Source organism: Manis pentadactyla, chromosome 11 (assembly GCF_030020395.1).
Source record: "Manis pentadactyla isolate mManPen7 chromosome 11, mManPen7.hap1, whole genome shotgun sequence".
In the NCBI taxonomy this organism is placed as follows: Eukaryota; Metazoa; Chordata; class Mammalia; order Pholidota; family Manidae; genus Manis; species Manis pentadactyla.
Genome location: NC_080029.1, coordinates 1,721,464 through 1,782,411, shown reverse-complemented (window position 1 = coordinate 1,782,411; position 60,948 = coordinate 1,721,464). Strand labels below are relative to the sequence as shown.

Here is a 60,948-nt window from a genome sequence, read left to right as displayed (position 1 = left end):
AGCGGGTGTCTGCTTTGTGCTGAGGGCCGCAGAAACAACAGACATTCCAGTGGGAGTGACGGACAATGAGGAAGACAGAGGAAGCTTGACAGTAAATTCATGATAGATGTTAAAGGCGGAAAATTAGAGTGTCGGAGGGCCGGGAAGTGCTGGGAGGCACTGAAGTGTCCCCTGCGGAGGGTAGGGAGGGCTTTGCTGAGAAGGTGGCCCGTCCAGACCATACCTGAAGAGGGAGGGAGCGCCACAGCCTTGGGGACGTCTGGGGAGTGGTCGGAGCAGCTGCCCTGAGCGGTGTTCCCAGAGTGTTTAGCCAGGAAGCCTGTGGGGCTAGAGCAGGGCAGGGAGGACTTGCAGGGCACCAGGCAGGAGATGGGAAGCCGAGGGGTTGGGCAGAGAGGTGCGGTGGCCTCTCCCACATCTTAAAGGCTCCCCAGGCTCTGTGTTGGTTGCAGATGGAAGGGGGTGGGGTGGTCGCAAGGCCCCTGCTTAAGAAACTCTGACCAGGAGGGGGCCTGGGCAGCGCAGGCTGTGAAAACTGGTCTGACTCTGGACGTACTGTCAAGTTAGCGGGGACCGAGGTCCTGATGGATAAGGTAGGGGTGGTGAGAGCGAGCCAGAGTCGAGGCTGACTCCGGAGGGGTTGAGCTCAGAGGGCGAACTCCTGTGGATGACGGTGGCCAGACACCCTGGGAGACTCCCTTGTCCAGCCCTTCCCCAGCCATCCCAGGATGCTTACAGAGAGAACCCGGTGGGCCCTTGCCCAGCACTGCCCCTCTGCTGACGCTGGCCGAGGTGCTGAAAACAGGGTGCCTGGGGCTCCTCCTGGCGGAGACCCCAGGAGCTCCCAGCGCAGGGTCAGTCCTGCCCCCCCCCCCCCCCCCCCCGCACAGCAGCGTTTTGGAGGCCAGGCCCTGGGGGAATGGGCCGAGGAGGGGGCTTTCCGTCACAGATTCAGACCGCCTGGGATGAATCCTGGCATGATGCTTGGCCTGTCTGCGCCTCAGTTTCCTTATCGCTGAAATGGGGGTCATAGCAATAGCATTGCTAGAATTGTGGTGAGGATTAACTGTTGAATACTGTCGAGGGGGTAAGCAGCCCAAGCCACTGTAAACACCAGCGTTTGCTATGCCAACAGAGAGGACTGCCTTGCCCACACTCAGACGGCCCTGACGGAGGGCTGGTTCCATGGGGGCAGTCTTCCCTGGCATGAAACCTGACTGCAGAGCTGAGGAGGAGGGACGCAGCCTGCCCAGACGGCCCTGCCTGGACCACTGTGGGCTGTCACTGCTGGCCGCTCTCCTGAGGCAGCCTTCCCCACCACAGACATTGGGGGTGCGGAGGCGGGGGCTGGTGAGCTGACCAGGTGTGGGGGAGCGTTGGAGGGTCCTAGGACCTCGCTGAGATGAGGGGGAGGCTCCTTCCTCTCCCCTACCCTACCTTGGAGGGGGATGGAGGGTGTCACATGCCTAGGGTGGCCCTACCGGGTGGAACTCAGGCATTTCCTCTCTGGCTGCTCCAGCACTGAAAATGCTGTCAAATACTAAAAGTCATGGTTAAAAATCCATGAGAGTTAAAGCCTCACAGAGGGATAGAAGGTGGGGGGAGAGCCTCCCCCTGGCCCCTTCCTCTCCTCCCCAGAGGCAACAATCCTGCCTCTCCCAGGAAAGTCCAGGCCTTTATGGGCATACATGCTCCCTGGAAGCCCAAACCTGACCTGCTGCATAGCGTGTCTGGAGCATCTTCCCAGGAGCCCCAGGTTTTGACTTGCCTCCTCTGTCACCAAGCATCAGGTGGTAGGGTTTGTGTCCATTTCCCTCCTGGGCCAGAGTCCTCGGTGCTTCTTGCATTCATATTCCAGAGGGCTCGGTGGGAGCACGTCGGGGTGCCTTCCCAGGCCTCAAATTATTGGATGGATGGGCTGGCCCCTTCTTTTCAAGTCTGGCTGGGGTGGGTTAGAGGCCACTCATGGGGGCTTGGGCCAAAGAGGGACTGGTCTGTGTGTGGAGCAGGAGGTGAGGGGGTGTCCCAGTGTCCCTGGCAGGTCAGGGTGACATGGTGGTATGGCAGGCCCAGGGCTCCCGACGCCTGGGGGTGGAATCTGACCATTCCAGCCCAGTGCCGTCCTGCCTTCCTGAAATACTGCCACGTGGAGTCTGATTGGAGGCTCAGCCCAGCAATCAATCCCATCGGAACTGCACTCTATTGCAGGGGGCTTTCTGGTCGGCTCTCTTGGCCTAGATTTCCCTGGGGACAGCTCTGAATGGCCACTGCGTGCTTGGTGAATTAAATGTTAAAAATATCTCCACAATGACTTTCATCAATCCACCGAGATGGCAGGAGGTCTCCTCCCAGAAGAGCCAGGTCCACCTGGGGGAAGTCTCCAGGTTCAGGGGATCGGAGGGGGTAGTGGAGGAAAGGTGGGCAGTCCCCCGGGGGGCCGCCAGAAGCCTAGCTCCTCCCAAATCCAACCACAGGAGCCCAGAGGAGGGGGCTGATGGGGAGACTCGGGACCCCCCAGTGGCTTACCCTGATCTCTGCCCCAGCCTAGAGGCGTCAGCGGGGGCAGGTAAGGGGGCAGCCCCTCCCAGGGTCTCTCTCCTGACCAGAAGCCTGGGTGGGGTCCAGGCACTGGTCATTGCCATCCTGTGGCCTGCAGATAAGGTGTTAATGAGATGTTGGGTGTGGTCAGGGGGAGACATGTCCTTCAGCTGACTTGGGGAGTCAGGGGTGGAACCGGGGGCAGGATGGTCTCACTGTCTGTAGGAGTGAAGAGATTCCACCATCCTTCCCGGGGCCAGAGAGGGCAGCTTGACCGGCCCAGCGGCAGCCCCCCAGCCACACCATCATGTTATGCCATCACTGACCATGGCCTCTGGAAGGACCCAGCGCCCTGACCTCCAGTCCCTGACCTCAGCCTCTTCTCTTGCATGTTTACCTTCCAAGTCCTGTTCAAGGCCCCCCACCCCCAGCTGCACCACCTCAGTGTTCCCTTACACCCACTCCCCTCTTCCTTAACTCTTTCCCCAAGGGCCTAGGTTATTTCGGGGACCCTGTCTACTCAACCCCCCTCGGCCTCAGTGCGCACTGCCAACAAACGGTGCTGAAGGCAACACACAGTGGGATCCCCTATCTGGCTCTGAGTTTGTGCCCTGGCAGAACGCCCTTAGTCCCATGCGCCCCATCCTGAAATCCGACTATAAATTGGCCTAATTTGGCTGAGCAGCCGGCCAGCAGGAACCCTCCACTCTTTGGGGATTTCGGGTCCGGGTCCAGGACAGAGAAGTTGCAGTTGCTGGCAGAATCGGGGTCCGGGGGTGGAGACGCAGAGACCTCAGCCGCTGTGGCGCTTTGGGGCCTTGGCGGGGTGAGCCTTGGGGGTTGGGGGTCCATAGCAGACGCTGGGGCGTGGTATGCGAGGCTTCCCGGGAGCCGCCCAGACGGGCGTTCTTGGGCACGGGCAGAGCGGAGAGCACAAGGTCACGGTTCCCTACGCGTCTCCCGGGAGCGGGACTCAAGTCAAGGAGTCGCCCGGACGGATCGGAGGGGGAGTGACTACGATACGCCTCCTGTACGCAGAGGATTCGGGGAGCCCCACTCAGCGCCACCGCCCCGTCCCTGTGCTCACGGGCCAGGACGCCCGGCAGGGGCTGCGGACCCAGGGTCCTTCGCCCTTTGGCGAGTACGCCCTCGGGGCCCCCGTCGCTCCTCCTTGGGTCCGCATGTCCGGTGTCTGGCTTTCCGCCCGGGCGGAGGGGGCGCTGTCGACGCGCGCGCGGGCGGTGCCGGAGCGCGTGGGCGCGCGGCGCGCAGCGAGCGCAGGGGCCGCGGGCGCGGACCGCAGATGACTGGGGCCTGGCGGGCAGCCCTGCACGGAGCGGGGTGCGGCGGCGGCGAGCGCGCGGCCAGGGAGCGCGCAGGCTGGGAGGCTGCGGCGGCGGCGGCGGCGGGAGGAGCTCCGGGCAGCTGCCCGCGCTCTGCTCCTCCATGGCGCTGCCCCGGCCGCCCGAGCCGCCCCGCGGCGCGCCCCGCAAGGCGCCCAGCTTGCTGGAGATGGGGGCGCTCTGTCTGGACTCGGAGATCATTCTGGGCTTCACCAGCCACCTCCTGCGGCGGCGCGCCAAGGTGAGTGCTGGGCGGCGGGACCCAGCGGGCGGCAGAGGCGCTGTCCCGCGACTTCGCCGCGCTGCTTCCGCGGCCCAGGGTGCGGCGCGGAGGACGCAGCAGGTCCTGGGCAGCGTCCGGCAGGCCGGGCCAGGGACTCGCTGCCGCACTTTCCTCATTAGTGCTGCCCCAGGGCAGGGAGCACAGCACAGGGACTCCGGTCGCTTTGGGCGCCTTGCAGGGGTGGGAGAGGCGGGGGATCGGGGGTCTCGTGCCTGATCCCGAGTCCCTGAGGTCATTCCAGGTCCCGCGTGCACCTCTATGTTCTGCGGGACTGTGCTGGCCTCCTCCGGGCCCCCGGGTGTAGGTTGTGAGCCTGTGTTCCCCGAAGCGCTTCACGGTGCCGACAACTGAAGTTGCTGGCGTGGCAGACCCCGGGGGAAAACCCGGGGCTCCTGGCGTCAGTGTATTTCTAGGGGTGCATGTGGGGAGTGTGTTATAGAGCCGCGCTTCCCGTGCCCGGTTGTGTGTGTGCCCCAGAGCAGTCGAGAGGTGGGAGACCGAACTGTTTGCAAACAGTGGCGGTGTGTGTGTGTGTGTGTGTGTGTGTGTGTGTGTGTGTGTGTGTGTGTGTGTCCCGGATGGGGTGTCCCCAGATCCGGATGGAGGTTGATGCCCGCTTTCCTTTGGGAGTCTTGAGATGAGGTATAAGAGGGGAAGAGCTTCCAGCCGTGCACCGGGTGGAAAAGGGCTGGAGGCTGTGGGATCGCGGAGTAAGAGTGGGAAGCCCTGCCCACTTTATTTCCCCCACCGCGCCACGTTGCAGGTCATAAAAGACTTGAGAAACCGGGGGAATGATCTACCCCTCTCTTTCGGGGAGTGCATGCACGGCCGGGGAGGATCTGCAAGCAAAAGGGTGGTGGGCCAAACGTAATGAAGGGATCTCTGTGAGGTGCTCAGGAAAGGCGGAGAGCAGCTTGAATCTGTACAGGCTCACTGTGTGCGCGGTGAGCCGCGGGCTGGGACCGCTGATCGGGTCAGGACCCGCCTGCCAGCCTCTGCACGGCCTCGGCCTCTCCTAGTCCCTGGACGGCTGGCGCCAGGCTGCTCTCGAGCCTCAGGGCGGCGGATGCGCGGCGGCCAGCAGGGGGCGCGCGCGTCACAGGAAGTAGGCGGCAGTGCCAGCCGAGCCCGACCGCGGGTTTCGGGCTGACCCACAGCCAGGACACGAAGCCACCTGCCGCTTCGGATAGCGGCGACTCCTAGGGCCGGCCTGGAGGGGGAGCAACTGGTCCCCGAGGGTGGGGGGTCGGGGGCCGGGGCGACCTCCCAGAAGGAGACAAACAGGCAATTAATTCCGGAGCTAAGTTCCCATCTGCCAGGCCGGCTGACAACAGGTCCCGCGCACCCCCCCAGGGCCAGCCGCGCCACCTCCTCTCGCCTCCCAGGCGCCCACGAGCACACCCACCTTCGTGCACACGCGCGGCTGCAAAGACACGCGTGCCACACGCAGACACGCCTAGACACAGATACACTGGCACAGGCGTTGCTCGTTCTGAGGCGCAGACCACGATGACAACTCACCCACGCGCGACAATTATATCTAAAGTGTGGGCAACGACACGCGGAGTGCCCTGGATCTACAGGAAAAAGCAACTGGGAGTCCGGGGTTCCCCTTCGCTGTGTGACCTTGGGCAAGACCCTCCCGTCCGCGGCCTCAGTTTGCTCGCTGAAAAGTGGAGCGTGGGTTAGCGCTTCCCCGGAGACGCGCAGATCCCAGCGTCCGGGGAGAGGAGCTGGAAGGCGCATGCGCGCGCGTACGGAGCATCCCACCGCTGCCCCCAGCGCCCCTCCTTCGGGCTGTGACTCGCCTAACAGGTTGGGGTCCTTGCAGTGGGAGGGGCCGCGCGGCGAAACAGGACCCCTCCCCCCGCCCCGCCGAGCCGAGGGCTCCTGCGCGGCGGGACAGCCCTCCCGCACGGGCCCCGCCCCGGAGCCCCGCCCCGCCCCGCCCGCGCCTGCGAGCGCGCCGGCCGACGCCACCGCGCGCTCTCCGCCACTCGCCCGCGGCGCGAACTTCGGAGCGGCGGCTAGGGCCATGGGGGCGCCTCCGGGCCGGATCACGTAGCCGAGGGACCCCCAGAACACCCGCGCGGTCCCGGAGCTCCCGCCTGGCCCTTCCTGCGTCCGGGCCATGGGCGGCCGCGGCGCCCCACAGTGCGCCGCACAACCCGCGGTACGCGCGGCCGGGCGCCGAGAGGGAGGCGGCAGCGGGGGGCCTACGGGTGTCCCGGGACGGAGCTCGGGACGCCCAGGATGCTCTCGGGGAGCGCGGCACCCCCCGAGGACCGGGTCTGGAAAGGGTGCGGGGAGCGCCTGGCATCCTGCTGGGGGGGACCCTCACGCGGACCCCCCGGGATGGAAGGGGAGGGTGGGCGGCAGGTTCGCGTCCGCGCGCCTAACTTTGTCAAGAGTGCGTCACTCTGGGGCCGGGACGCGCCGAGGTCTGGAGTTGTCGGCGCTGGGTCCCGTGCTGGCGCCGCCCAGAGGCCCGGGCTGACTGTCCCCTTCCGCCCCCGCCCCCGCAGGTGGCGGAGGGCGGCCCGGCTCCCGAGCTGCCGCAGCTGTTGGAGGTGTCCCCCCGCAAGAGGCTGCCTGCCGGGCCCGAGCAGGACCCATTCGGCAGCCGCCCCGCGCCCGAGGGCGCCGGGGCGGGCGCAGAGCAGGGCCGCTCGCCGGGAGGAGGCGGCTGGTGCCGCCACTGCCACACAAAGCTCGCTGAGCTCAAGCGACAGGCGTGGAAGCTGGTCAGCGGGCCCGGAACACCCCTCCGGGTAAGTGGCCCTTCCTCTGGCCGGCCTCCGCGGCAGGGCCCACGCTGGAGCTTGGGAGACGTGGGGCGCAGAGGGAGGGAGTTCCCACCCAGTGCCTTTGGGCCAGTCCCCGTTCCCTCCGGGACCCAGTTCTCCCGTCTGTAACACGGAGTGGGTAAGTTGGGGCAGTTCGTCCTAAGAGGACCCCGCAGTCGGGTCGGAGGGGGGTGGGCAGGCGTTTCTCTCCGGAGCCGCAGATGTCCCACAGCTGGAACCACTGTGTCTGCGAGGGGGAGGGGAGAGGGAGATGGCAGGGCCTCCGCCCGGGGCGGGACAGCTCCTGCCCTGCCAGCAGCGGGAGGTTACTGGGTGCGTCCTCACCCTTAGGGCACCTGGGCCCCCAGCCAGGTGTCTGGAAATTGTATACCTGGGGCAGGAGGGCTTGGAGGACCAGAGGGTGGGCCTGCTCCCTCCCGAAATCGTGAATAAGAATGGTGTGTGGGACACTGCCCGGGGCTCTGTCACCCTAGGCAGCGGCCACCCCTCTGGGAATTGAGTGGCTGGGCCCCTGTGTTCCCCAGGCTGTGGCCCCAGCAGCCAAGGTGTTTGCCAGAGGAGGGGGCTCTGCCAGATTCTTCAGCCAATGGGCTTGTCCTGCTCTTGGAAGGAGCTGGGACCATTGTTCAAGGAACAATACGCTCTGGAAGTTTGTGCAGCCTGGGAAGGTGGGGGTCCCCAGAGGAAACCCTTCCCGCCAGACCTTCAGTCTTTCTAAAAGTGTTCCTGGGAAGTTCATACAATCCCCATTGAATCTAAATATAGTTCTCAAAGGGGGCCTTGCAGTCCCGGGGTGGGGGCAGACCCTGGGTCCTGGGGTCCCGTGGTGTTTCTCATCTAGGGTTGGGTGGAGTGTGTGAGCTGGTTTCTGGCTGGGCGCCCTCGCTGCAGCCTGGGGACTGGCCCCTGTGGTCTGTCCAGGTGGGGGGCCTGGACCCTCCTGCGTCTGCTGCTCTGAGCAGCGTGCCGTCCTGCCAGACTCTGTGCAGATGGCCCGCATCTGGTTGGAAGGACACCAGAGGACGGCCAGGGCCCGAGGAGGGTGTGGTTTGGGACAGGCTTCCTGGGGGTCTGTCAGAGCTGCCAGGCCACCTTGTGCTCCTTTAGGGGAAGCCGAGGCCAGAGAGAGGAGGGGCTTTAGCAACCGAGCTGGGCTTTGCCTGGTGGCGCTGGACGTGTGGCCAACTGGTTGCAGGTGGGTGGGGGGTCTTGGGGGAGGGAGCTGTGGGTCGCGCCAGTCACTGGTGGATTTGGGGTCTCATTGGTCCCTTCCTGCAGATGGCTCATCAGAGGGGCCTCTGGGCCACCCGGAGCACTCACCTCCCACTTCCCTGGCCTTCCCCAAGTCTGGCTTTTGACACTGGGTACCTCACAGTACCAGGTGGGGGCACCCAGGAGCCTGCTTGCCCAGAAGACCAAGGTCTGGGCTTTGTTCCTGCTCTGTGCCCTCCCCCCCTGCGTTTCCTCCTTTGTCAGGTGGGGGTGACCTCCAGGGGCCCACTGGGAGTGCTGTCCAACCTGTAGGGTTCTGTGAAGGCCTCATCATCCACTTTTTCTCTAGAGGATGGGAGCAGCACCCATGGGGACTTCAGGCCCTAGGGCTTTGGGCCTGAGACCCTGGGACTTCGGTGAGTGTCGTCCTGTGGGACCCAGATCTCCCTGTGTCCTGGCTGATGTGCAGCCTCGCTCAGCCTGCCCCAGAGCTTCCTTCAGGGGAGGCTGGGAAGGTGGTGTCTGGGCCACGTGCTCACAGCTGCTTCTGCTTTGGCTAGCGAGGGAGGGCCTGCGGGGCAGGGGGGAGCCCGTGTGTGACTGGCTCTGGGTGAGCCCCAGTGAGCCCTCCTCAGAGCCTGGCCCACGGTCCGGGGGTCACTGGGCTCTGCCCTGGGGCTGGTGAGGCCCTGGGATGTGGAGTGGGCTGTCTAGGAGTTGCCCTGGGGCCCTTTCTTCATCCGGAGGCCACCCCCAGCTCACCGGGAGCTTAGCCTAGCCCCCTAGGTGCGCACTTGCATCTGGGGAGGCAGCTTGGTGGGCTTCCACGGCGGGGGCTGGGGTGGGACTGGGACCCCAGCCTGGCTGTTTGAGGCCCTCACCTTGGGGGCCCCTGCCTGGTCTCAGGTGTAGAGGGAGGCTTGAGAGGCTGGGTGGACAGTCGTCATCCAGCCAGTCTGAGGTCAGCTCGTCTTCTGCCCTTGGCGTCTCTGCTGGGGATCGGTCCCCAGTTGTCTCCTGGCTCCTCCTCCTGCCAGTGAATGGCTTCCGCTCTGGGGCCTCGGGCAGGTTCCAGGGGAGCGAGGGCCTCATTCCCGCTCAGATCGAGGGCCACCTCCACGCCTGCCTCACAGGTGCACAGGAGACGGGTCTGGCATGGGGTGTCTTGCACACCTCAGTTGCTTTTGCTGGGACGTGGGCTTGGGGGTCCCCCTGTGCTGGAACTGCTGCCTATAGGGGTCGGACACGGCAGTTAGAGCCCCGTCCCGCCCGAGGAGCCTGGGTGCAGGGCCTGCCTCTTGCTCACCGCATGCGCCCTTTCCTCCCTGCTCCTGCCGTGGCTTCCTCGGGGCAGCGAGGGAGGCTGTGGTCTCCAGAGGGAGCCTTGTCCCTGGGGAGTGGTGGGACTGTGTCCTTCCCCCTCTCTGGGCCCTGGTGTTCCTGGAGGTGTGCACTGCCCACCAGGGTGGAGTCTGGGAGACTCCTGTCTGAACTGGGAAGGGTGGCAGGCCTAGCGTGGAGGGGGCATGGGTCCCGCACTGTGCCGCCGTCTATCTGCACCAGGGTTCCCAGGCCTCACCTCTGGGTGACCCCTTCCTGGCCCCTGCATGGCCTGGAGTCCCACCCTCTGACCTGTCCTCCCGTGGCCTCTATGGGCGTCCTCTGCCTTGGGCCCCCAAGTCCCCCAGGGGATCCTGCCAATTCCCTGCCCTATTCTCCCCGCACCCCCTCACAGGTGCTGCCCCGTCTCTGAGAAATCTCTGCTGGTGCTCGCAGTGTCTGTCATGCAGGGGCCCACCTCAGTGCCCGCACCTCTGCACTGGCCACTCTGTACTCCTTGTCCCTTGGGCCAGAACCTGCGGACCGCATCCCTCCCTGCTCTGTGTCTTCGCTCACCAAGATGAACTGGCCCCCAAGTTCCTTCTAACTCCTTGCATCATCCCTAGCAGCCCAGGCCAGCTGCTGATGCCTGCCCCCCCTCAGTGTGGCCAGAGGGGATGCCCAGAACCCGGACCGCCAGGAGCCTCTGGCCAGTCTCTAGTCCTGCTGCCCCAGCCTGGCCCTGACAGGCCATGGCCTCTGAAAGGTGCAGCCCCTGGGCACAAGGGCCCCTCTACCTGAAGGTCCCCATTCTTTTCTTCATCCCATGGTGCTTTGCTACAAGCACCCCTCTTACAGACCCCCAGCCCCCAACCCTCCTGTGCTCATTTGGCAGAACCACAGCCAGAATGACCCAGTGCCCTGTGCGCCAGCACCAGCACAGCTGATCATGGTGGGGGGGCCTCACTGCGCTGACCAGCCTCACTCAGTTCGTGGTGCGGAGCCCTGGCAGCCTCTCGGAGGGCACTGAGCTCTCCCGAGCTCCCCTCCTCCACATCCTACCCACCTGGCCCTGCTCTTTCTCAGCCCTTCCCATACCACTTGACCACTCTGTGGTCTCTGTGTACAGTGGCCCTCCCCTAGGCTGGGAGCTCTGCCGGGGCAGGCACAGGGTCCAGGTCACCCAGAAGTGTTCGTTGAATGACTGAGTGACCACAGTTTTCCTTCCACACCCCATTGTATTTACCCGGATGGCTGCTGGGCTGGATTCTGTCTCTCCCCACCCCCTGCTCCCCAGACTCCCATGTAACTCCCATGTAGGATGGTGATCCCCAGTATTGAGGGTGGGGTTCCTGCTTGGGGATCCTTCCAGCTGCCGCCCAGATGGTCCTACAGTGGTGGCGACTCCTCCAGAGGCCCTGTGACATTTGACGTGTCAATACCGGTGCTGAATTGATTAGCGCCCCTGATGGGGGACGTGATCAATTCCCATTTAGCTCCTGCAAATCTCTTGCCGGCCCAGGCAGGGAGTCTCACCCTCCTTGAGCTCCAGAACTGCTGCTGTGGTGGCCCCTGCCCCCCGACCCATTGCAGTCCCAGTCATGGCTCACGTTTCCCCACCAAGCCGGGCAGAGTCTGAAGGCGGTGGGGCCACGGGCTCTTGTCCTGTGCACAGCCAGGGTGACGTGACCTGGCCTGGAGGTCCTCCTGCCTCTCTGTGGGGTCTGGAGTGGGGATGGTGGTTCCGCCGGCTCTCCATCCCGTCTGTCCCCCCGAGAAGCCTCCAGCCATCCATGGGTTGGGGGGGGCACTGTCTCCCGTCCCCACAGCCCCCAGCTCTGTGCTGATGGGTGGCGCTGGCGGGGTCCTGGCTCTGCTGCCCGATCACACTGTCGTCCTGGAAGGGCAGGGCCTGAACCCAGTTGGTGTCAGACATTCGCCGCCTGGGGTCAGAGTCCCTGGACACCCCCTCCCCACTCCTTGAGCCTCACTGGCTTCTGGGGCCACCCTTGTGCCAGGGCCGTGGGGCCTGCCTCAGGGACCCACAGGGCAGGGCACCTGGGGTCAGCAGTGTCTCCCAGCTGAACCAGGCGGGCAGGCTCCAGAGGCAGCCAGGGAGGTGTGGGGGGTGGCTGCTCCCTGGGCTCGCAGGGGACCAGGTGACTCAGGTGGGAAGGTTCAGTCTGTGGGTCTCAGAGGCTCCCGGGCCCCTCTGGGGAACCGAGTCTGGGCAAGAAGAGGGAGGAGGCAGGGTCAGGGCTGACCTCACCGTCCAGCCTCTGTGAGATCTTGGCCTGCTCCTCCCAACCCTGAGCTGGCTGCTCCGCCCTGGACAGACAGTCCAGCGGGTGTCCTCTGCTGTCCCTGGGGCTGTCCTTCAGTCCAGCAGTGGAATGATGGCTCCTTGTGCCTCTCTGATGTCCCCACTGGTCCAGGTTTCAGGGAGTGAGGGTGGGCTTTGGGGCATGGGGTTAAGTTGAAGGGTTGTGAGCCACTGCCCTCCTAGCGTCAGCCAGAAGCAGAGGGGGAATGTCAGGAGCCCACAGGACATAGGCATATTTGGGAGTCAAAAGGGCTGGTTCTTGTCTTACACAGCAAAGGTCGTCTAGTTCCTTTTTCCCTTTGCCTGCCGGGAAGCTCGCACAGCTGTACTCTTCAGCTTCCGCTAACCACACAGGCCCTTCCTCACATGTCTGATGGGAACTCATCATCCCTGTTTGTTCTAATGTGATCAGCTCTCGTCAGGTGGCTCTGTTTCTGACTTACGCTGTGTGGTTCCTGGAAGCCACTAGACAGTTTTTGTGCAAGAAGGTGTATGGTATGAGTAATAAATAGAATAAAAATGGATTAAGTGTCCCCTTGGTGTATCTCGCCTCTGTCTGCTTGTTTGCCCCACGGGAACAGGGAACCCATGTGGTGGAGGGGCAAGTGGAAGCCAAGCTCGCTCTGTTGGGTGCCTGGTGGCAGCAGGCTGGGTGGCCAGGCCTCTGGGGGCCCCTGTGAGGGCTGGGTTCTCCCTTCCCTCCAGGCGACCGTGACAGCTGATGAGGCTCCTCTGGGCCGGAGGGGAGCCTGGGGCAGAAGCCTGCCCATACCAACCGCGAGTGGCGACTCCCCTGGCAGGCCTGGTGCTCCCCTTCGGCGCACAGCTCCCTGGGCCACGCCCTCACGCTGCCTCCCCTGCATTAAGGAGCACTTTGACTTACAGTGTCACATTTTGTGGCTGGGTGGCCTGAGAGCTCCACCCACAGGAGGCCTCCCTGGTGGTCTCATCTGGTGGCTCCCCTCCCCACCACCCCCTGTAGGACCCCAGGCCTCCGCTGAGGGGGCTGCACTGGGGTCGGGTTGGGCTAGCTCAGCCAAGTGCCCAAGGCTGGCAGATTTACGGTCCTGCACAGCCCAGTGCCAGGCTGCCCCCTCCTGCTGTTCCGGCCTCAGACAAATGTTCTTACACCTCCACGCGCCTTCCCCTCTGACCTCTCCTGATGGATGCCGGCCTGCCTCTTTCTGGGTGGAGCATGCCCTGCTCTGGGGGGGGGGGGGGGCTGCAGGGTGGGCCCCCCTCCCCCCTCCCCCCTCCCTAAATGTCTTGTCCTGGGCTCTCCTGTCCCTGTCTGTCCCTCGCAGCTGTGGTGTGGGGCCGCAGTCCAGCTCTGCACCCTTGGAGTCGCCCTAGCCCCACACTTTGGGCCACCCAAGCCCAAGGGATCATCCGGAAGCCACTTTGGCCTGGCCTGCTGGGTTGGGGCCCTTGGCTTAGTGTCAGCCCTCATGACCTCCTCCTGGGGATGCCCTCTCCTTAGCCCCCACCCCCTCCGTCCCCCACACTTGGAGCCCAGCTCTGCTGCCCAAGCTGCGTGGCCTGTGCCAGGCATCCTGCAAAGGGGGTATGATCCAGGTAGCCAGAGAGTACAGGGGCTCCCAGCAGTCTGGGTGTCTGTGGAGGCTGGTCACCCTGGCACTCTGAGAGGACTTGTCCAGTTAGTGCAGTGGGCCAGCAGGAGGCCTAGGGGTGCCTGGCAGTGGTGTGTCTTGGCATTGGACCTCACGACGATGCCAGGGGCCCATCCTGCCTGGTGTCTGCCTTCTCTGCTGGGTGCTGGTGAGGAGGGTCAGCTGGGTTTGTGCTGTGGGACCGGCCATCCCTGCGGGGAGTGGGACCCCTTCCCTCCCAGGATGCCCCTGAAGCCTGGTGCAGAGTGGAGCCTCAGAGGCGGCACCCCAGCAGGCAGGTCCTGACATTCATCTGTGTGGTCCACTGACCCTCCTGTCCTGTGGGGTCTTGTTTCCGGAAGGGGAGAAGGGGGCTGGGCAGGAAGGTGCCAGCAGTCAATCAACAGGCCTCTGAGCAAGTACTCACTAACGCCACCACCCCACCTAGCAAGGGAAGGAATAGCGGGCACGGGGTGTGAGTGACTTAGCAAGGCCACTCCCCTCCAGTGTTTGTGTTCTTAAACAAAGTGCAGTGGGCCCTGGGAGAGAGGGCCCTGGAAAGGGGCGTCCAGGAGGGCCTCACGGACGAGGTGGCATTTGATCTCAGAATTAGGCCCACACAGATGGGGTGATGGTCTCCAGGGGGTGGGGACATCAAGAGCCCCGAGGTGAGGAGGCCTGCAGCCTGTACGTGTCGTGGAGGGCCAGGCAGGGTGACGGGGGAGCCAGGGTGGGGTCCCAGGTTGGGCGACGGGGTACAGTGGAGCGGCACCCCGAGCCTAGGCTGTGGTGTCAAGTCCTTTGCTGAAGAGCAGCGGCCCTGGGCTCCCCTGGCAGCCTTGTTGGATGGGCTGGTGCCCGGACAGATCTGGGGCTGCCTGCATGCAGTGGCTCCCAGCAGAATGCTGGGTACCTAGGGGCTGCTGCGGGGCAAACAGCCTCATTTGGCTAATGCACCTGCCCCTTTCCAGCTGGGCCACTGGGGTCAGTGTCTGGTGTCCCTGGGGTGCAGACCCCTCCTGAGTGGCTCTGGGGACCCCTGGTGGGAGCCCAGCCTGCAGGGGCTCTACCTCCCGGCCGTAGTCTGTGGGGCCCATGGAGGATGTCGTATCACCCCTTGTTCAGATGAGCAGACAGGCTCACGGTGGGGGCTGCAGTCGGCACCCACAGAGTTGGGCTGAGAGCTGTGTCTGGGTGAGCTCCAGGCCTCCCCACCCCGAAGCATCGGGAGTGCCTCTGAGCACCGGGTATCCTGACAAAGCTAGCCTCCCTCACCCCCTCCCACTGAGGCTGGCTTGTAGGTCTGGCCTGTAGGCCCCCAGGCCCCCACCACCCTTGTGCTGGCTGTGGCATCAGGCAGAGGACAGGGGAGGCCATTGAGGGGAGGAGGGCTCAATGAACAGTGTGCCTGGAGATGCCCAGCTGGCTGGTGCCTGGCACAGGGCGGGTGCCAGTCAGTGCTGGGTAGGTGGGCTGAGTCTCCCACTCCCCCACCCCTCCCCCCAAAGAGGAGGCTGTGAGACCTTCAGAACTGCAGACAGATGGGACTGGACTGGTCTCCAGGGTTCTGGCTGGCGGGGCCCCAGGTCTTCCTGTGGGTTTGGGTGGGCAGGGCCTTGGGCTGGGCGTTGGCCTGTAGAGGCACCCAGCAGGTGGGAGGGGCCTGGGGATGGCTGAGGTGTGGCTGGTTTCCAGGCTGGAAAGCTGAGCTCCTGACCCCTTAGCCCCCAACCCGCCAGGCTGCACGCAACATCGGAATGTCCTTGACAGCAGAGCCCAGGAGGGTAGTGCCTGGCCCAGCAGACGAGGGTCCCTTCCTGGACCTGTTGTCAACTCCGGAAACTGGCTGCACGGGGTCATGGCCCAGCATGCTTTGTGTGTGGAGGGGAGGGAGGATGAGGCATGGGGCTGGGGCCCAAGGGCACCTGCGTGCTCATGCCGGTGGTGTGGTGGGCCGGGGTGGGGAACCCCCGGGCCTCAGGGTGTGACTCCAGCTGGGCCTCTGGTGCTGTTTGGCCTGCTAGTGGCCTGCCAGTTGGTGCTGGGGGTCCCTGTATAAAGATGGGGTGATGGGGGCCCAGGGTCTTTGCACCGAGTTGAGGGGCTTCTCTGAAATGGGGAGAGGATCGCCTCCCCTACCGCTCCTTTGATGGCCTAGGTTGGGGCTGGGGTGGGGCTGGGGGCTGGTTACTCTGTCCAGCAAAGTGGGTGGTCTGGTGGCCCTGGGCAGAGAAACCCGTCCTGGGGTTCACGGTGGGGCAGCCTCCCTCATGACTCCCCTCTAGCCTCGCACACAGGAGAAAACGAAAGGATTACTTAAAGCGTCCTGGAGACCCCAGGAACAGGATAAAGAACGGAAGCCATCGTTGTTAAGGGGGGAAGCTCCCCCAAACCCAGGCGGTGTGACGGGTAGGTGGTGTGCGGTGCTAAATTGAATCAAATTAAGAAAAACATTTCTTAAATGCAAGTAAAATATATGTTTAATTAGATCATAAAACTGGAAATTAAAAGTAATATTTTGCAGCCGGGTAATTACTGTCTTTCCGAAGGTGCTGGGCTCTAACGGCGGCGTGGTGGCCCAGACTCCTGAAGCCAGGGCCCGTGGGCCTCGGAGCTCCCGGGAGCCACCCCTGGCTGGGAGGGGAGACCTGGCCCGGCACCGTGAGGACTGCTGGCCGCGCTGAGGGCAGCCCAGCCGCGGGCCGGGTATGGGCGGTGTGGGAGGTGCTGTCTGCCTCTTACCTTCCGAGGGCAGGGGCGCCCTCCTGGGAGTGGCTGTGGCCTGTCCTTGCAGAAGCAGCCCCTACTGGAGTCTGAACACCCGGCCAGGGTGTTGGTGGCTGGGAGCCCCGCTCTGGGCCTGTGCCGCCCAAAGCTTACCGGTTTCCAGGTGGGGTCCTTCTGGTGTCGGGTGTGTGGTTCCGAGTGACCCGGCCTGTGGTGAGTGTCCCGTGCTGCTCAGTGGCCCTGCTCTTGAGGAGCTGCACATGGCCCTGCTGGCTCCGCCCAGTGCTGCCCGAGGCGCCCGCCCCGCGGGCAAGTCTCTCCTCTCTGGTGTTGGCTGGCGCCCATGTTTGAGGTGGTGTGTGACATGAGAAAGGTTGGAGAGGCGGCTCTGCCCCTCACCTGGGGAGGGGTGTCAGCTGGGCCCTGTGCATGGTGACAGGGAGGGTCCTCCAAGAGGTGGGCTTGGCTGCTTGTGCTGGGTTGAGGTGTTTGGCCCCAAGGTGGGCTCTGGCTGGGGTGGAGGCTTGGGTATGTCGCGTGGGTCCCCTGCGGGTTTGTGAAGCAGGGCTTGGGCTTCTGGGTGGCTGCGGGGAGAAGGGCGGCACATAAGCCCCCCATCCCAGTGCCATAGGCGTGCTGAGCAGGTGCCAGGTAGCCCCAGGCTTGTCTCCCTGTGCCGGGCGTGGGATGAGGAGTGCTCTAGCTTAGTGGCTGCAGACCCTGTGGTTCCCACCTGGGCGTTGATGCTGACCCCCGAGGCCCAGCGGAGCTGGGGCCTCCCTGACAGCTGCAGTCTGGAATCCTGGCGCCCCGCCCGTGGGGGTGGGGCGGGGCAGGGGACGCTGCCCGGCTTCCTGTTGCTCTCCCTGCATCCCCCTCCCCCGGGGCCTTGGCCCGGGCCCTGCCCCTCGGCACCCCCGCCCCCTGCTTCTGGCCTCCTTCCCTGCCCGCTCCTGTGCAGGCCAGGGAGGCGGTGCCAGGGGGGCTCCCCTGGAGGCCTGAGCTCCCCAAGACAGGCAGAGGCCTGAGAACAATGGGCTGCTGGGCCTGGGGGTGGTGGGCTGGGCCGCCTTTCAAGTAGGGCTAATGGCTGAGGCAGGCGCACTTCCTCCCCATGCGGGGTGCTCTGAGCAGCCTCCTGCTGAATGGAAAATCCGGAGTGATCAGAGCCTGACCTGGAAAACAGGCCCGGGGTGGGGGGGCGGCAGAGCCTCCCTGTGGCTCTGGGACAGAACAGCGCTCCGCCCAGGGCCCTGCGTGCCAGCCTGTGGTGGGGCCCCTGCAGCGTTTTCTGGGCCTTTCCCCACTGTGCTGTGGGACTGGCCATCCCTATGGGGAGTGGGACCCCTCCCCTCCCAGGATGCCCCTGAAGCCTGGTGCAGAGTGGAGCCTCGGAGGGGGCACCCCAGCAGGCAGGTAGGGCCTGACCTTCGTCTGTGTGGTCTGCTGACCCTCCTGTCCTGTGGGGTCTTGTTTCCGGAAGGGGAGCAGGGGGCTGGGCAGGAAGGTGCCAGCAGTCAATCAACAGGCCTCTGAGCAAGTACTCACTAACGCCACCACCCCACCTAGCAAGGGAAGGAATAGCGGGCACGGGGTGTGAGTGACTTAGCAAGGCCACTCCCCTCCAGAGTTTGTGTTCTTAAACAAAGTGCAGTGGGCCCTGGGAGAGAGGGCCCTGGAAAGGGGCGTCCAGGAGGGCCTCACGGACGAGGTGGCATGGGTGCAGGAGTGGTGGGGGCATCCACGAACAGGGACCCACACAGTGGGCACTTCAAAGGCTGCAGAGCCCCTTGGTCCCCAACCCCAGATCCAGGCCTTCGGAGGGGCCCGTGAGTCGGGCAGCCGGTGCGGCTTGGCCTGGCCGGGGCAGCCTTCCGTTCGAGCTGGCCTGCCTGGGTGTGAGGAGAACCGCTGAGACGGGGGCTCACACTGCAGGGAGCACGGTGGGTACTAGGGACCCAGGAGCAGAGCCACCACCGGCTTATGCTGGGCCAGCAGAGTGGTGTCCCCTCACAGTAGGGCCACCCTGCCACAGCTGTCACCCACTGGAGCCCTTCCAGTGACACGGGTCAGGCTTGGGGAACCTGGGTGGGTGAAGGGGATGCCCCCTTGCATGGTGGCCTCAGCCTCCTCACCTGAGAAGTGGGCGTGTCTGGTGAGGCCGTATAATCCCTTCTGTGGCCAACAGGGCAGCTGGACTGGAGCCAGGCCTCGCCTGTGGCCACTGAGGAAGGAAGGCTCTGGCTCTGCGGAGTGGTGGCGTGGGGAGGGCTGGGTGGAACAGCTGCCGACATGGAGACACAGGCCTGCTCTGGGCTTTGCTGTGTTGGGCCAGCACTGGGAGAGTCCTGGGTGGTTATGGCCACAGCTGGGCCGATGAGGGGTGGACCCGGCCAGGCACCTCGGAAGAGGCCACCCCAGGGAGGGGCTGGGGCAGAGCCTCAGGGTGGTCACAGGACAGGGTGTGGGTCCTGGGAATGTGAGTTGTGGTGGCTTCGCTCCAGTGAGGTTCCTTCTGGGGACAGGAACCCTCCACCTCCTCTCCCTTCCAGAAGTGTCACCACTTCCAGGAAGCCCTGACCTCCAGGCTAGGTGAGGGCCTCCTCTGGGCTCCCTTGGCTCCTGTACTTAGTGGTCAGACACTCAGAGAGACCCATGTGTCCCCCCAGTGCAGGGCAAGGGGGTGCTCGGCCCCAGGGGCACCCACCAAGTAGCACAGGCCCTTGGGGCCAAGTCCATGCTTGGGACCAAGCACGGTGGCCATCAAGCCTTGCTCCCTGCCTCCCTGCTGGCCTGCGCCAGTGCCTCTGTCTTCTGGTGGACATGGCTCAGGAGTTACCTGCAGTTTCCTCACATGGCGTGGCTTCTGGTGGCATGTTTGCCGCAGGACCGTACCGCGTCTCCCTCCTGATCCCCACCAGGGCTGGAGGCTTCACCGAGACAGGGGGAGGGTCTCCAGCCCCCCAGCCCCTCCTTGACCACGGTTGAGCCAGGGAGTCCCTGTGGCTCTGCAGTAGATGGTGCTTTCAGCTGGGGCGCTGGGGCACCGCTGTGGAAAGGCCCTGGCCTGGGACGGGGGTGCCCTGGTCCTGCCGCCGGCCTCCTGAGCACATGGCTTGGGCTGCTGCCTGCAGCTTGGTTATTGGGGAGCATGCATCTGCTTCGCCGGCTGTGAGCGAGCACAGGGATGGCAGTGGGAGGAGGCAGGCAGTTGTTGAGGGCACCATGGGCCTCACTATTAAGCTCTGATAATTATTTTCCTGCTGGGCGCATGCAGACAAAACCATTTGGAGCTTATTAATCAGATACGGATTATGCAGTGGGCACAGCATGAGCTGGCTGGCGCCATAGAGGGTGAGGAACGGGTTGTGGGGCCTGGTGCCCGGGCACTGACCGTCCTTGTTCCCTGTCCCCCAGGACCCTTGCCTCTCTGCTCTGCTGCTCGACAAGCTGCCGGTGCCGGGGGCCCCGCCTGCATGCCACCTGGAGGCTGAGCGCCGCTGTGATGTCTGTACCACGCACCTGAACCAGCTCACGCGGGAGGCCCTGCGGCTGCTTCAGGCACCTGCCAGCTGTGAGGATCCCGATGCCCCTCATGGAGGCACTGGCCTCGTGCCCCCCAGCCCTGGCGCCATGACCAGCCCGAGGGGTGTACCAGTCCCGGCAGGCCCAGCGGGGAGGCAGCCAGTCCGAGCAGGGCCGGACAGGAGGAAGGGGCTGGCCTGGCCACCCGGGCCCAGTGTCCAGGTGTCAGTGGCACCTGCCGGCCTCGGGGGGGCACTGAGCACAGTCACCATCCAGGCCCAGCAGTGCCTGGAGGGCATGTGGAGCGTCTCAAGGGTCAACCGCTTCCTGCCGCCCTCGTGCCTGGTGAGTGCCCTCAGCGCAGTGGGCTTCTGGCCTCCTGGGACCACCAGGCAGGGCCGATGGCAGCTGGGTCAGAACTGGGCTCACTTCTGGAGGTCCCACCCATGCCTCCCCAGGACCTATGGTGTCCAGGCTCCGTGGGTGCTGTGCAGAGTACACACCCTTAAAGCAGGGGGGACCGTGGGTGTTGGGGAGGCCCCTGGCCCTTGCTGAGGTCTACGTCCAGTCCACCTGTAATGTCACTGGTAGGCAGGGTATTCCCTGGAGCATTGCTCCCAGCACCACACCTGTGGTGGGGACCCACCTTGCTTCTGAGCCCACACATGGTGCAGTGGGCTGACGGAAGGGCCCTGTGGGCTCCTGGGACAAGAGCAGATCCTCACCCCATCAGGGCCCTGCCCCTCCAACTTTCCTGCCCCAAGGGCCATGGCCTGGGAAGCACAGACCTGCCCCGTGGACAGCTGGCCCAGCCTGGAGTGTAAGGTGATGCCTGCAGGTGGGGAGGCCCTTGGGGCTTCTCACGTGGGTCTGGCTTCTCAGAAGCCAGCTCTTTTCAGGTGACTGCAGAATGCTTCCCTGCCCTCCAAGGCTCCCCTCCTCAGGCCCACACTCACCCCCAGGAGTGGGCATGGCCTCTGTGGGACCTGCTCTGGGCACCAGTGGGTACTGTGCCTGCCCCACAGTCTGAGAGGAAGCCAGCTGTGGAGGGCAGAGCCGGGGCTGCTTCCCGCTGGCCCGAGAGCTTTGCTGGTGGAATCTGCCCCAAGTGTCCTCTGTGTCCCTGGTTCTCCACCTAGCAGAGGGGTGCCAGGGCAAGGAGGGCAGGAGAGGGCGGATTGTTGGGCTGGGGTTTCCTGGGGCAGTGGAGGGAGACGGTTTGGGTGGGCTGTGCTGGGGCTGTCTTGGGAAGCCTGTCCCCAGGAGGCACGCAGCTGCACAATTCAGGGGATACCTGCTCCTGGGGGCATCGCACCCTCAGAGGTGCCTGTCTGCTTGGTTGAGCTCTTAGGCTGGGGGCCCAGCAGTGCCCAGCATAGGGGTTCACCAGGCAAACAAGGAAGGAGCCACAAAGCAGAGGGAACCCCGTGGAGACCTGGAGGTGTGGTGAGCCCCCCGGAGGTGTGGTGACGCCCCTGGGATTGTGAATGAGGCCCCCTTGAGGTGTGAAGCATGGAGACCTTACCAGGAGGCCTGGCTGGGGCTGGGGGCCCCGGGGAGCCGAGGGGAGGGGCCTCGGCCAGGTGTGTCCTGATGGTGCTGCACACGTGTGTCTCTACATGGAGAAGCCCCCCGCCCCACCACATGATCCACCCCCGCCAGGGCCCCAGGGGCAGAGGTCAGTGGGCAGTGTGAAAACCTTTCCTTGGTGTGTTTTCCAGTCACTGCAGAGCTGGCTGAGCAGGCTTGCTCAGTGTCCCTGAAATAGAGTGGTGGGCAGATGTCTCCCACGGTCTCTGTACCCCCAGGGGCCCTGGGGCTGGAGGCATGGGGAGGGCCCCCGGAAGCTTTGGCAAAGTCCCATCCTGCCCCGAGGCGAGCCGGCCCGGCTCTGCCCCCACCTCTGGGCTTCAGGCCCCTCTGAGATCAGTGAGATGGCGTTGGCCGGACAGGACCTTTGATGAGACCCTTTGCTGGGAGCTGGGCCGCTGTGACCCACTGCCGGGGCTGGTCCTTCCGAGGCCACCCTGTTCTTGGGGCTTGGAGATGGGGTGTACAGAGGGCTCCCAGGAGAAGCTTCTGGACCTGAACTAGGCACCCTGGTGTGGCCTCCCTGCTTCCAGCTGCTCCGTTTATTAAGGCCTGGGGTGAGGCCAAGACAGTGGAGGCTGCCCTCTGCCATGCATCCCCTATAGCTCCTGGCCTGACTGCTGGGCTGCCCAGGAGGAGTGTTCTAGGGGCGCCACCACAGTGGGAGGCTTCCTGGAGGAGGTGGCACTGACCTGGGCACAGAGGGGAGTGTCAGAGATGGTGGGCCCAGCACAGGGTGTGGGGGGACAGCGAAGGGCTCCTTACCCAGGGGGGAAAAGCTGAGCCCTTCGTCGGCCAGGGCCTCGAACACCAGGCAGAGAGCGGCCTTAGCTCCAAGGGTGCCTGGGAGGCAGAAGGGGGATGTGGGCCGGCAGTGGGGGCCAGCAGGCTCGGTGTAGCGGTGCTGGCAGTCCTTACGACTGTGCTCGTCGGTGCGGGGAGGCGGGGTGGTCCCTGGCCTCCTGCCGGCAGCCCTGCTGGCAGCCAGCACACCGTAAAACACGGACATTTAAGGCCCCCTCTCCATTTCATGTGTGCATTGATTGCGTTCAGGGTGGGTGGGAATGGATTTATAATTAGACAACAGTCCTGGCAATCAATAGGGAGATTATTAGAACCATAAATAGAACTTTAAGACTCAGATGAGGTAATTTCCCTTGAACTAGGGCATCAATCATTAGGAGTGGCCCTGGAATGTTAGGATATTGTGTGTTAGGCTCCAGAATTAAATACTTCTGGAGGGACGTGCTGTGAATCCCCACCGCAGCCCCGCAGTGGTCCTGGGTGCCACTGTTCCCAGGAAGACGTGGATCTGGCTGGCGGAGTGGGCAGGGGCTGCCGTCCTCTTTGTCCCAGTGCCCAGCAGGGCTGCTCCAGAGACTCCAGCCCTCCCGGAGGGGTGGTCTTTGGAGGGGGAGGTGGGGGCCCAGAGCATCCTGGGTGCTGTGGCCTTGAGCCTGCCCCGTGGCCCTACTGCAGGTCAGGCCATGGGTGTGGCCACGCGGGGAGCCCGCGTCCGGGGGAGCACCCCCCGCCAGCCGTGGCTGTGATCAAGGCCACGGCCCACTTCCCGAGTCTGGGGGCCCAGTGCTCAGCCCCTTCCGGGTTCTCCCCCCTCCTGGGCGTGTGCTGATGCTTCCTGGCTGTGGGGCCCCCCGGCGGGATGGCCCGGCAGTTGCTTTCCAGACTGTCGGCGAGGCAGCGCTGCGGCCACGGAGGACGGAGGTGCCCGTGGGAGCGGGGCTTCCTGTTCTGTCGCCTGCTGTGGCTGCTTGAGAGTGCTGGGCGACAGCGGTGGGGCCACCGCAGACCTGCCGCCCCGGCCGGCTCTGCTGGGACTCGGCTGTGAACCGCAGCGTGTCTCCCTCGTGCCGACAGAGAGCCTGTCAGACATTCACAGGACACCTGTGCTCATTGACAGCTCGAGGCCACAAGAGCCAGGCTTTGGCCTTCTGACCTCACAGCGGGCTGGAGGTTGTAGCGCCATCTGGGGTGGCCGAAGGTGGGCCGAGTGGCAGGGTGAATGACCCAGGACCAGAGAGCCTGTGCAAACCCTGGGTCCTGTAGACGTGGGCCAGGCCCTACCTGGGCTCCTGGGCCTCAGTGTCCAGACAGCAGGTCCCAGAGCAGAGGGTTCCTGGCCAGCTGTGGGGGAAGGGGCACTGAAGGGCCAACCTTGACCAGGAGGATGGAGGGCTTCCTGCAGGAGGTGCTGCATGCTGCTTGGATATACAGAGTGCGAGGTGAGGTCATTTTGGTGGTGGCCTGGGTGGAGCCAGCCTTTTCCTCTGCCGTGGATGTTGGGTGGTACTGGACTATAGTGTTGCTCCTGCTGACCCCTGTGCCAGCCTGCTTGTCTCCCCCTTCCCATGAGCCCTGGAAGGGTCCCTGGGGATGTGGATGGGACCATGGAGTGGAGGTTAAGACAGCCCCTTTCCCTGGGAGGCTGCAGAGAAGTTGCTTCTGTGATGGGCAGACAAGGTCCCGCCGGAAGTGAGGCGCTCCCAGTTGGAGCCCTGGGTTGGGGTCAGGGGCTGGCCGAGCTTTGAGGGGCAGGAGGTCTGCCCCACAATGCCCTGGAGCCTGGCACATGCCCGCTGGGCGATGCCTCCTGCACCCTGATCAGGGTTGACACTGTCTGCAAGGTTCCACCCTGCTGCCCTGGGCCCTCACTTACCCTGCCTTTTGGGGTGAAATAGTCCCAGTGAGGTGTTTATCCCGAGCTGATGAACATGGTCCTTCATGTGCCAGAGTCGTGACCTGGGTTCAGGCCTGGGGGGCTCCTTAGAAGTGGGTCAGCTTGTATCTCCCAAGCTGTGCACTGTGGGACCTCAGGGCCCCACTGTGGTCATCCTCTGGGGACAGACGTGGTGCTGGCTGGCATGGGTGCCCCTGCCTGGCAGGTCCTGCCCCTGGCCCTGCTCTGGAGGCCCCCGTCTGGGCAGCCCCTCACGCTGTCCTCTCTCCGCGCTTTTCTTTCGTTGCTGCTCTGGCGCCTCCATCACGTTTTCTGTTTGGCCGCCCACCCGCCTGCTGCCCCTTCTTCTGTCCCCGTGTTGTGGTCTCCCCTCCCTCCGCCCTCCCCGCCCGCCCCCTCCGGCTTCTTTTGGCATGCCCGGGCTCTGCTTCTGGTAGGAATCGGCCGGAGCCGTGTCTCGGCAGCTCGGGACGGCGGAGCCGAGGCGCGCGCGGGACTCCCGAGACAGGTCAGTGCGGGTGCTGGCTGGCCGCCACCCATCTGCAGGCACCGGTGGGGCCCAAGGACCTGGCTGGAGGCGGAGATGCTGGCCCAAGGCACTGGCGTGGCTTGGGCTCTGTGGGAGGGGCTGCGTGGGGCTGTGACCCCCACCTCGGTCCTCCGATGTCCAGGATGCCTTGTTGACGGTGTGTGGTGTGGTAGGGCCTGGCCGGGCCCCGTGGCAGAGCTGTTACAGGGGCTGGCTGGCCAGCGTGGTGGCCAGAGGCGCTGTGGGCGGTGCGGCCCTGCCCGGCCCCTGGGCCCTGGCCCCAGGCTGCTGGCTGTGGCCCGCAGTGGGCGCTCAGCCAGACCCAGCACCGCCCCGAGGGGCCCTGGCCTCGTGGTCGATACTGATGCAGTGTAAGCGCAGGACCGGCCCTCTCTTACCCTGCTCTGCTTGCCAAAGGAGTTTAGATCTTTCATAGGGAGCACACATGTGAAGGGATAAAAAAGGGATCCATACTTGAGGTGAGGAAAATTGCAGATCTTACGCATGTGAGGCCAGGGTGAGGGACATAGATGGGGGCCGGTCTGTCCAGGGGTCCTTGGCTGCCCTGCGTCACCCACACCTTTGCACTGACCTGCAGCCACCTGGAAAAGAAGCAGCTTCTGGTTCTTGTTGCCCAGGTCTAGGCCTAGACGTGACCCCCGTGTTTCTGCAGCCCCATTTCCCTCAGGCTTAGAGCCTGTCTTGCAGCGGTGGGCTCAGCCTGTCTGGTGTCTATGTCCCCCCCAGGCTGTGTGCTCCCGGAGGGCAGATTTACTGAACATCTGCTATCTGCCAGGCAAGGTGCCAGACACAGGGAAGTGGAGGAGGCCAGGCAGGTGTGGTAGGTGCCCTCCAGGGGCCTCCTGGTTTCTGGCATGTTCTAGGTGCTTGTGAAAGCTGGTGGAGTGCAGGAGCAATGTTCACCAGTTGGGCATGTCCCTGTACCTCTGTGGGCAGAAGGGCTAGACAGACCCGGGGAAGCTGTGGAGAGGGCTGGGGGGGCCAGGGCGGGGCAGCGGGGTGGGCACGGGGAGTAGTCTGGAGAAGGAGAGGGTTGGCCCGGCTGGGTTCTGAGGATGCATATGAGTTCCTGCTACAGGCAGAGCTCAGGCAAGTGGCAGAGGGTGTGGTGTGCTGGCACCATGCCTGGTGAGGGCCTGGCTGCTCCAGGCTCTCCCTTCTTGGCTACTGACCCATCTTGTAGCCCTGGGGGAGTGGCTGGTGCCCCAGGGCGTCAGCGGGGTGCTTGGCTTGCATCCAGCCTAAGGTTTGGGGCTCTTTGTGAACTCCCTTTGCAGACATGGCTTTGCCGTGGCCATGGCCCAGGAGGGGTTAGGGAGCCGGTGCTGGCCACAGGCTGGGCTGCGATCCTTCACTGTGCTGAGAAGGGATGTACCCTGGCGGGCAGAATACTTCTCCTGGGATCTGTGGTGGCTTATTCTGCAGTGCCATGCTGGCCTCTGGCTCTGTCACCTGGGAGACCCCAAGGATCCTGGGCCCTCCAGAGTGTGGCTTCTGCCTGGGCTCCTCACCCTCAGGGTCAGCAGCCCTGTGTCCTCTTTGCATGAGGCCTGAGGCCTCTGCCAAGCTGGGCACAGAGGATGCCCTAGGCACTGGCTATTGCAGCATTAGGGCCAAGTGGAGCCAGGAGCCCCAGGGGTTGGGGTGTGGTGTCCGGGAAGCCTTGAAGGCTGGGGACAGGGACCCTTGGGGAGGGGGAGGGGGCTCTGGATGGCTGGGCTGAGGCCCCAGGGCCAGGTCTGGCCCAGGGGTCCGGATCCTCATGTGTGTGCATAAATGTAATATATGGGGGCTGGGTCTCAGGTTGGCCGGCACCCTCCTGGAGAGTATTTAATTACATTTGTGCTTCATTACAAGGCTGTCTTCCTTTCTGGAATTTATTTTAGCTAATTAGTTGGAAATGCCAGAGTAGTATTTCAGAAGACGGAGCATCACACATTGTCATGCACGGGGCAATTAGTGCTCGTGACAAATATTTATTGTTCCTGCCCAAATTATGCCTCTGGGTGCTCCCAGACCAGTGGCCTGGGGGTGAAGGGCATGGTCACTGCCTTTCTGGAACTTGATGGGGGAGGCCAGAGAGGCCCCTGGGTGGGCATCTGTGGGTAGTGCCAGGGCGGTCACCGCGTGCCTGGAGCTGGCGGGGCCCCACGGGTGTGGGGCCTGAGGAGCGTGCCTGCTCCCAGCTCCCCCGTGTGTCTGCCGCTCACGGGCTCCCCCCTTTTCCTCCAGGCTGAAGCCGCGGTGGCTGCAGTAGCGGTGGCAGACACGGTTCGCGATGGCGCCCCCGCTGTGGGCCCTGACGGCGCGTCCGCGACCTGGGGCCGGGGTGGGGCCTGCACCGCAGCCCTGCTCACCCCAGCCCCGGGCACCCTGGCGGGGGGCTCCACGGGCCCATCAGCTGCAGCCTCCTTCTTCATCAGGTATGGACTCCCGGGCCTTCATGCAGGGCCTGGGCTGGCTTGGGGGCAGCTTGGATGGGAGCGGTGGGGTGGCAGGGACCTGGGCTCCCGGCTCCAGTGGCCTTTGGGCCTTCCCCGGGAGAACCATGGCCTTACTACTGCTGTGTGGAGCGGAAGGGGGGTTTTGGGGGCCACCGTGGTGGGGCAATTCCCAGCTGATGGGCTGGCCGGCCTCCCAGGGCACCACACTGATGGCAGGGTCCACTGGAGGCCTCTCGTGCCAGGGCTGGGATGCAGCCAAGGACAGGGTTCAAAGCAGTTTCTGCCCCTTCTGAGCTGTGCAACCTTGGGCAAGTCACATAACCTCTTGCTGCCTTAGCTTCCTCACCAGTCAGACAGCGGTTTCCTGAGTTGCTGTGAGGGGCAGCGAACTCATGCCTGTGAAGCTCCCGGATGGGCTGGCCCAGCATGTGCAAGCTCAGCATGGTGTCCCAGGGCCTGCGTGTGCTGGGGCCACGGACAGGAGGCTGCCACAGGCCTCAGGGCTCCTCCCCCCATGGTCAGAGAGCACCAGTGGGACGGTGTGATAGAGGAGGTCAGGGGGACCAGGGAGGGTGTCTGGCAGGCAGGCCGCACCCAGGCCCCGCCGTCCCTCCCTGTGGCTGCCAACACCTTCTGCAGCCATGAGCCACCTGCCCAGTTGTTAGCTCTAGGTCAGTCAGGACGCGAGTGGGTCCCTGTCCCAGGCCCCAGCTTTGGCACATGGGGTGACAGGGCATGGGGTCTACCTTCTGTGGGTCCCCAGGATGCCCAGCAATGGCCCTGTGGGCACCCAGAACTGGGAATGTCAGTTGGTGCCGACAAGGCCCGTCAGGCAGTGGTGCAGAGGTGGGGGCTGGCAATCACAGATGTAAGGGCAGTAATGAGTGGTGATGGCGGGCACAGCCAGCCCTGGGTCACTGTCCCATTAGCAGCCCTGCGGGTGCTGATAAACTTGTCCATGAATCATGCATGGCGGGGAGCTGGGCCTGCTTCTCCTGACAGGAGTGCCAGACACGGGAAGGGATGGGCTGGGGAGCTGCTGGGGTGCTGGGTGGTGAGCAGTGCCGCGTGGGCCTGCTGCCCCGTGAGGCTCGGAGAGCCCGGATGGAACCCTCTGGCTGGCTGAGGAGCCCCCGTGTAGGGGTGGGAGGGGCAAACCCGGGCAGCTGGCGTGTCCCAGCCCAGTTGGTCTCCGCCCTGGGGCTTTTGGCGGCGGCCGCGCTCCGTCAGGCCAGGCTCATGGGAGGAGGTCCAGCCTGAGTCCTTCTGGGAAGGGAGACCAGCCCCAGTGGGCCCAGGTTCCGCGGCTTCTCTGGCTCACCAGTGACCCCGTGGCCTGGCAGAGCCGGCGCCGGCTGCTTTCGTCTCCAGCTGAGAAGGGCTGCCTCCGACCTTGGGGAGTCACCATAGAAACGGTGCTGGCCGGGACTGCGGGAGGCAAGCTCTCTGAGAGATGGGGGCACCGCTAGCTGCCGTTACCTCCAGCCTGCTGGAGGCCCTGGAACCCCGCGGCTTGAGGGTGCCCGGCCAGGCTGGATCGTAGCTGTCCCAGCCAGAAACAGTCCTGGACCCCCACCTGACTTGGGCCAGAGACCCTCTGCTCTGGGCAACTGTAGTGCCCTCAGCCATGGGCTAAGGGGGTGCTCTGTGGCTGCATCCCTGCTCCCTTGTGTGGTGGGTGGGGCCTGCAGGGAGAGGGAGGAGCCTTGTCCAGCGTCCCCGAGACGTGGAGCTGCCGGACCCAGTGCTGTGGGGGCCTCAAGCATGTGCTCCCACTTACCACCCCTCCCTGGGGACCTAGGGAGGCAGAGCGGACCCCAGCCCACACTCTGCCCCTTGGAAGTTTCCGGCTAGTGGGGAAGGGAGTTGTGGAGGCAGGCTTTGATGGCCCCGTGCAGTCTGTGAAGGCACAGAGAAGAGTGCTGTCCACGGTGCTCTGGGCCACGTGGGTGGACTTTGAGGGTTGAGTAGGAGTCTGATGGCCGAGTGAAGGCAGAATGGGGTAGGGCTGGGAACTGGGCTCTCCTTCGGCCCCTCAGCACCCCCTGCAGGCCAGCATCAGCCTGGGGCCTACAGGGCTTCTTTCAACAACCTCTGAACTCACCTCCTTCTAGGGAAGCCAGGGTGGAGAGTGGGTCCGTGTCCACACCTGTGGGGCAGAGAGCACAGTGAGACCTGGCACCCTGCACCCCACAGCTGGGCCGAGGTGGGTGGAGAGCTCTGCATGCCAACCCCTACCAGTGTGGGCCCGGGTCTCGGGGGCCCTGGTGACCTCGACCCCCCCCTTCCTGAGCTCCCCCACCTGCTGCTGCACAGCGTCCCTATCTCCTTCCTCCACAGTACCCCCCCCCACCCCAAGATGCCTCCGTTAGCACTCTCTGCATCCCACCTTTCTGGGCCTTTCTTGATGGGGGGTCACCACCCAGGCCTCTGAATCCAGATGCCTTGGGAAGAACTTCTGGGGTCTCCTAGGCAGGCACTGGGAGTGGTGTGGTTTCCTTTGGGGGCCAGGACACCCCACTGAACTCAGATTCCCCATCCCCCACCCCCATTGCTGCCTCAGTAGAGCCCCCTCCCCCAGTGTCAACCCAGCCCACTGACTGTCAGGCTTGGTACCTAGCAGGGGTCCACAACCAGAGTGGGTGCTGCACAGAGGCGTGTGGGTAGCTCTGGCTAGGCACCCAGAGCAGGAGGGTGCTGCAGAAGGACCTCCCTTACCTGCAAGATGGGACTGAGGCAGCCTCTGGGTGAAGATCCCCCGTGACGTGGAAGATGCCTGCCATGGCAAGGCTTGGGGACCAGGGCTGCTGGGACCGCAGTCTCTGGCCTCGGGTTTCAGGCCCCCTTAGGAGCCCTATACCCCTGGGCCACCGATGGGTAGGGCCTGGGGGCTCTCAGGGTCTGCAGGGGCAGCTCCCCAGCAGTGGATGCAGGCTGGGGGCATGGGGTGTGGTGAGGTCTACCTGACTTTTCATGGCCCAGCTGGGGAGCCCTGGGTTGGCCGTGACTGACCCCCCCCCCCCCACATCAGTGTATCTCTTCAGGGTAATCAAGGGCCTTCCCTCAAGGTCAGCTGCCCATGGAATCACTGGCTTGTGTGGAAGAGGCAATTTTTCTTTGTAAAATAGCAAACCATTTCCCTTTCTTTTATGTGGATTGATGAGCAGGGCCGGTGAGCCCAGGAAAGTTCTCTGGGACTGTAGCCAGGGGGCTGGGGCTCAGAGGGGTGTGGCAGAGCCCGCTCGCCCACTGGCCCACTCACGGCTGTGCCTGAGCTTCCCCTGAGTTCCGGACTTTAGGCCTGGCCGACCTCTGCCCTCTAAAGCCCTGCCCTGGTGGGGCTGAGCCATGCAAAGCCGTGTCTCAGGGCAGGGTGTGATTTCTGCAGTAGCAGGAGGTAGATGCCCGGGGAAGCCCAGCTTGGGGGCATCAGGGCAGCCTTCCTGGAGGAGGTGTTCTCTGCGGCTGAGGGCAGGTGAACGAAGTTCCTGCTTTTCTAAGTCTTCCCTTTAGAGCCAGATGTCTCAGACTTGCCCACTCTCCCCATGCGTGTCTCACCCTCCAGGGTCCTCACCCCAGCAGTGAGCATTCGTGGCCCTGAGCATGGCACCCCGGGGTTCTCTTAGCCTCTGAGGCCTGATGTCAGCCCCCCAGCCCCCACTGCACAGAAACCAGGTCTGTGCCCCTAAGAGGCTGGGCCCCTGAGGGCAGGCCCTGACTCCAGAGGCCACCCTGCCGGCTGTGTTGGCTGAGGTGCGGTAGCCAAGCGGCTGATGGGTCTGTCCCAGGCACACGGGCCCGGACCGCATCGGAGCACAGAGGGCCTGTCCTGGGCCTTGTCGGCGCCGTGCCATGCCTCTGAGTCACACCTGCTGGGTGGGCCTCTGAGACCAGGGCCCCGGCGCGCTGGGCGAGTCGGGTGCAGCTTCACGGCTCCCAGCTGCTTGCGGGCTGACCGCGGGGCTGGGGAGGGAGGAGGGGTTGCCCCGAGTAAGGTCAGACTGGGGCGAAGACACCTGGCCAGAAACATTCCAGACCCCCCGGGGCTGGTGGGGCCTCTGAGGGTGCCAGGCCCAGCCTCTGTCCAGTGGCAAGAGACAGGTCCCTATGCTCTGCTGCTGGGAACCTGCGGTGACATGGGCGGGGCGACGGTCTGTGCTGCAAAGCCCAGGCCCTGAGTGGGCCGCCGAGGGTGCAGAGACGCCTGGCTTCCCCCAGCACCTCGCCCATTGGTGGTGGGGACCCTTGAGGCATGGGGGGGTGGGTTCACGATGCCGCCTCCCCCAGTCTTGGGGTCTCTGATTGAGCCTGCCTGGCCTGGGTGGCAGGGACCTGGCTGCCATGCCTTGGCCACGGCTGGCTGCTGGCCGTCCCTCAGCCTGAGGGCCTAGCTGACCCTGCCTGTGCAGGCTGGTGCTGGGGCCCCAGGAGCTGCCGTTTCCTGAAGTTCTGGGACAGATACCACTGCACCTGTGTCCAGATGGGGGCATGAGTCCACAAGGCCTCCGTGACCTTTACAGGTACCCTGCCCTCCCTTCCCCAGCCCGCCCTGCACCCAGGTGTGCAGAGTGGCCTCCCACCCACACCTGCAGACCCTCACCCCCCCTGCTCATCCCACCCTGGGGCAGTGCTGGGCAGGCAGGGTGAGTTGCCTGCCACCTCACCCCCTGGGGGTGGTTGGCAGGAAGCTCCGTGGTCACCCAAGATGGGGGACAGGACAGGAGTGGTGGGCAGGAGAAGCCCCATGAGCTTAGGCTCTGATGAAATGGCTCTGAACGCCCCTGCGCCCCCCACCCCTGCTCAGGCCCCCTGGTCCCCACCCCGCCTGGCCCTGGCTGCCTCCCTGCAAAGGGTCTTGCTACAGCTCGGGCTGTGCGCTGCCCTGGCCCTCCGAGTCCTTTGTGCCCAATCTCTCACCCTGTTCTCAGGTGGTGCTGCCAGCCTCCATCTGGCCACTGACTTGCCATGATCCTTGGGCGGACGGGGAACCAGGGGCTTCTCCAGGAGGTTTTGAGGTCTTCAAATACTTGGGCTCAGGCAAGAATCAGGGCAACATACCTTGTGGCCAGAGAACTCGAGTCCCCCGGCTGTGGGTGCACCACACCCCGAGTTATCTGTGCTCCCGGGCAGCTCGTGGGCTCTGCTCTTGGGACCCCCACCCCCTGGTCCCCCCTGTCCAGGTGCATACTGTCGCCACTGGCCACTGCTCTATTAAAGATCCGCCGTGAATCGTAGATTACTTTTATTTTCTGCGATGACACCTCACTAGGAGGAGAGCCCTCCCTGGGGTCTCTTAAAAGACAACTCCTATTAAAGATGACAGGAGTTAAGCAAAATGCTGGTGGTAGGTGCCCAATGGAAGGCGGGCTGAGGGGCTGGGCTGTGCCTGTGGGCGCAGGCTCTTACGCTGGGGTCCTTCGAGGAAATCTGAAAGACTGGGGGGGGCCCAAAGGGCTTCCATAGGCAGGGTGTGGTACCCTCAGAAGCAGCAGAGATGGGGCCAATGGGATGGGGCCCCCGGGTGAGTGGAGCGCAGGCATCCTGGCCTCTGGCCCCCTCCGCTGAGGCTCCTGCTACGTGAAGGGGGTGCCAGGCCGGGTCATCTGGGCCCTGGGGTGGCGTGTGAACGTGGACTCCGGCCCAGCGTGTGCTCCTTATCTGTGTCAACCGGCGTCACCTGTGCTGAGGCATCGGGAGGGCGCGGGTGGCCCGGGCCCACAGTCTGGCCTCGGTGCTCTGGGGGTACTGCCGGGCTGACACTGACTCAGTGAGCAGGGAGACCAGCTGGAGGGCTGTGGGGCTGGTGGGGCTTGGGGGCCCCCTGGCAGGGGGTCAGGGTGAGCCCGGGGGGGGCGTGCCGGGCCTGTCCTGAGCATGTGTGTCCCCAGGGACCTGGGACAGCGATCCCTAAACCTGATGGACCCCCTGTAAGCACCGGTGGGGAGCCCAGACGGCCTGGGCAGACGGCGGGTCTGCTTCCTGGGGATGCCGCTGGGCTGGCCCGGCCGCCCCTGCGGGCCTGAGTCCCATGCTGAGGAGGGCACTGCAGTGGGCAGCAATGTCACTGGGGTCTGCTGGAAGTGCCCCGAGAGGCAATGGGGAGCCCAGGCCAAGGAGGCAGGGGTGGCACCTCCAGGAGGTTTCCGGGGGCCTTGGTGAGGCATCCAAGTGTATGGGGAAGGTTGGGGGTCTGGGGATGCGCTGGTCAGAGCAACCGTGTTCATGCTTCTATATGCCGGCACTGGGCCAGGTCCTTTAAACACATTAGCTCATCAGGACCACACACAAGGGCCCCTGGTGGTCACTCCGTCTCGCGTTGGAGGTGGGGAAACTGGGCCTCAGAGAGACCAATCATGCCTGGGTCGCACAGCCTGTGAGTGGCTGGGCTGGTGGAAAGAGGGTACAGGGAGGGGCCCTCTGTCACCTGGCCTGGCTGAGGGGCAGAGATTGCCGGGGCCAGAAGGGCAGCCCCAGCCCCACGGCCCCGCTTGGCTGGGGGGAATGAAGTGTGGGCTGTGGACTACCCTGGGGCAGCTGACAGGGACGGCTCACCCCACACTTTCCCCAGGGCCGCCCAGAAGCTCAGCCTGGCCTCCAAGCGCAAGAAGCCCCACCCACCACCAAGCCCTGCCACCCGCGGCGCCCCCACCTACCCCTCGGACTTCAGCGGGGTCCTGCAGCTGTGGCCGCCCCCCGTCCCTCCCTGCTTGCTCAGGGCTGCCGTCAAGGCCAAGGACAAGGACAGCCCTAGCGGTGCCAGAAAGGTAGGCCCAGCTCTGGTCGGGGTGAGGTCCTGGAGGTGGGCGTGGGGTGATGTCAGGCAGTCTGAGCGGGTGCGGGAGGTGAGGCGCCTACTTCTCCCAGGTTGGACAGGGGTGGTCAGCAGGGGTACAGATGGCTCCAGGGCTTGGCAGGGAGCCTGGGGGATTGTGGTGGGCCGCAGGGAATGGGTGGGGGTCCCAGGGGCCATGTGCCAGTATCCGTGTGGGGTGGGATCAGGGTTTGGGGTCCGACCCAGGAGCCCCCATGCCTACCTCTGTTGGCATTCTACGCGCAGGTGGGGCTTGGGGGCAGGCATGGGACCTCAGCTCCCTGGAGTCGAGGCGAATCCCAGCTGCGAAGGGAGTGTGCGACCAGTTAATTTAGACTGCCCTCCCAGTTCAGCTGGGGACACTGAGGCCCAGAGTGGGGAAGGGCCTTGCCTGGTCCTGGGACAGGCTGGCTTGCCTCCTGGCTGTACCCCTGGCTCCAGTGGCCTTTGGATGAGACCAGGTTTCTTTCCTGGCCCTCTGATTGCTTGCACTGCACCCTGAACCTGGAGAAGGGCCTGCCATGTGGGGTCTGGGTGAGCATTCAGGTTTTGAGCCCATCTGTGAGGCGGGCTCTGTCCCTGTGGAGGGTGGGGAGACCACGGTGCTGAGAGATTAGGTCTTGCAGCCAGGGCCGCTCGCTGTAGGGGTAGGGATTGCACCCTGACCCGGAATTTGCACCCAAGCCTTTTCCTCTGACCTTGCACCCACTCTGCTGCCCACTGGCCCCTCCCAGATGCCTCCCTGAGAATGGTGGGGGTTGGGGCGGTGCACCCAGGCCCTGGGCCCAGCCTCTCCAGCGCCCAGAGGCTCACCCCTGCAGAGGTGGTGGGACGTTTCCATCTGCCTGTCTGCCTTTTCCACCTGGTTGCCTCCAGGACACGTCTCCGGGGCCGCTGGTGACAGGGTCTGCAGAGGGGCATGCTGCCCAGCAGACGGTGCCCTGCCTGGGCCTGGGCCCTCCGCAGGCCCCTCCCCGCACCCCAACCAAGCCCTCCCGCTCTAGTGCCTGTGCTAGGCCTCTTCCGGTCGGGGTGAGTGCCTGCCTGACCCTGGGGACTCCACCAGGCTGCTCAGGCCCAGGAGGCCTTTCCCCAGCCCCGGGCTCCCACACCCTGAGACTGAGTCCCTTGGCGCCTGCTGGCGTTGGGGGGTTCAGCCCACCTGGGCCAGTGGGCAGGCATGCAAACTGCTGGGAGTTGGGGTGGCTTTCCATGCCCTGGGCCCGGCTCTGACCTTGGCCTGATCACCAGGCTGTCTGTACATCTGTGCTTCTCCATCTGCAAACTGGGGTGGCACACGGGCTGGATTGGATAGGGTCTCGGGTGGGCGGAAGGGGGTTGTGGAGCACTCGAACCCGTTTTCTTCCTGCCAACTGTGTTTTTTGGGGTGCAGCAGGCCCCCTCCACTCCTCCTGGGGCCTGGCCCCCCACCCAAGCGTTTCTGGCAGGGGCTCCTCCTTTCTCCTATGACAGACGACCCCGTCCATCCTGGGCCCCTGGGGCAAAGAGGCTCGGCCACCCACCACCCGCCCTGGTGCTGCCTCCCCAGCTCTCTGGATGTTTTTTGTAGGAACGTCACATAGAAATGTCTCCTGAAAGGCATTTAATATTGTCACAGAAAAGAAGTTAGATTATGCTCAATTCCTGACATTAATGTGCTACTTAAGATAATTCATCATCTTGCAGCATTAAAAAAGACATCCTTCTAGGTGGGTGCCGAGCAGTGCCCCTCCCCCGGCCCTCCTGGGCCACCGCCTAGGAGCAGAAACCTTTTATATGCAGAATGTGGTTTTTCCCTTCCTACCAGCTCTTCAGCAGGGTTTGGACTCTCAGAGACAGTGGCCTGGCTTTGGCAGAGACGGTGGTGTGGGGCAGGCCGAGGGCCGCGGTCCTCCCCCCTGGGTTGTGGGTCCTGAGCTGGATGAATACCGCGCTGGCCGAGAGGACAGCACACTTCCTTCCTGGGGTCCTGTCCCCTGCCAGGAGGCCCCTCCAATCTCAGAGCCCATTTGGCTCCTGAAGTGGCCTGGAGTTTGTGGTGAAAGAAATTGCCAAAAACTACCGGGAAGCGCACATTTTCATCTGTTTGGCAGCAGCGTTTGGAATTGAAATTGCTTCATTCATGTCGTTGGGGGTATACGAATTGATTCCCGCCTAGTGGAGCCCAGGTTTGGGGGGCAGGGGGGCAGTAGGCGAGCGTTTCTTTGCGCTTCTCCCTGGAGAGCAGCCACCCCTTCCTTGGGAGTGATTTTGCATGTCAGTTTACCACATGCCGAAGGGGAGTGGATGGCGCCTCGTGTGAAGTACCCACCATAAACCAATTTTGCCGGCGTTATGTATCTGTCACTTACAATTAAATCCGTGAAAAATATCGGCCCTGAAATGAGTCTGGTAATTTGATTTACACTGTGGTGGAGAAACTGGAGATTTCACCCGTGAGAAGCCAGTCTGGTGCCCTCTCCCAGGATGGGCCCTCACGTGGGGCAGCTCACCGGGTCAGAAGGCGCCCCCACGGCTGTACACAAGATGCTCTGTCTGGGGTGCTTGTTTTCCACGCGGGTTTTGGGGTGTCTGCAGTGCAATTTGCTGTGGCCCTTGGTTCCTGCCTGCCCAGAGCACCCCAAAACCTGCATGGAGAGCAGAGCCTTCTGTTCCCTGGAGGGCGCTGGGCCCATGGTCTGGCTGGGCCTGCTGTCTTCGGGCACGTGCCGGCGGGGTCACACAGGCAGAGGCTGCCTGGCCGCCTGCAGGGGCCCCGAGCCTGCTCTGCTCTGCCCCCCCACCCCACCTCTGCCCCCATCCAGGCCCCACCTGCCCTCTGGGATTCCAGTCTCATCTTTCCTGGGACAGGATTATCCTGTCCTCCCCAGCGTGTCTGAGAGAATTTCCCCTGGTGCCCTGATGCGGAATCCTGCCAGGACGCAGGGCTTTGAGTTTGGATTTGGAGGTGGCTCTCGGGTCACCTGCCTTCCGCAGCTCGCCTCCCCAGGGCGCCACTGGCTCCCTGGCCCAGCCCCTTCTGTGCGTGTTCCTCGCTGGCTTCCACGTGGGCTCCTGCCGGCTCCCCTCCGGGCTGCGGGCAAGCAGGCAGGCGGGGGTCGGTGGCAGATGTGCTCAGGGCCCTAGAGGACTCTGTCCTGGGGTTGGGGTCTGGGAGAAGGGGCTCCCTGGAGGAGATGGGCTGGACTGCGATGAGGGGCAGGGGCTTCCCTCTGTCTCAGCTGGGAGTGGCCTGCGTGCACCGGCAGCCCGGCCTGTCCCAGCCCCAGTCCAGAGCCAGCTCTCCTGGGAGCTGCACTTTGCAGCTTAGTGAACCAGGCTGGCCGAGCTCGGGGGCTGGGGGGTGCAGGGAGGGCTGGGCTCTGAGGCAGCCCCTTTCCTCCACATGGGGATGGGGAGAGCAGGCAGCGTGAGGCTCTGGGAAGAGGCCCCACGGGTGGGGGTGGGCTGCCGATCTCCCACTCTGGTGTGGGCGGGGTCTTCCAGCCCCTTCTGCCTGCCCCTCTCTCCCGCTTTCTCCCTGCACCCTCAGGTCTGGGATGTGGGATTTCAGGAGGCCTGCTCTCGGTGGGCTTGAGGGGGCTGCCGAAGTGATGGCTGCCCCACCCTGGGGAGCTGACAGCTGTGGGCGAGCTTGGGGGTGGGGCTGTGTCTGCTGTCAGAGGCTCTGTGCCTTGGGGCTCGCTCCCCATGGTGCCTGGCTCTGCACAGGAGTCAGTGACAGGGTGTGGCGGAGCCCCAAGTCAAGGGCAGGGGGGTGTACCCTGAGTGTGGTCACTGTGCCACCTGTAGCCTGCTGAGCCCGCTCCCCCATCCTGAGCTCCCTCACCCTCCATCCTGAGCTCCCAGCCACCCCCTGCCCCCTCCGTCCTGCCCGCCCCACCCCCGCCCCACCCCACCCTGTGCTCCCCGTTCTGTGCTGACTTGCTCTGCCCCTGGCCGGCCTCTCTTCTGGCTGGGCCTTGCCTGCTCCCTGCCTGGCTGACCTCATAGGATCCGCTCTGGGCCCGGAGCCGGGGTGCGGGCGTCCGCATTCCTGCCGTGGAGCTCCTGTGCCGAGGCCTGGCTCGCTGTCCCAACTCGCGCGAGGCTCCTCCTGCCCTGTAATTAGCGGCCGCTCAGATACCCGCTCCCACCCGCCTCCCCAGGTGAAGGTCATGCTGCGGATCTGGCCAGTGCAGGGGGCCCAGCACTCGGCCGAGTCCACGGCCTTCCTGAAGGTGGACCCTCGGAAGAAGCAGGTGACCCTCTACGACCCAGCTGCCGGACCCCCTGGCAGCTCAGGTCCCCAACGGGCCACCACTGCCACGGCTCCCAAGATGTTTGCCTTTGATGCCGTCTTCCCCCAGGACTCGGAACAGGTGAGGGTGGCAGCGTCCACTGGGAACTGCGGGCCAGGGCTGCCAGTTCCCGTGCTGGGGTCAGAGCTGTGCTTGCTGCTGGTGCTGGGCAAGGAGGAAGGAGCCAGGAGCAAGGCCCAGACATGGGAGGGTCAGGCTCGGGGGCCGGGCAGGCCCATCCGGTTTTCTCTGCCTCACGGGCCTCCCCGGACTTCGGGCTCCCTGCCTGGCTCTCGGCCTGGTTCTCAGGTCGAGGTTCCCTGGGAAGCACCCGGTCTCAGGAGCTACCCTCCATGGGAGTTTCTGGGTAGTGGTTTATTTTGCCCTTGTTGTGTGTGAACACCTGGGTGCTCTGCTGGGTGTCAGGCACACACTGTGACCAAGCATGTGCTCGTAGTGGCAGTGACTATGTGTGTGTGTGCGCGTGCCCACCTGTCAGCCCTGTGTCTGGCTGGCTCGGGCTGTGCGTGTGCATTGGTGTTCTGTGTGCTGGGTGCACGTGATGACCTCTGTCTTTGGTCCCATGTGTGCCAGCCTGGCCTCCTTGCCTGCCTGAGTGTGATGGGGACAGACAGACGTGGGAGGCCGATGGTGGCCCCTTGACCTCAGCATCTGCCTGCCTCTCTGTGCCCTCCTCCAGGCCGAGGTCTGCTCGGGGACAGTGGCCGATGTGCTCCAGGCAGTGGTTGGTGGGGCCGATGGCTGCGTTTTTTCCTTCGGCCACACGAGCCTTGGTGAGCGCTCTCTGTCACTCTGTGGTGACAGGGCCCAGTGTCCGGGTGGGGAAGGGGAATACCTCATATGGGCGGTGGAGGCTATGCAGAAGCTGAAACCCTGAAGGCCTGGAGGGCAGGGGTCTAGGGGCGGGTCAGAGAAGGCCCCTGGGGTCGCTGTGGCCCCAGGTTGGCTCTGAGGGCCTCGGGCAGGGCCCTGACATGTCACGTGGCCCCCAGGCAAATCATATACCATGGTGGGGGAGGACCGCTCGCCCCAGAGTCTGGGCGTCATGCCGTGCGCCATTTCCTGGCTTTTTCGGCTTGTCGGTGAGCGCAAGGAGAGGACGGGCACCCGCTTCTCTGTCCGGGTCTCAGCCGTGGAGGTGTGCGGCCAGGACGGGAGCCTCAGGGACCTGCTGGCCGAGGTGGCCTCTGGTGGCCTGCAGGACGCCCAGTCTCCAGGCGTGTACCTGCGGGAGGACCCTGTCTGTGGGGCTCAGGTACATGAAAACCACTGCCACCACGCAGGGGTGGGGCCTGGGGTCTTGGGAGGGCTGCAGGGGCGGCGGGGGCTGCGGCTCAGCCCACCAAGGCACCGTGCCCCTCACCCGTCCCAGCTCCAGAACCAGAGCGAGCTGCGGGTGCCCACGGCCGAGAAGGCGGCCTTCTACCTGGACGCGGCCCTGGCTGCCCGCAGCACCAGCCGGGCGGGCAGCAGCCAGGATGCCCAGCGCAGCTCACATGTGTTCTTCACACTGCATGTCTACCAGTACCGCATGGAGAAGTGTGGCAAGGGCGGAAGTAGGTGTCACTCGTGACCCTGGGCCCAGTTGCTCATGTCACCTTGGGGTCAGTCCTTCTCCGAGCTGGACTCTGCCTTGGGGGCGTCGCCTGGGGACTCCCGCCTCGGGCTGGGGGTGCAGGGCCGTGGGGTGGGGGCCGTGCCACCACTCCCTGCTCTCTGGTTTCAGTGTCTGGAGGCCATAGCCGTCTGCACCTCATTGACCTGGGCAGCTGTGAGGGGGCACCTGGCAGGGGTGGGGAGGCCCCCGGGGGCCCCCTGTGTCTGTCCCTTTCGGCCTTGGGCAGCGTCATCCTGGCTCTGCTCAGCGGGGCCAAGCATGTGCCCCATAGGTGAGTGGGGGGCTCCCTGGTGGGCACTGGCAGGGTGGCCCCGGGAAACCAGCTGGGAGCCTGTCAGGCATGTGCCCTGTGTCTCTGGCCTCCGAGCTCCTTGGGTTTGTCTCATCACCTGATGGGCCCTGCCATCCAAGGGCTGCCAGGGGTGCTGGTGCCCATGGGGGTGAGCACAGAGGTGGATGCCAGACCCAACCCCAGGGCGCCAGGTGTGGACCTGGTCTGGCAAGAGGCCTGCCTCCCTCACTCCAGCCTCCCACCCTGATACCTCCTCCCCTGGCCCTCAGCCTCTGAGCACCCCCTCGGCCCCCAGGGACCACGGGCTCACCATGCTGCTGCGGGAGGCCCTGGCCACCGCCAACTGTTGTGCCACCATGATCGCTCACGTCTCGGATGCGCCCGCCCACCATGCTGAGACTCTCAGCACTGTGCAGCTGGCTGCCCGCGTTCACCGCCTGCGCAGGAAGGTCAAGGTTGGCTGCATCTCCTGTCCACGCCCCCTCCCTGCTGCTACCCAGGGTCTTTTGTCCTTCTTGGGCCCCTGCCTGACATACTGGGGGCCACCCAGACCTGTTTGGACTGAGGTCATGCGGCTGTGGCCCAGCCAAAGGAGGCAGGGAGCTGAGTCCTAGGTTGCCTGGACGCAGAACTGGAGCTGCCTGCAAGGGGGCTTGTGGTTGGCCGCCTCTGTCTGCCTGGCCCAGGGGTGGGCAGTGGTCAGGGCAGCCTGGCAGGATCCCTGTGGCCTGAGCCCCTCCTGGGCCTGGGCATGCGCTCTCGCCTCCTGTGATCCAGCTTAATTCTCTCTCCTTGAGAAGACTGGGTTCTGTTCGGTGCCTAAGGTTTAGTGTTCTTCCAGCACGCGGTGGGAGGGCGCCTGTGTGGCCAGAGGGTGCCGGGGTTGCCGTGGGGGCGGGCAGGCCGCTCACGGGGGCCGCTCTGTCCCAGTACACGTCCAGCTCCTCGGGCGGGGACAGCTCCTGTGAGGAAGGCCACGCCCGTCGTCCCCAGCACCTGCGGCCCTTCCACCCCCGCTCCGTGGCCCCGGACCCCGACCGCCTGTTCCCTGGCTCGCCTGGCGACCCTGACTACTCGTCCAGCAGTGAGCAGTCCTGCGACACCGTCATCTACGTGGGGCCTGGTGGGGCGGCGCTGTCAGACCGCGAGCTGACCGACAACGAGGGCCCGCCGGACTTCGTGCCCATCATCCCCGCGCTGAGCCGCCGCCGGCCCCCCGAGGGCCCCCGAGACGCGGACCACTTCCGCTGCAGCACCTTCGCAGAGCTGCAGGAGCGGCTGGAGTGCATTGATGGCAGCGAGGGCCCCTCGGGAGCCCTGGGTGGCCCGGCCCGAGGGGGCAGGAAGCCTTCCCTGCCTGACGCCGTGGCCCTCAGAAAGGCTGTGGGCTCCCCGCTGGCTGCCAGCACACCTCGAGGCAGCCCCAGTGCAGACACCCACCAGGGTGCCTTGGAGCCCTCCAGGGCTGGAGGTGATCAGAGGGATGGTGTCAGCACCAGGCCTGAGCTGCCTGTTCTGGACAAGGCCGTGGGGGGTGGAGGCCGGAGGCTGCTACCTGGCCTGGCCCCTCCGCCGCGGCAGCCAGAGGCCAGCAGAGCCCCAGAGGAGCCCGGGGTCCAGGGTGCCGATGGCGTGGTGCGGACTCCCCCCGTGGGCACGAGTGGGCGGGCAGGCTGCCCCCAGCCGTCTGAATGGGGCTGCCATCTGGAGCGGGGCCTGCTGACTGCCACGGTGACTTTGCAGCAGCCCGTGGGGCTCAACGGCGAGGATGAGCTGGTGTTCACCGTGGTGGAGGAGCTGGCCCTGGGCGGACTCCCAGGCCCCGGGCGCCCTGCCAGCCTGGCCAGTTTCAGCAGTGACTGCTCCCTGCAGGCCCTGGCCTCGGGCTCCAGGCCGGTCAGCATCATCAGCAGCCTCAACGACGAGTTCGATGCATACATCCCGCAGGCCCCCTGCGGGCCCTTGGACGGGGCCGCCCACGCGGGCAGCAGTCAGAGCTCCTCCTTCGGCTCTTGGCTCAGCACGGTCGGCGTGTGCACGGCCGACGGCCGTCACCCCACGCCGCAGCCCCCCTCTCGGGCCAGCCCGGACCCTTCTGGTCCCGACTCGGTGGCAGGGCCTGACCCCCTGGGCCCCCCAACCCTGGACAGCTCCCTAGAGGGTGGCGGCTTTCTGTTCTCAGGGAAGGGCCGGCCAGACAGTCCTGGCCCAGCCTGGAGTCCTCGTTCTCGGGAGGAGGCCACAGCAGCCCCCAGCAGAGCTGGCAGGGAGCCCCAGGCGGTGCCTCCCCGGGGGGCAGCCTCAGCACAGACTCTCCACTCCAGCCTTCCCCGGAGACCGAGGACTACCTCCGCGGCCGGTCACGTGGGCTGCCCTCGTCAGGACCCAAGCCTGCCTGGCCCTGGAGACGCGTTCGAGGACCCCTGGCTGCCGCGGGCAGATGAACGTGTCCCGCTGCAGATGGCCTCTGCCGGCAGGGCCCCCAGCCCGGCTCTGGTGCTGGCTTGTGCCCGCAGGGTGGTGGATGGCTGTGAGGTGGCAGGCAGGGTGGCCCACAGGCCGGAGGCCGCGGCTCAGATCCCACCCCTGCGGAGGGGGGCCACCACGCTGGGTGTGACCACGCCCACGGCATCCTGTGGGGACGCCCTGGCCGATGCAGCGGCCTGCGTGGGTAGCCTGAAAGTGGCCCCTGGCAGCAAGAAGAGCACGGCTGCCAAGGGGGGCCTCTTCCTGCGGCCTGGTGGGGTGGCCCCTCCAGCCCCGCCCGTGCGCAAGTCCAGCCTGGAGCATAAGAACGGCCCCGCCCTGGGCCCTCTCCAGGCAGGGTGCCTCCCTCGAGGGGAGGAGGAGGCCAGGCCTAGTGGCCGGGCTGACCCCTCCATCCCCCGGGCCACGTCCAGCCTGAAGGCCCGGGCTGGCAAGGCAGAGGCGGCGGGCCGTCCCACTGCCCATGGGTCCCTCGAGAGGCGTGAGGGCCTGGCGCACAGCAATGGCAAGGCCAAGGAAGCCCCGGGCAGGCCCCCCCGGGCTGTGCCCAGGCTGGGGGTGCCACCCGCCAGCCTCACGCCTGGGCCTGCTGCAGCCTGTAGGGGTGGCCCGGCCAGGGGTGTGGGGGCCCTGAAGCCCCCGGCCAGCGGGGTCAAGGCCCGCAGCTTGGCGGCCGGCGGGTCGAGGGCCCTGGGCTCCCCAGTGAAGCCGCTGGGCCCTGTGGCCGGCAGGAGCCCTGGCGGCCCTGTGACAGGTCCCAGGGCAGCCCCACGGGTGGCTCCCAGTATGGGGGCCAAGGCCAGTCGAGGCACCGTCATGGGCACCAAACAGGCGCTCCGGGCCACCCACAGCCGTGTCGGTGAGCTGGTGGCCGGCGGGGCGCCTGGCAGAGGTGGCCCTGCGTGGGGCTCGGCCGACTCGGACAGCGGTAACGACAGCGGTGTGAACGTGGGTGAGGAGCGGCTGCCCGCAGGCCCGGCACTGCCCTCGCCGTACAGCAAGGTGACGGCCCCCCGGCGGCCCCAGCGCTACAGCAGTGGCCACGGCAGCGACAACAGCAGTGTGCTGAGCGGGGAGCTCCCGCCCGCCATGGGCCGCACGGCCCTGTTCTACCACAGCGGGAGCAGTGGCTACGAGAGCATGATGCGCGACAGCGAGGCCACCGGCAGCGCGTCCTCCGCCCCTGACTCCATGAGCGACAGCGGGGCTGCCTCCCCGGGTGCCCGCGCCCGCAGCCTCAGGTCCCCCAAGAAGAGGGCCACAGGTGGGTGTGGGCAGCTCTCCCGGGCACAGCCCTCCACAGTTTATGATCTGGAGATGCGTGACCACCAGGCACAACGTTCACTGATTCAGATGCACATAGCCCTTGGCAGTTTCACAAATGTGCCTCGGGTTTTCAGGGTGTACGTGTGCACAGCCCTGTACAGTTTATGAGCAGTCCCTGTGTGCCCCCTTCTGTAATCCACACTGCCCCCGAGGCTGGTCCCCATCCTGGTCAGAGTGGGCAGGCAAGGGCGGGCCTGCCTGGGTCACCCTGAGGAGCGTGGGGAGCTGGGAGGAGAGGACTAGGCTCGGGGCTCCGAGGCTGGTGCCCTCCTGTGCCAGGGCCCGCTGCCTGGGAGCCACCTCCTGCCTCCAGGACTGCTCCTGCCTCGATCCCGGGAACACGTGGGACAGGCCTGCCCCTCACACTGCGTGGCTTTGGGGGTGTGTGGCTTCCAGCTGATATTTGGGACAGGCAGGTGCCCCTCTGGCAGCCAGGTTGGGGCGGGAAAGCAGGAAGGGGCACCTTGGGGGTATGGGTGGAGTGCCAGTGCTGGCCATGAGCTGGCTCAGGGGGTCTGTCCCAGGCCGAGGAAGCAGGGGAGGTTGTGAGTCAGGACGTGACGTTGCTGCATCCAAGGGGTGGGGGTGGGGGGGCAGCTGCTGTGTAGGCAGCTGGTGTGGCCGTCCAGGTGGAAGGCGGGCTGGCGGAGTGAACCCCCTGGCCCCTGAGGCCTGGGGTGGGGTGGCAGGCAGTGCCCTCTCCCTGTCCAGACGCCGGCTGGGGGCTGGGACCTGGGGCTGGGCTCCTAGTCTCTGCTCCCCAGCGCCCGGCCCCGTTCCAGGTCTGCCACGGAGACGGCTGGTCCCAGCCCCACTGCCCGATGCCACCGCCCTGGGCCGCAAGCCCAGCCTGCCTGGGCAGTGGGTGGACCTGCCCCCGCCCCTGGCTGGCTCGCTGCAGGAGCCCTTCGAGATCAAGGTGTACGAGATAGACGACGTGGAGCGTCTGCAGCGGCACCGCCCACCCCCGAGGGCAGACCCGGCTGAGGTCAGGGTGGGCGGGGCCCTGGGTGGGGGGCGGGCCCTGGGTGCGGCTGGGCGGCTTCCTGACCCCACCTTCCGCTCTTGTCCACAGCCCTCCCAGGACGTAGAGAAGGTAGGAACTGTTCTTGCCCAGCCCTGAGCCTGTGGTGGCCCCTGATGCCCACCTTGGCAGAGTGGGTGGCTGGAGGGGTTCTGAGGTCACTGCTATTGTTCCCTGGAGTTGAACCGAGTGGGCGTTCCCACAGCTGTGTCCACTCATCCGGGGCCCAGGATCCAGACAGGCACTGGTAGGCTGCTTGGGAGAAGCTGGTGTGAGCCCCACAGTGGGGGCCCCGGTCCTACCCCTGCCCACCTCTGAGGCCCCACTCTGCACCCATCCAGGCCTGGAGGGTGGAAGGAGGCTCATGGCCACGGTGGGGCCCTGGGCAGTAGGTCGTCCCCATGCCTGGGCCCACCCCCTGCCCGTCCCCTGCTGCCCAGGGCCTGGTGTGCGCCAGTGCAAAGCTGCGGCTGGCCGAGCGCAGGCAGCAGCGGCTGCGAGAGGTGCGGACCAAGCACCGGCACCTCTGTGAGGAGCTGGCTGAGACCCAGGGCCGGCTGATGGTGGAGCCTGGCCGCTGGCTGGAGCAGTGTGAGTCACCCGGATCCCCGGCTGGGGTAGTGAGACCCGCCAGGGAGGCGCAGGCTTGCAGGACCCCAGCTCCCACTCCCTGCCCCGCTCCCTTGCCCACCTTGTGTCCCCCAAGCTATTTCCTTCCCTCTTGGAGCCCTAGCTGCTCCCCTTGACATGTGGCAGGGACCCTTCCCTTCACCTTGGCCCAGAGGGGAGAGAGGCATCTCCTCGGCCATGCAGGGACCCAGGCCTGACCTGCCTGCCGTCCCTCCACAGTTGAGGTGGACCCAGAGCTGGAGCCCGAGTCGGCGGAGTACCTGGAGGCCCTGGAGCATGCCACGGTGGCCCTGGAGCAGTGTGTGAACCTGTGCAAGGCCCACGTCATGATGGTCACCTGCTTCGACATCAGTGTCACCGCGCCCACTGCCGCCCTGGGGCTGCAGGAGGTGGACGTCTGAGGCTGGGCATCGGGACCGGGGGGAGGGGACATGCAGGGGCGAGAGGACGGGACGTGGGGTGGAGCGAGGATGTGGTGCGGGTTGGAGGAAGGCGGATGCAGAGGGTCCAGTGCAGGACTGGGGTCTCGGAGGCAATGGAGTTAGAGGGAGGGGAAGGCCCGCCGAGCGGCGGACAGGGAGGAAGCGCGCGGAGACGGGAGGCAGCCACTGCCCAGACAAGTGCCTTTACCCTGGAATTGGACTAATGTCCTTTGTGCGTTTGGTGCTAAGAACTCACAATACCAGCAGACTGTGTGCGGCCGCGGCCGAGTGGTGGCTGTGGTCGTCCGGATTCTGGGCTGGAGCCAGTGGCGCTGTTCCTCTCACCTTCACAGCCAAGCAGTTCCATGCAGCAGGGCAGCCCCGGGCTCCCCAGGCCACTAGTTGAGGATCAGGGTTATTTTCCTTTACAGCTCTTTCCTCTCAGCAGAGCCGGCCTGAGGGTCTCCAGACCCTTCCCTCTGCAGGTGATGCCAGTGGGGTCTCCCGGGTGGGGTACCCCAGCCTCTGTTCCCCAGGGCCTGCTTTGTCCTGAGGGCACAGAGAGGGCAGTGACCAAGGGCAGGGCTGGAGGCACACGGCCAGAATTCTTACCAAAACCACAAGCAAAAACCAGAAAAACCAACACAAAAAAAATGGGCGATAAGGGTTTTGTAAAGGTTCTGTTAGGTTCATATTTTTGTATCATTTTGCCTATAAATGCGGTATTTGCAGTGGGAATTTCAAGACAAATGATCTATGTTTTTATGGTTTTCTATGAAAGGTATTCCTCAGGCCAGACTCTTTCTGGGGACACCCTGGGCAGGACAGGGGTCCTGGGGAGGCACTTCTTGCCAGATGCAGACCAGGGGTGAGCCTGCCTGTGGGTGGCATTCCCAGCAGGGTAGGCTCTGTTTTCTGACCATTGTGCATTTTCTTGGGGCAGCCAAACCTTTGTACAAATCTGTAGATAACATCTTGCTGCAGCTTTTGTGAATAAAAGATGCATCGATTGTTCACATGGCTTCTGAGTTCACTAGGCATGCTGCCCTCCAAGGGCCCTAGCATGTCGGGGGGCTTCGGGCAGCAGGGACTCGTCCTCCACCCACAAACCCCGCAGCGGCCCCAGCCTTCAGGCAAGAGGGGATCCACGTGGCAGGAGGTGCTCCTTCCTCTCTGATCTCCTTCCCAGCCACTCTGTCTCGCAGCACCCAGCTCCTGGGTCCCAAGGCTGAGGCAGGGAGCCAGGGGCTGGAGCTGGCCGACAGGAAATAGCGTTTTCTAATGGGTGCCTGGCCCCCCTTCCAGAGGTCATGTCAGCTGGGAAATCGAGGCAGGAGCAATATGCCTGTTGGGACGCCTTTCGTCTCCTTCCTTTGCCCCCCAAACCTGCCTTTCCAGAAGATGTATGAGCAGACACACCGTGGGCACATCAAGCCCCCGGCCTGGCACAGCCACTTTTCCCTACCCAGCCCCTTTCTGATGGCCTCAGACTGTGGACCTGGCCCTGGGCACCCCCAGGTGGCCAGTGTGTGGGCTGCTCCCTGATGGCCCTGCTGCCCGGGGCACGGTCATGCCTGGTGTGGTCTCTGCCTGCCTCCTGGCCTCAGTGGAGCCCCTGGGCAGGGCGGAGTCTGAGTCAGTTGTGCACCCCAACACTGGGCGCAGGGTGGGCCTCGGGGGATCGCAGAAGGAAGGGAGCAGGAAGCAGGAAGGGAGGTCACCCCTCAGTGCGCTGGGGGTAGCAGCAGGGCTTGCACAGTACCCCAGCCATTCTGATCGTTCTAAAACAGGCCTCAGGGCCGTCCAGACCAGGCCCCCACCCCGGGCTGCCTCTTCACCCTCTACTGCTGACAGCACCTGGGACCCCCAGCTCCTGGGATGAGGTCACATGTCAGCTGGGAGGCACGGGTGCTAGGCCCCTCCTGGCCTTTCCCTGTCTGTTCTGAGGCTGGGCTTATTCCCAGCAGGAACTCTGCCAGATGCCACAAAGCCTGCTTCGCTGTTACTGAATATGGGGGCTCTTGGGCATCAAGGTGGAAGTGGTCGGGCTCGAGGTATGATGGAGGGATGCACCCTTGCAGGGCCTGATACTGAGGGGAGCTAGTCCACCGCCTCTGGGATCCAGTCCGGCTGGCCGCCACCCGGGCTCTGACCTTGGTATGCAGAAGCCCTTCCCTGGCCCAGGGACCCCTCCATCCTGACAGACCAGGTGGTGCTGGAGTCTGGGTGGGGTCAGAGCCCCGGCCTGCTGCAGTCCCAGCGTGCCCCGCACTGTCTCACTTGGGCTGCTTTGGGCACTATGGGCAGGCCCTCTTCCCTCCCCTGCCCCTTGATGCCTGGAGGGGCCCAGAAGTAACTGATCCTTGCTGACCCCCACCCCCACCCCAGCGCCTGTCCAGGTGGGGGGGCCTCTGCGGAGCAGGTCCAGGTGGGGCTGGCTGACCTTTGGGGCCATGGAGCCTGCTTCCCACAACCTAGGGGAGGCGCAGGAGGGTGGTGCCTGCTTTTCTGCACAGAAGCCCCTGTCCTGGGCCAGCCTGGGAGTCTGGGGCGGCCTTTCATCTGGGACATCAAAGCCCTCAGCCCTGTCATTACAGCGGGGAGCAGCCGGCAGGATGAACACGCCCACTTTATGGGTGGGAAAGCCGCAGCTGCCTGGGACCCAGCTCTTTGACCCAAGCTGAGGCGGCTTCAGGGTGATGCCGCCCGCAAGGGGTCTGTGGGCCTCCCGCTCCTTGAGCATTCGGGGAAACTGGACCCAAAGTGGACAGGGCTGCTCAGGCCCCCACTCCGGTGTCCCTCCTAGGGGCAGATCTGAACTCACAGGTGGGGAGGCGGAGGCCTTGGGGCAGGGGCAGGGGCAGGGCCAGGACCCGCCGGCCCGGGGCTGGGAGGGATGCCCCTAACCCTCGAACGGGGGGGAGGGGCGGGGGCGCCTGCCTGAGCCACACGGACGAGGGCAGGAGCCGGCCTAGGCGGTGTCTCTCGCAGCCCTGCAGGCTGGCCTGCTGCTCCCCTGGGTGAGATGCCTGCCTGACTCACTCTGCGAGCCCAGGCCTGTTCTGCCCGCCCTGCCCACCCCAGCCCTGGGCATCTGGAGGCCGCATGGGGAGGTGGGGCCAGCTGGGGGTCAGGCTCGGCGGGGTAATGCGGACAAGGGGCTTACGGGGCCCAGCTGTTGGCTGGGAGCAGGCTGGGGCCGAGGTGGTGGCGGGCGCGCAGGGCAGGAGCTGAGGCCCCGGCCTGCGGGGTGCCTGGAGGCTGCCTGTGAGCCCTGCTCCCAGGTGCCCAGCCGCTGTGCATGCCCCCGGAGGTGCTTCTCCCTGGATTCAGAGCCTGATCCCTCCTTCCTGGGCCCTCTCTGGGCAGTGGGCATGGTGACCCTGCCAGGGCTTCAGGTTCCCTGGGGACAAGGCCTGCACTCGGAGAATGGGCATTCGGCTCTCTGAGCCTCCCCTTGTGGGCACCACCACGCGGGCAGCAAGAGGGACCTGTGGCGATGGCCTTGGGGCGGGTGACACCGCGGTGCTGGCAGGTCGTCTCGGGGGCAGGGGCGATACTGGGGAGGGTGGGCACGGAAGGCCTAGGCCTTCCGGAGCCCAGTGGCAGTGGGCTTCCTTCTTGCCTCCTGTGCCTACGGGGCCCCTCCCTCCCCTCCCCTCCCCCCCTCCCCTCCCCTCCCCCCTCCCTCCCCTCCCCTCCCCCCTCCCTCCCCTCCCCTCCCCCCTCCCCTCCCCTCCCCCCTCCCCTCCCCTCCCCCTCCCCTCCCCTCCCCACTGCCCCTCCCTCCCCCTCCCCCCTCCCCTCCCCTCCCCCCTCCCCTCCCCTCCCCACTGCCCCTCCCTCCCCCTCCCCCCTCCCCTCCCCTCCCCCCTCCCTCCCCTCCCCTCCCCCCTCCCCTCCCCTCCCCCCACCCCTTCCTCCCCTCCCCTCCCCCCACCCTTCCCTTCCTCCCTCCCCTCCCCCCACCCTTCCCCTCCCCCTCCCTCCCTCCCCTGCCCCCTCCCCTCCCTCCCGTTCCCCTCCCCCACCCCTCCCCCTTCCCCTCCCCTCCCCTCCCCCCACCCTTCTCCTCCCCCTCCCTCCCCTCCCCTCCCCCTCCCTCCCCTCCCCTCCCCCTCCCTCCCCTCCCCCCACCCCTTTCTCCCCTCCCCTCCCCCCACCCTTCCCTTCCTCCCTCCCCTCCCCCCACCTTCCCCTCCCTCCCTCCACTCCCCCCTCCCCTCCTCCCTCCCCTCCCCTCCCCCCTCCCCTCCCCTCCCCCCTCCCCTCCCCCCACCTTCCCCTCCCCCCTCCCTCCCTCCCCTGCCCCCTCCCCTCCCTCCCGTTCCCCTCCCCCACCCCTCCCCCACCCCTCCCCCCACCCCTCCCCTCCCCCTCCCTCCCCTCCCCCCACCCTTCCCTTCCTCCCTCCCCTCCCCCCACCCTTCCTCCCTCCCCTCCCCTCCCCCACCCTCCCTCCCTCCCCTCCCCTCCCCCTCCCTCCCCTCCCCCCACCCCTTCCTCCCCTCCCCCACCCTCCCCTCCCTCCCATTCCCCTCCCCCCACCCCTCCCCCCACCCCTCCCCTCCCCTCCCCCACCCCTCCCCCCTTCCCCTCCCCCATCCCCTCCCCTCCCCCTCCCCCCACCCCTCCCCTCCCCCTCCCCCCCTCCCCCACCCTTCCCTCCCTCCCCTGCCCCCTCTCCTCCCTCCCTCCCCTCCCCCCTCCCCTCCCCCCACCCCTTCCCTCCCTCCCTCCCCTCCCCCCACCCCTTCCCCCACCCTTCCCTCCCTCCCCTGCCCCCTCCCCTCCCCCCTTCCCCTCCCCTCCCCTCCACATCTACCACCTTGTGAAATACCCCTGGACAGAGACAAATACCGAATCCACAGCACCCACCACCCAGCTGCCTCAGACCTTAGTCTTTGGCTCCACTGTTTTCCTTTCAAAATCATCTTTTTGAAGCCAACTTTATCTCAGGTTTCCCGGAAAGCTCTGCAGCGGCCGCCTCTGTCTGTCTGCCCCACTCGCTGCCCCCTCACCGCCACCCGCCCAGGCTGGGAGCAGCCCCGACTCCCCTTGTCAGCCGAGGTGCATTCAGTACCCAGATGCCCCCTCCTGACCTTTTTTGGCCCAGGATCCCGCCCTGGATTGGCATATGGACATGGCGTGATTACTCGGAATCATCCGGCCCAGGAGACCCATCCCTTCTCTCCCATTTATCAGGCAAACCATCACATTTCTATCAGTACGGGCTTGCGGATATTTATTCTAAACGGTGGGTTATGATCCAATACTACTTGATTTTGTTACTAAAACTGTCCCAGCTGTGGCTGCTGGGAGCCCTTAATTGGCCTGGGACATTTTTAAAGTGCACGGAGGGCCCTGTGCCCCCCCAGGGTGGCCCAGCCCAGCATGTGTGTCCTGCCACCCGCCCTACGCCGGCCCCGGCCCCAGCCTGGCCTGGGCCTTGTGCTGAACGCGCCAGCTGCCGCTCCCTGCCCTTCCAGGCCCCCACCTGTGGCCACACACCCTGTGCCTGGGGGCCGGGGCAGCAGTGCTGGGTGGCTCCGAGCCTCTAGCATGACAAGTCGTGAGGGCTCAGGCCTTGGGGTCTGCGCCGCAGAGCATCCGGGTGGAGGGGCACGTCGAGGCCCTCGTGTGGGGCTCCCTGACTGCTGCCTGAAAGGCAGTCCGAGGCCCGTGAACAAGGATGCCCCCACTCTGAGCAGCCCTGGAGACCTGGAGACTGGAGTGGCGGTGGGGCCCTTGGGGTCCTTCCATGCCACAGCAGGGTGCCAGGCCCTAGGCTGCTGTGGGGCAGGGGTGTGTGCAGGAAGTGGCCTGCTGGCTGGCAGCACACAACGGTGCCAGTCTAACTGCCCATGGGACCTGGCCCGGCCTGGCCCTGGGGCTGGGGAAGGGGCAGAGGCGTCCCTGAGAACCCACAGGGTGAGGTCACCCCACCCCTCCACACTGCCATCACCTGGGGAATGGAAGGTTGGCTGGGACATGCTGCCATCCCCGGGCAGCCAGGCCTCCTGCCCCCCGCCCCCCAGTCACCTCCTCTGGGGACAGCCATGCACCCCAGCCCCCCAGGAGAGGTGCCTGCTCCCTGCTCTTGACTCCTGCTTTTCTCAGCCACTTGGGAAAACACAGTCCAGGTTAATCAAATGGCTTTACTCACCCTCTGAAGACCCGTGTGCCTCCCAGGTTGGGCCTGTTGGTGGCCTGAGCACCCCTGAAGGGCGCCCTGTCAGCTGGGGGCAGGACCAGCCAGGGGGGCGAGGGGAGATGGGCTGGAGCCCTGGGTGTGGGGCCTGGGTGGTCTGCTGCACAGTGGGGCCACGGCAAGCCCCCCTCCCTATGCTTTGATCTCCCTTCCTACCGAGGAGGTGCTGCCTGGCTGTGTGGGAGTCGCCCAGGCATTGGGCACAGTTCGCCGTGGTCCGGAATAAATCTCTCCTGTTGCCCCAGCACTGGGATGTTGGGCCGTATGTCTTGCAGCCTCAGCGGCCATCTGAGGAAGTGATCCACCTGGCAGCGGGTGAGGCTCTAAACCCAGCACCTGGGGCTGATTTATGGGCCTGCCTGTGCCGGCGCAGGGCTGGGTGGCATCTTTATAAGGCCCGAGGAGCCCCAGCTGAGAACTGGGACAGGCTGGGGTGATGCAGAGCCTGCCCACCCACCATCACACCCGTGTCTCCCGAGCCAGGCCCGGACCAGCGGTGATCTGGACTCTGGGAGCCTTGAAATTCAGCGTCAAGAAGGAATTCTTGTGAACACAGTCATCAGTGGGGACTCGCTGAACCCTGTGTGTCCAGCCCTTGGCTGGGCTGAGCCCAGGGGGACAGATGAGGAGACCCAGGTCCTGCAGCAGGGAACACCTGTGGGTGCTGGCCTGCAGGGTGCACGAGCCACAGGCGTCCTGCACAGTGCTGAAAACAGCCTGTGGAGCATTGATGTGAAACTGTGACCCTCTGCCAGCCCCAGGCTTGGGGAGCATGGCATCGTCCCAGCTCGCTGCACGGCCGCCTGTGGGCCCACGGCGCTGGCGCCCTTGGAGAGAAGAGCACCTTCTCATCTCCCAGCACACAGGAGGTGGCCGGGCGCGGGAGCGGCCAGAGGACGGGCTGGGGTGAGGGCGTCGGTGCCCCCCGCCTGGCCTGGAGAGCAGGGCCCTGTGTGGGCAGAGGGAGGGCTCTTCTGAGCTCATTGTTTCCTTACAAACGCCATAGCGGCCCCGAGGGCCTGCTGAGACTCCCGTTAGTTTACTCAGGGGGATGGCTGAGGGCCTGCGTGAGGGCAGCTCCCCAAGGCTGGCAGCTGTTGAAGGGGAGCCAGGGCGTCCTGGGGACAGCCCTGGGGATCCCAGGCCACCAGGGCGCAGCCAGCCAGCGGGGGCTGGGATCCTGTCATGTTCCGAGCCCAGTGCCAGGGGAGGGTGTTCAAGGCTCGGCCAGTCTCCTGGCTCCCAGGGGGCCAGGCCGGAGCAGGGGCTCGGGGCGGGGGTGGCTGGTGGTGAGCGGGCCTTGGGCGCCCCAGTGCTTACTGATTTCCCATTATGCTGATCTGATGGGGAGAGGCAGTCCCCGGGAAGCGCGTGTCAGGCCATGCAGTTTGTTAATGAACTGCGGTGGGGGATAGACCTTGCCGGGAAGCGAGCCTCATTTGTTACTCGGTGTGCGCACGCACGTGCATGCACAAACACCAGCGGGCCCCGATGCTCTTTGCTCACCGCGTCAGAGTTCTTAGAATCCCAGCGTGGGGGTTCCTTCCCCAGCACCTCCACCTGCGGAGCTTCCTGGCAAGTCTGTGGGGAGTGGAGGACCCCGCCCAAGGCTCCGCAGATTTGGGTTCCAAGGTCACATCTGCACCCCTGAACCTGGGGGGTCGGGCAGTCAGAGTGGCCTCGCCTCTCCCCGCCGGCCCTTCCCTGGTGGGAACACCGCAGGGCCCCAGGGTAGGAGTGGTGACTTTCCGAGCAGGGAGTGTCTGACATGTGAGCAGAGGCTGGGGGGCTCGTGCTCAAGCTGGACACGGGGGCTGTCAAGGTGCAGAGCATCGGGAGGCCCCTGAGCATCTGCCAGGAGGTGGGGGGCAGGGTGCCCTGGCTGATGCTGGGGCAGCGGGCACAGTCTCTGGGGGCCCGGGGCCCAGCTGCCCCTCACCGGGCTCCCCCCTGGGTCCCACAGGGCTCTTCAACTGTAACTCAGTGGCCTGCGGGGTGAGGGCCTCCCCTGGGCCAGCCCGCTGCAGGGATGGGCGTGTCCCAGGAGTGGGGGTCCAGGCTCCTGGCTGTTGAAGCTGAGGAGCTGAGGCTCTGCAGATCTTTCCTCCTTCACACCAAGGGGCCAGGTGGCTGCGGGAGGTGGGCTTGGGTGCCCCGCACTGGGCAGCAAATACGCTGGGGAGCAGGCGGCGAAGTCAGAAACTGGGTAAATACTCGGCTGTGATGTGATGTGGGGGGGCTGTGAAGGGGGCGGACCTGGCGGGGCTGGGGGGCTGGGGGGTTGCCTTCCCCAAGGGCAGTGGGCAGTGGCCAGGCCACGTGGCTCTGCCCAAGGGTGTGCCCCCAGTCCCTGCAGCTTCAGTTCCTTTCCTGGGGGCTGGTGGGGACCCCACACCAAATGTCAGAGTCCAGACAGTCTCCTTCAGCAGTGGGGGAAAAACTGAGGCGTGGCATGGTGGGCACACTGCTGAGGCCCCCGGGAGTCAGGACTGGGCACCAGGGCCTCAGACTCTGCCCCTGCCCTCTCCTATCTTGGCTCCACCCCATCTCTCAGTCCTTCACTGACTGCTGTGTTCCTGAGTGGTCGGCACCTCTCTCAAGCCATGGGTCACCTGCTCCAGCCCTGGCAGGGCCCTCCCCAGGGTGCCACAGGCCAGGGCCAGGGACTCTGATGTGTCTGGTTTTCGGCCCCGGTTCTGACATTTAGATCACAAGGTGGCTTCTCCCCAGGAGGCCCCCTTTCTGTCCCCTGGCACCACTGGGAGGTGGGCACAGTGGGGGGAGGATGGTGTGGGGCAGCTCCCCCCACCGCGGGACAGCTGCCTCCCACACACAGCAGTCGGGTTCTGGCTTCCCTGCGTCCGTGTTGACCCTCGTTAGGGCTCCTCCTGAAACGGGGGCTCGAGGAAGCTGGGGAGTCCCCTGCCCTTGCCGGGCAGACCTCAGGACAGGCTGACTCACAGGAAGGCACGAGTGGGGGGCTGCTCCTTCAGGCAGGTGACTGAAGTTTCCAGAAGCCTTCACCCTAAGGCTTGCTCGTGCTCTTAGCTCCTGTTCCAGCTGCTCCTCCGTGAGCCCTGGGGGCCTGGGCTCTGACCTGAAGTGGTGAGACCTCCTCTCTGCGTGTGGGGCTTGTGCCTCTGAGGATCTGTGCTCTGGGTGTGTGCCTGGGGATCTGGGGACCTGGGGCCTGGGCTCTGGGCTCTGGGCTCTGGGGTCTGGGGTCTGGGATCTGGGAAGTGACGCTCTAGGAGTCGCAGGGTCTGTGATGTCAGGCTGGGAGGATTCGGGAATCTGAGAGTCTAGGGTTGGAGGGTCTAGCTCAGGGCCTCGGGCTGCTTTGCAGCCCCCCTTCAAAGGAACCTGGAATTCAGTGCAAGTGTTTCCTTTTGGAAGCTTCTGTCGGCTGCATTGTCCGCGGCTGGCACACAGCAAGGCCATGTAGGGGGAAGGTGGGCCCTGAGTGGCCTGTGGCCTCCCAGTCCAGAGTCCTAGACAGACCTGCCCTGACCCCTGAGATCCTCCCCAAAGTCAGCGGGCCTGGGGCTCAGGGGAGGGGCGTCAAGGCAGGGGAGGGCGGCTTCTAGGGGCGGGATGTGGGTGGAGCGGCAGGAGGGTGGGGAGGAGCACGGCTGGGGGGAGCCCAGTGCCAGTGCGCTCAGGGCCCCGCTGTGTTGATGCTCAGCGGTGGCGGCTCGGGTTTCCCCAGTCCTGGCCCTGGAGTGGAGGTGCTCCCCCTGGGCTTGGGCCCTGAGTCAGGGTCCCTCCCTTCTGTCTTCTCCCCCGCTCCCCCACCGTTGAGCCGGACCCAGAGGCCACAGCCCAGATGCTGTGGTTCTGGAGGGCCTGCACCACCTGTGCGCCCTGGGAAAGCCTCCCCGCCTCTCTGCTCGCCGCCACCCTCCATGGTGAGGTAAGGATGCTGGCCCTTGACCTTTCTGCCTCAGAGCCAGCTCCGATCTGTGACCTCAGCCCGCTAGGCCTCCATTTCCCCACCAGGGGAGAGACCCCTAGGCAGTGGGGACAGACCAGCCCCAAAACTGGGAGAACAGAGAGGGCTTTGGGTAGAGGAGGCCCCCAGGTGAAGGGCAGCGGTGGGGAGATGCAGGAGGGGGCCCTGGGCCAGGCCTGACCTGCACTCTTTCTGGGGGAACCCCCCTTGGAGGTCAGAGGACTGGTCCCCTGGCCCGGCCACCCAGGAAGGCCGAGAGCCACTCTGATCTGCGCTGCCATCAGCTTAGCCGCAAGCGTGGCTCTAGGCTGCCATTGGTGCCCACTCCTGGGTGGACTTGGCGTTCACAGAGCAGGAGCTGCAGGCAGGGCCCCTGTCTGGGAGCCCCACTGTCCACTGCACTGGACCCCACTGCCTAGGACCCACGGGGCTCTGCCTCCAGCATGCGGGCTCAGAGACTCGTCCAGGGCCACAAGGACAGAGGGTCAGGCAGTGAGTGGCCCCAGTGCCCAGCCCAGCCTGATGTCTGCATGTAAAATCCTACCAGCTGTGTGACCCCAGGCTCACTGCTGAACTTTTCTGTGCTTGTTTGCTTATCTGGAAAATGGGGACACATATCCCCACACGCCTCATAGGGGTTTAAAAAGGACTGAACATTGGTGTAGGGTGCGTGTCTGTGTCTGGGTGCTCACGTGTGGGTGATGTGTGCTTGCACCAGCACATAGGCAGCGCTGAGCCTGGCCTGGAGGCCCACTGTGGGTAGGGGGAGCCGGGCCAGGGCCCCGCTGTGGTGCCCCTCTTGGGTGATTGCTGGTGATAGAAAGGCCCTCAGAACCAGGCTGGATCAGTGGCCCTGCCCTGGGGGCCCTGCCCTTGGCTGCATCTGCCCTTGGGGTGTGCAAGGGGGAGAGCCAGGCCATAGGTGGGGGTGGTAGAGGGGCATATGGCTGCAGGAAGGGGCCTGGGGTGGGGCTGTGATGGCGAAGGGGATAGGGTAGCAGGCAGGTGCTGGCGTCTGGTCGGAGGCCAGGCGGGCCTAGGTGTACGCTGCAGCGGGAGGCTGGGCAGAGGAAAGGGCTGATCTGGACGGGTGGGGTTTTCTCCCCTCCATGGAAGTACATGCCCCGCTCTGAGCTGTGGGAGGTGGACAGTGGAGGTGGGGAGGGAGCCCTGCCCCTCCGTGTGCCCAGCCCCTTCCTCCTGGAAGCACCCTGGGACCCAGCCTGGCCCTTGGGACCTGCCCTGGTTCTGTCCCCTGCGGGTCTAGCCCAGAGCCGGGTGAGGGGGGTGGCTGGCTGGCACCAGCTGTCCCAGCCCCTGCACTGTTAGTCAAGTGAGGAGGCCCCCATGCTCTGAGGTGCGGGGTGTGAACCGCACAGCTGGACAATTAAATTTGCAAATGAGGCCACAGCCCCAAGCAGCCCAGGGTGACTCCCATCCTGCTTGCGGGACAGACAGACTCGCAGGGCAAGGCTGGGGAAACCACAGCGGGGGTGGGGTGGGGGGCACCTTGCCCAGGGCTGCCCAGCCTTCCCCTGCCCCTCCCCCACCCACCCCCAGGTCTGGTGAAGGTGAAGGGTGGCAGGCGGCTTTCCTGAAGGCCCAGCCTTCTGTCCCACAGACTGGGTCAGCTGGGGTGGGGTCACTCCGGGCTGGGGCAGATGCCTGTATGGACACTGCCCAGTCTGAGTGCCTGCAGGTCCGAGTGCCTGCAGGTCCTGGCAGCAGACCCTCTGGCCCAGGAGGTGACCTACGGCCCGTCAGCTGACCTGGTCTGGCAGGTGATCTGGGCCAGGAGAGAGGGCAGAGAAAGTGTTGGTGGGGGCTCAGAGGAAGGGATGGGTCCTTCTACCTGGGGTAGGGGTGGGTAGGGAAGGGGAAGCTCTCAGCAGGACCCTGGAAGGTGGGGAGGGCCAGACAGGCAGGGCGAGGGTCCTTCTATCAGAAGGGACAGCCCAGGCAAAGGGACAGAAGCTGTAATTGCCGGGGTGTGAACAGTTCCACTAAACTGTCCCACGGGAGGGGAGGTGGCGGGGCCGGGGCCAGGCTGGGAGTGGGGCCAAGGCGGGGAAGCAGTGTGCTGGCCACCTCCCTGTCATTCACAGCTTGGCGTCCGAGAGTCCCCGAGGCCTCCTCTGGTCCTCAGAGCTCCCTGTCCCACAGCTTCGGCCTCTCCACGGACTGCCTCGTGTGGTACGGACCCTCCACCAGTGGACAGGGCCCAGTGAGGTGCAGGGACCCGGCACAGAGCTGGTGTTCAGTATGGTGAGCCTCTGGGCATGTCTACAGCTGTTCCGGTTTAAGAGCCTGGCATAGCATGAGGCCTGGGGCCAACAGGCTGGGGACATGTTTAGTCTGAGATGATGTGGATGGTCCAGAGGACCCACAGGCAGCTCCAGGAGAAAGCTTTGGGCTGAGACACAGAATTCATTCATTCATTCATGCCAGGGAGGTATGGAGGTGGAGACCGTGCTGGGAGACAAAGAGCCCACTGCTAAGCTTTCAGGCCTTTTGTGGGCCCATTGTTCAGTATATGTGTAACTAAACAGTGTGGACTGAAATCGTGTTCCAACCCCTGCGTGGCTATGGAGAGCTTACGGGAGGACCAGCATGAGCACGATCGTAGCGTTGACAGGAAAGAGGTTTCTGCCGAATGAATAAAATTTGTATGAGGGTGAGGATTGTCAGAGAGTGGATCACACATCAGGCTTGAAGACAATAAACTAACTGGGAAAATCAATGGTGGGGTGTGGCTTCATTTGTCACACTGTGTGCGTGGCAGCCACGGGGTTGCTACAGGATCTTGAGAGGGCCGAGCTGTGGGGAGCCGGGGCGGTGGGCTCTGGGCTGGGTAGGCGTCATGGTGAAGCGTTGTGTATTTTCCGGCTGCAGGAACACCTCGTTTTATTGTGTTTGGCAGATATTGTGGGTTTTACAGATTGAAGGTTTGTACCATGCAGTGTCATTTTTCAATAGCATTTGCTCACTTTGTGTCTGTGCCATGTATTGGTAATTCTTGTAACCTTTCAAACTTTTCATTACTACTTTATTAGTGACAGGGGTCTGTGATTAGTGATCTCTGATGTTACTATTCTGTTTTGGGGTGCCACAAACTGCACCCATGTAAGACGGTGAACTTAACTGGTAAATGGGTGTGTTCTGCCTGCTCGTCCACCTGGCCGTTCCCCCGTCTCTCTCCCTGTCCTCGGCCTCCCTATTCCTGACACAACTATACTGAAATCAGGCCAGTTAATAAGCCCCAAGGGCCTCTGTGTGTCCCAGTGAGAGGAAAACTTGCATCTTCTCTCTTTAAATCAAAAGCTAGAAATGACTAAGCTTAGTGAGGATGACGTGTTGAAACTGAAGATATGTGGGTAGCGAGGCCACTTGTGCCAGGTGGCCGAGCTGTGAAGGCCAAGTGTGGGCCCTTGAGGGAAGCGAAAAGCGCCCCTCCAGCACACACCCAGTACGGAGGCTGAGCAGCCTCCTTGCTGATACGGCAGAAGGTTTAGTGGTCTGGACGGAAGATCAGACCAGCCACCGCGTTCCCTTAGGCCAGAGCCTGACCCAGAGCAAGGCCCCGACTCTCTCCAACTCCGTGACGGCCGAGAGGGGTGAGGAAGCCGCTGGAGAAAAGCCTGAAGCCAGCAGAGGTGGCTCATGAGGTTCAAGGAAAGAAACTGTCGCCACAACATAAACGTGCAGGGGGAGCAGCAGGTGCTGATGGAGAAGCCGCAGCAACTTACCCGGAAGATCCAGCTCAGGTCATTAGCGATGGTGGTTACACCGAACAAGTTTTCAGGGTAGAAGAAACACCCTTCTCCTGGAAGAAGATGCCATCTAGGATTTTCACAGCTGGAGAGGTGACGTCAGTGCCTGGCTTCAAAGGACAGGCTGCCTCTCTTGTTAGGGGCTAATGCAGCTGGTGACTTTCAGTTGAAGACTCTGCTCACTTGCCCATTCCCAGAATCCTGAGGCCCTTAAAAATCGTGCTAAATCTACTCCGCCTGTGCTCCTCGGTGGAGAAACAAAACCTGGATGACAGCACATCTGTTTAAAACAGGATTTAACTGAATATTTTTTTTTTTTTTTTATTGAAGGGTAGTTGACAACAGTATTGCATTACATTAGTTTCAGGTGTACAACACAGTGATTCAACATTTATATACATGATAATTCTAGGCACCAGCTATCACCATACCAAGTTGTTACAATATTTTGACTATATTCCTTATGCTATACATTACATCCCGGTTACTTATTTATTTTACAATTGGAAGTGTGTTTAAATATATATATATATATATTTTGTGAGGGCATCTCTCATATTTATTGATCAAATGGTTGTTAAGGACAATAAAATTCTGTATAGGGGAGTCAATGCTCAATGCACAATCATTAATCCACCCCAAGCCTAATTTTCGTCAGTCTCCAATCTTCTGAGGCATAACAAACAAATTCTTACATGGAGTACAAATTCTTACATAGTGAATAAGTTACATGGTGAACAGTGCAAGGGCATTAACTGAATATTTTAAGCCCACCGTTGAGATCTACTGCTCCGAAAAACAGATTCCTTTCAAAATATGACTGCTCATTGCCAATGCCCTGTGACCTGGTATCCCAGGAGCTCTGGTGGAGACAGATGTACAATGAGATGAATGCTGTTTTCAGGCATCCTAACACGGCGTCCGTTCTGCAGTCCGTGGATCAAGGAGTAACTGCAACCTTCAAGGCTCATACATCTCATAAGGCTGGAGCTGCTGCAGAGCGAATCCTTTCATGAATCTGGGCAATTGAAAGCCTTCTATAAAGGAGTCATCGCTGTAGATGCCATTAAGGACATCAGTGATTCATGGAAAGAGGTCAAAATATCAATATGACCTGGAGTTTGGAAGAAGTTG

The 60,948-nt window shown here is 64.5% G+C and overlaps 1 protein-coding gene across 2 annotated transcripts; it reads left to right on the top strand.

The window, feature by feature from the left end:
• The first annotated feature begins 6,120 nt into the window (after window positions 1–6,120).
• On the top strand, window positions 6,121–46,895 carry KIF26A (kinesin family member 26A). 2 transcript variants are annotated; one of them, XM_036882187.2, is made up of 16 exons: window positions 6,121–6,337; window positions 6,690–6,935; window positions 19,581–20,033; window positions 26,759–26,949; window positions 33,539–33,734; window positions 37,930–38,142; window positions 38,762–38,855; window positions 39,075–39,337; window positions 39,455–39,638; window positions 39,809–39,971; window positions 40,288–40,447; window positions 40,923–43,743; window positions 44,588–44,793; window positions 44,881–44,901; window positions 45,270–45,420; window positions 45,679–46,895. In XM_036882187.2, the coding sequence occupies exons 1-16, from the start codon at window positions 6,296–6,298 to the stop codon at window positions 45,858–45,860; spliced, it is 5,586 nt and encodes a 1,861-aa protein (XP_036738082.2). In that variant the 5' UTR covers window positions 6,121–6,295; the 3' UTR covers window positions 45,861–46,895. The 2 variants fall into 2 exon arrangements, with proteins under 2 accessions (XP_036738082.2, XP_036738085.2); XM_036882190.2 differs by lacking the exons at window positions 6,121–6,337; window positions 6,690–6,935; window positions 19,581–20,033 and adding exons at window positions 21,478–23,521; window positions 24,414–24,484.
• The last annotated feature ends 14,053 nt before the right edge of the window (window positions 46,896–60,948 follow it).

What these genes read in the sequence shown, in the direction of transcription:
- KIF26A (XM_036882187.2), top strand. Translation starts at nt 6,296, where the DNA reads ATGGGCGGCCGCGGCGCCCCACAGTGCGCCGCACAACCCGCG. An exon ending in GGCCCGGAACACCCCTCCGG is followed by an intron (nt 6,936 to 19,580) that starts GTAAGTGGCCCT and finishes CCTGTCCCCCAG; the next exon opens with GACCCTTGCCTCTCTGCTCT. An exon ending in GCCTGCGCAGGAAGGTCAAG is followed by an intron (nt 40,448 to 40,922) that starts GTTGGCTGCATC and finishes GCTCTGTCCCAG; the next exon opens with TACACGTCCAGCTCCTCGGG.